At 39.0% G+C, this 72,089-nt stretch overlaps 1 long non-coding RNA gene across 1 annotated transcript; it reads left to right on the forward strand.

The window, feature by feature from the left end:
- Positions 1–28,266: 28,266 nt before the first annotated feature.
- On the forward strand, positions 28,267–50,050 carry LOC128805890 (uncharacterized). The gene is made up of 3 exons (XR_008436636.1): positions 28,267–28,375; positions 29,839–29,938; positions 49,794–50,050. It is a non-coding gene; the product is annotated as an uncharacterized LOC128805890 (long non-coding RNA).
- The last annotated feature ends 22,039 nt before the right edge of the window (positions 50,051–72,089 follow it).

Raw genomic sequence — 72,089 nt, forward strand, 5'->3', positions numbered from 1 at the left:
GCATCACTCCACTGCAGTAGGATTCTGGTCTCCTGTGAGACCTGTCATTGCTTTCTGGGAATCATAAATGAGCACTGAAGTGTCTCCAGTGCACCTCCAGGGCAGGTACTGGCAGGGCATGGGCATCAGGCTGCCGGTCTTGGCAGGCTGGGAGGATTGTGGTGCAGGGTCAGGCACTGCTGGGGTGAGTTGGCAGGCTCACATGGGTGTACTGAGTCCATGTCTGCTCTGGAGTGGGTCAGAAGAGCCCCTGTGCCCCTTTTGTGCCCAGATTTTCTCTCCCTGCCTCTGCAAGCCACTCCCAGTGTCACCCCAAACAAACCCATTCATCTGCCCATGTCTCAATTCCAAGTGCTATCAACTGAGTCTGTGTAAATGCCTAAAATACAAACAGTGGGTGAGCACCATCTATTCCAGGCATTTCATACAGAAGAAACAGAGCATAGGTTATGTCAGGTAGAACTACTCTTTTAATGTACAGCTTAATGAACGTTTACAAAAGGCTTTGAGTACCAGGGTTTGTAAAGGCGCTATAAAGGCAGAAAATATTGTCTTGTCACAATGCTTCTCAGCTGTGTTTCTTCTCTTTTCAACACTGAATGAGCTGGGAATGTCTCATTTTTCTCTTCCCCGAATGCTTACAATGTTTTGTTCCCTTATTCGTATTTTTCAAAGGTATGTTGCAAGTGGGAAAAATCACTGATATGAAGGAGAACATTTCTAGGAGTCACTTTTCCCTAGGTTTGCCATCCAGAGCCTACTGGTAAATCCTCATGGCTCTTCAATGCCATCTGGCTGCTGGTGTTGCTGGGGCAGTTTTGGGGAGCCCATCCAGGCCCAGCCATGGAGCCACCGCAGGCAGTCCAGCAGCACTCTACTAATCCATCTGCAGTTGGGTGGTGACTGGTGGGACCATCCTTCCCCCATTTCCCCAGCCTGGGCAAAACTGAGTTGCTTTTTGGGCTGCTTTTATGGCAGAGATGGTGTTAAATAACAGTTGATCTGGCAACCTGTCGTCCTACTGCTTAATTCTGAAGGAAAACAAGACTAAAATGAAAAGCCCTTTTCCTCTTTTATTTGTCATTTTACTAATTACAGTATTACAGCATTTTCCAGGGCCAATTACATACTGTTTGGGGAGATTACCAGAGTGCAAAACCTACTATGGTGTATTATACAGTAGTGGCTTATGGAAGAAAAGTAGTTAAATTCAAGCCCTTATAATTTCATGTGTTTGTCCTAATGCAGATTCCATATATACATATATATAATAGCAACTGCACAACATTCAGCAATGCTTAAAACGGAATTTCTTCCCCATGAGAGAATGAATAAGTCATTTGTCATATGTTTCCTTTAATTCATGGCTACAGAGCATTTTAGAATTGCTTGATGTAAATCTGTCTCATCTATTTGACAACTCTGATATTGAGTCATTCATTTTTATTCTATGACTTAAAATTTTCTGTATTGCAGCTAGGGATGGGTGGCTAAAGTGCTAGTTTTGGACTATGGCTTGAATGTAACAATAGCTTTTGACCCCAGCTCCAGTCCCAAGGAAAGTGAATTTGGCAATCTCATTTCAATTCATAGTGAATAGCTGTTCACATAAAAAAATCAGCACCTACCATTTGTCATACTTGGCAGCTTCTGTTTAAGAATGGTCCAGAACTGCATTACCATGGAAACTAAATTACCTACTCCTACTCCTGGCTCAGAAGGTGATTTCAGCCAGTGGCAGAGGTTTCATGCCGCTGACAGAAGGGGGTGGGGGTAACTGGGGGAGCTGCCATGTGTATGACCCATAAGGACACTCGCCACAGTCCTCTGGTTTGAATATTGCCATCTTCTGGTCCCATGCTGTTGGGTTCAGACCACATGGGTTTCTCACATATCATTATTTATTTACTGATATTTCTTATGGTAACAGCTACCAGCTCCAATTGGGAGCAGGACTGTGTTGTGTTTAGTGCTGTACATACATATGTTTAAAGACAATTTCTCCTCTGGAGACCAGGCAAGCGTGAGAAGCTCCATATATTCCTTTTAAACTTGAAAATTAAAACAAAATAAATGATTTGCTTGAGATTACACAGGAAAGTGGAGGCCGACCTAGCAAATGAATGCCAATTTCTTCATTCTCAGCACCCATCCAGGATGTTACTTATCCAAATCACTTAATTCTTCTTCAGAATTACTACTAATTTATGCCAGGTGAGTTGGAAATACCACATGGTTGGATATTTTTTGTTCCTGTCATCTACAAAAAGGCTGCTGATTCATAGGACAGTATTTTATTTCAAGCTGCTCAGTCCTGAAGCGAACAAATTTAATGGATTAGAGATCAATGTTTACTGGACACTGAAAGTTTTTAAGGTTATTTAGTTACTGTATGTTGGTTTTGTAATAGTAAGCAAAAACTGTGCTATAACCACTTCATCCTTCAGTAATGACCAAAACAAAAGATGATTTAAATCTGCTGAGCTGCATATACCACCCCTTTTCCTCACAGATATTGCTTCTTAGTGAGATGTATACTAGTGGAAAGGCTAGAAAATAAATAAACATGAAAAACCAACAATAATACGGAACTCTCTTATGCTCAGAGAGCTAGAAACTGAGCAGAGAGAAACAAAAGTTTTGCCATTCCTAGAGTGGTGGCTTAGATGCAAGGACAAAAGACCTGTCAAGGCCAGGCTGGATGAGGCTCTGAACAACGTAGTCTAGTGGAAGGTGTCCCTGCCCATGATTTTTAAGGTCCCTTCCAACCCAAAACCATTCTATGATTCTATGAGAATCCTCTGAAGCTTTGGCTCTTGGTGCATCAGATTTGCACCATGGAGCAAGAGTCCTTCACTTCCCAGCTGGAGGTGGGTGCTGCTGGGAGAAACAAGGGCACGAGCCCCCACCTCTGCAGGACACCCTGGCAATCTGTGGCTTTCCACCCCATAGATTCCTGCCACATCCTCCTTCATCCATGGGCATGGACTGCTCCCATTTCTTAGGGCACAACAACAGTCCTGGCTGCTGAGTGTGGATACCCTTCTTACTTTGCCCTTTCCATGGCCCTGGCAGAGTATTTGGGTCTCTTCTGCTCTGCATTTGCTTTTTATATGCATCTTTCCTATTTAAGTGTCACAGATCACTGCACCAGCTGATTAGCCTATACATGAATGGAATATAAAAGAGCAAGTCCTCAAGTTGTAGGTAAGACCTTTTGTGAGATTGACTGGCTAAAAATAAAATGAAAATTGGCTCTGAGCTTTTGAGAATCTGTCTCTTCCTCAGGCCACAGGAAAGAAGAGCAAGAGGTAGCACTTCATAATTAATTATGAATTTATAATTAATTTGAAGCCTGAATCAACAGCCTAATAAAGGAACGGCTATTACTTCTTCTGGATTCTCAGAGCCAATGAAAGAGTTTGATCCTTGCAAGCAGTTTTCAAAATTTTACAGCCTTTTTCTATTAAGTTTGTTTTTTTGTTTTTTTTTTTTTGTTTTTTTTTTGTTTTTTTTTCCAGCATCTTACTCTTGTGTACAACTCCTTTCTGTTTAAGGGAACAGATCAATAGCTGTAGTGGGTCACTAGACTCACTACAACTGAGTGCAAATTGTTACTCTCCCTGGGTAGGAATGATTTGTTTATTTATGTAGGTTTATGTATTGTTTTGAAGGTTGGTGCTTTTGACAGAAAAACAATGCAAAAATATTCTGTGCTTCTGCACCACATAATCTGATGTTCATTTTATACAAAGACTCCTTACTCTGTGCTATAAATACAGCATAACTTCTCTCCCCTCAGAGCTGCATGGGACTTAAGCATACTGGTGGGGTGGGATTTTGAAAAGTAGTCAAGGCTGACCTTTTCCTGCCTCCCCCCTAATGCTGATGGTAAAAATTCCTGCTGACTTCAAGGAGACTGGATCTGGATCAGTGTTGAACACTTCTGAATATCCCACCTGTAAAGCCTGCAGAGTTCATTATAGGGGCAAAATTTTGTATAAAGCCCAGCAGGGACATACAGAAATTGTTAGCAGCTTATTAATGGCCTTCACAGTGGATGTGTGTATTGAATTTAATTGGGCTGCATCCCAGTAAGGCCCTGATTATAATTAATTTTCTCTACAGTCTACCTTTAACTTTTCTTTGAAACTGGATGGACACTCCATATTTGCACTTTTATAAAAGACTGGCAGTGAAATAAAGCATGCAGGTAATTATGCCCCAAGGAAGAGCTGTGAGCGAGGTAGACCCTCAGTTAATGTAGCTGGTTGGTAGCAATTTGGTGTCAATCCCTCTTGATGTCCTGCTGAAATAAAGCTGGATTCAATGGGATACTATTTAATTTTTGTGGGTAAAAGCATGGTTAAGTTTCTTTGTATAAGGTCTGGTTAATAGCGTGAAGACATAAAATAAGCGTTGAGCACAGTGACACACTTGAAAGGGCAGGTTATATTTATTCTGTGTTGTGTCAAGGGCATGCTGCTTGCTAACTGTAATTAGACAGTGTATCTGGAGGTCTGTGGCCAAATAGCAAAGATGTCTTTGCAGAGTATAAAAGGACTATTGTGTTAGTCCCTGGTCTCAGAGGGTATGAAGATGTTTCCCTCTCCTGTCTGTTATTACTCATACTTGGTTACTTTTATGTAAATTCAGCCATGAGGAGAGCTGACAAGACTGTGACATGAAGAAATTTCACCTTTTTCACTGAAACAGGGCTTTTATTGTCTAGTAATACTGTCTTAGTTCTCCGCAAAGGAAAGAAAGAGATGTTATTGAAAATCCCATAATTAGCAGCTTAAGGTATAAACCATATAGAACCCTGTGTTCTATGATAAACCCCCTAATTAGCTTCGTAGAAACTGTTTAATAGCAAACATACATGCATCCATATCACTAAATAATTATTTGCAAATAAACTCTTTTTCAACATATCTTAGGAAAACACAAGATTATTAGTTGGCAGAGTTAAGCCAGCTGAGTAGCTGAAAAAGCACGAAACGAGGTACAGAAGTTCTTTTCAGAATCCTGCTGTCTTTGGCATTATTTCTCTAAAGCTTGATTTATCAAGAGGAGAATACAGTATTTGGTTTCCCCATAAGTAAGCTCTTTTCATGTTTTGTCTTTGAAATGAAAATCGTCTTTTGGAACAAATATCTGCTCTATCAGATAACTGCATGCTTGTCATCCCTAACAGTGTGCTGGCAGGAAGACTGGGCGAGGATTTTTCTGCAGTACATTGAGTACACAGTGCTGGCATTAGATCAAGAATCAATTCCTCTGATATCGAAATATTGACTTGGCATGGCCAGTCTGATTTAAATGCTTATCATTCTTGACTTCGTAGGCTACATACATACTGCAAACATTTTTCATTGTGGGTCTGAGAATAAACATCTTTACAGCTGCCTGGCCATTTCTAGCAGAATAACAAAGGGGCTGTGTGCATGTATGGGAGACTCTCTGTGTGAGCAAAATTGCCAGCAGACTAATGCAACCGTCACTTCTGTGTAGGGCCATTTAGAAGAAGTTGAGAAGGGTGTTTTTAATACTTGGTATTACACAGCATTGTTTCTCTGAGTGCAAACACAGGTTTCACTGCTCAGTCTGGATAGGTGCTGGCCACTGAGCTGATGGAAGGGAGAACAAAAACAAACCCCAACACAATTATTAAAACATTTTAAAATCTTTGCAATGTGAAATAATACTACTACTAATACTACTAATAAAAAAGTAAAGATAATTTCCCATAGGCAATCAGAACACCTATTAAGTTAGCAACGGCGTTTAATTGACATTATCGCACGCTTCAGTGAGGAAGACAATGGATCTTGTGGATGTGCAAGTGGAACGCATTTGCATTTCATAGATGATTAAAATAGATTTGATTGCATTTGTCTGAATCCTGGCAAGTGAGGGCACATCTGCTGCATTCGATGTGCCCTGCGTTTCCTAGGACTAATGGAGTGCACTGAGTCACCGCAAGATGGGCTTTTACCTCTGAAAGTCCCACGGCACCTTCTGCTGCATGGCCAACTCCTTTGTTAGCCCTGGAGACCTCTTCTTATAAAGAATTGATGTAAAGTACAGCAAGAAGGGAAGGATTTGAGGCAGTGAACTTGTCTTCATCTGGTTATGCAAGAGCCCTTGGGCTTTCTGCTGCTTCAAGGTAGAATTTATAAGGTGAGATGAAAGGTAATTTAAGTCATTAATTTGCATTAAGGGCTGGCAGAACAACAACGGCACATTTAATCTTGCTGTGGAAAAAATTGGTGATTTGCAGAGTAGGGGTCAGAATTAGGGGTCTGACTTCCTTTTCCACTCAGCTTAAAAGAGGCTGCTTCAAAATGGAGTTTTATTTACTAGAAACATAAAGCTGAGTTAATTGTCTTCGAAAAAACATCCAAGAACTTTAAATATAATATAGAAATCAATTAATTAATGGTATTAAAACGTTTTCCTCCTGATTTTCATTACTTTCCCATCTAAATTCAACATTAAAAACACATTCCTGGCAGCAGTTCAGCTCAGACTTGTCACCTACTACCCAAGCCCTGGGAAGGACAAGGGCTGCCCTGTGCTCAGCAGGGGGCAATGCCCTTTCCTGTGAGCCCACCTTTCCCTCCTCAGCCCAGTGCCCACTCAGCAGCTTTCTTTTTGGCAGTGCTGTGCTTTTTTGCCAGCCAGTGCAACCACACTGTGGCTGATGCTCTTGTCCTTCTCTACTACTTCCTCCACTGCTCCGAGTGTGTCTCCCGGACCCTTACTGGGCTCTATGGGTTCTGCTGTTTATTGTTTCTCTACTCCAAGGTGCCTTCTATTTTTGCTGCCTTTGTGTTCCTTCTATTCTTGCTACATGTTGTGCTCTGCTGTACCTTATTCTTACAGCATTGCACTCTTTAATTTGCCAAATGATTGCTCTTCCCTTTGAGAAACATCTCTTAAAAACACATTGCCCTTGCATCAAAGAGTGAAATTTAGAGGAGCTGGTTTGACTGGGAGAACCTGGAAAATATGGCTCCTCATCTGATGAAAACAGTTTGTTCAGGACACCAATGTCTCAGAATAGCTTTACATGTTCAACAGCAATTATGAGGGGTTACTAAAGGAGCAGGTTTCTTGGATGGCTCCTGCGCTGCCGTGCCCAGTGTTCTCTGTGTGGCCATGACTGTGGCCATGATTCTACCCTGCATCCTCGGCTCTGTGGGCTATTGGTATTCCTGTCTTTCAGTCCTGGTCCTGGCTCATAGCATCCCTGCCATCACTGTGATCTGTATAATTCTGGTATTGCTCATTTCCTGCCTCTCACTCCTTCCATTGCTCAGTTCCCTCAGGAACAGCCCTGGCACTGCCCATCTTGGGGGTAGTAGAGCAAATAGTCCTTCTGCCATTAGGAGAGCTCAGATACCACCCATGCCTTGTGCTTTTCATGGGGACATTCCTGCATCCCTTGCTCCCTGAACTCCTTTTCTCCTGGCCATGGCCATGCCTTGTTGGTCTGGGCTATCCCTGTATATGATGTAAGACAAGTTCCATAGGCTGGGTGGTAGCCACAGGGAGAACAAACACATAAGTGCTGGATTTTTTTTTTTTTTTAAACTACGTTACTTTTGGGAAGGAAATTACTGGGGATGTATGTCACATCGTTAAAACAATAATTATAGTTTGCCTGTTGTGAGTCTTATTTTAATAATGTACATGTTGCAATTTTTTCCACTTTTACTTAAAGTATTCCCATAGAGAAAGAGTGCTTATAAAAAAAAATTCTCACCATTTATTAGCAATGCTTTTCCCTTCAGCTTTGTTGCTATTTAATCTTAGCCCCTTGAGACAAGTTGCACATATTAACCTGTCAGAGAAATGTTAAAATTGCATGACACTTAGAAATATATTCAGAAAGTCCATAAAACCATCACAATGGTTCTGTTTTTTCTCCTCATCTGGTCATGTACTTTAACAACATTTCTCTATATACTGGATCTCTCACCCTATTGTTTTTTAATGTGATCTCCCAGTTGGAAATGGCTTTTTGAAAGTTTTTGGATCACCGGCCAGAGAAATGTGACCCTTGCTTGTGACCATCACCAGGTCTAGGGTCCTTAAGACATCAAGACAGACAGAAGCCATAATCCAAGGCCTCATTTGAGTACTTCTGCTAGGTTGTAGGTAAAGCATCAAGACAAAAACTAGACCTGAGCCCTTCTGAATGCTAACTCATGGAGTAGTGTGGGCTGTTATCTCCATTAAAAAACTGACAAGCTGCCTGACCTATGACTGCTTATGCACAGCTCTTTTTATAAATTACTGGTGATATTTGTTTGCTGTGAATCCCCTAATGGACCAAGGCATCTCATTAAGCTATGGGGAAGGTCTGTTTCATTGGGTGCAGCTGGCCCTCCTTTCTGAGGATGGAGTGGAAGGAAGGTAAGGAAAGGCCAAGGGAAAAAGAGCTTGGATAGTGAAGAATGATGATCAATGGTGTCTGCTTTTGAACAATGTTTTCACTCACAGGTTTCAGAATGGAAAATACGAATTGGGGCATCCAGCTGTAGACGCACAGTCTGGGAAACAAACATTTCAGAGGGGCACTCTGGATTCTGCAGTCAAGAGAAGTCCCCGCTTAATACAAATTGCTGTTTCCACATGACAACACAGACACCAAACTCAAGGGGAAATATGGCTTTTAGCTTCAACAGTGTTTATCTGTGGTAAATGCCTGGGATATTCTTAATTAAGGCATATGAATAAATGTTAGTGTTTAGCCCTGTCCTTGAAGCAATGCAGTATGGAATATAAAAATCATAATTAATACACAAGTCATGAGTTTTTAGATTTCATTTTTATTCAAATAAGGAAAAAATGGTTTTTTATGTCAGCATGTACATGCTAGAAAATTGTTTACCATGTTTCAGAAGCACAAACATAAGGCTAAATTAAGCTTGATCAGTCAAGTCTGACTGTATCCTCTTTAATATAACACGGCTGACACTTCTAATCATGAAGCTTGCAAGCTGTAGAAAAAGCATAATTTTTATACACCTTTGGGAGAGAGCTGGTAGCTAAGAAGTTTCTCTCCCTATTTCAGAAAGAAAAATGTTCATATGCAACAGAAAGATCTTTATTTGAAGGCAAAAATAGAACCTCTCTGTCATGTGCTCTAATTAACTTGCTGTGATGTCGCTCTGGTGATGGACACAGAAATAGACATTTGCTTTCCTAAATCCTGAAGTAGAAAATGAGGCATGAGTCAGGAGGATACAAGAGGGCAGAACTCATTTTCTTTTAATTACTTTTATTCAGGTTATATCATCCAGCAGCTGTTCAAGTTTCATTTTGAGATGTTGGATCCTCCTGAAATCCTAGCATGTCATTTTTGATGGGACTTACTCTCTTCTCCTTTATACATATAAAAGATTTTATATCTAAGTGCTGATAAGGGAACATAGACATGTGAACAGTGTTCCCATTCACTGTTGAAGGATATAATTGGCCATCAAGTCTCTGACACTAAAGTAGAGGAGGCAAAAACTCTGCAAAAAATGTGGCCAAACAATATGAGAGTAATCACTCAGCAGATAGCCAGGGAAGTGTCTAACTGTTCCTCCAGCTGGCATACACAGGTACCAAGGCCTGCTCTGGGGGAAAGCAGTGCGATTCATAGCTGCATGGCAAGTTTTGGATGCCTGTGAAGGCTTCACCACAACCTCTGCTTGCTGCCAGAGCTTCAGGGAGCTTTGCTCACAGTGACTCTAGGTGGAGCTGGCAAAATTAAAGCTGTAACCAGGTGAATGTTACTCCCCAGTGGCTCTCTCTGCTTTTTAGTCTGCACGGCAGGTTTGACTAAGGGCAGAGGAGGGCCCTCCCGAGGTACAGTCCAGCTGAATACTTGCCAGTCTCCTGGCTGCTGTCACCAGTGTCTGAATCCAGTCCTCAATCCCAGTGCCTCTGCTCCTCTCGTCTGAAATGAGAGTAACATGACTGTTTTCCAGCAATGCATGAAAATAAAGACAAAATAAAGCCTTCTGAACCACCACATGCATTCTGCAGCTGAGGCACACCGTGTGTCTAGAAGTGCTGCTGAAGGCAGGCAGTGCCCTTGAGAAGCAGCAAACTGTAGAGAAGGCAACAGATGGACTTGCTGGGGACTGCATGAACTTACCCCTTCATATGTGTCCAGTCATTTTCCTGCCTTTAGAGAAACAGTAGGAAAATGTGAATAACTTAGAAAATTCTGGTTTTCAGTTCCTCTTATGTTGTGGCTGGCTTGTTCTAGTGATGGACAAAAGACTGAACCTTCTATATGTGTCAGTGGATTTATTTTTCACTACAAGGTCTGTAAGCAGAGTCTCTTGCAAGAGAGCACTTATGTGGTGTTTTTTGTACATAGTTCTTTTGTATGCCCTCTTGGGATATTGGGTGACAAGTAACTCCCTGGTTTTCTAATTTTGGATGTGACCCTGAAGGAGTATAGGGTGCCTGAGACAGCATGAAAAAGGGTACATAGAAAATCTTAGTACAGATTAAAAAAAAATGAAAAAATCTGAAAATAAGACTGTCTATATAGAAACCACATTATCTGTATTATTTGAGGGTATTTGAAAGTCTGTAAGGTCTCTGAAGCCTATTTTCTATGTACATTTAGGATGCCTTGACAATATAAGTCAATATTTCAGTATTTAAAATCAAGGAAATGAAATCTGTATAAAATGGAACTGCCCGAATGAATTTTGACAGCCTCTTCTACATGCATTATTTATTTTTTATTGTTTTATTTTTACAGATGTAGATGGTGACTGAACGACTGCTGTAAACTTGTACCCAGGTAGCTTTAAAACACATATTATTGGCTGAGTTCATAGTAATGATGTAGTTTAGTTATAAAACAGCTTTTGTTACAAACAACTTTACAAGCTTTAAATATATATCAAACTACTGAATATATGAGAACAATTTTCATCTATACCTGAAATGCTCTTATATGGAATGGATGATTCATAGCAGATCCAGAACACATATAAAACTTCTGAAAATATATTTAGCAAAGGAAGTGAAGGCTATTTTAAATTTATGCTGAGCTGGAATTAGAAAGTGCCTACAACAGTGCCTTAACAGACAAACTCCACTGAAGAGAGAGTACTGTATCCTTAGGATTTACAGACTGACCAGGGATTTGATTTAATTCTCTACTTCCAAAGGGCCACCTTAGCCCACCATCACAAGCAGCATGTTGTGCCTCTGGTTTCCCAGTCCAACAATGGCACCACTGTAAATCAGCACCTCCAGGTTTTACAGCACAGCCCTGTGTCCTGAAGGTCCCACATGACCTTGAGCCCATCCTTGTTCAGCTTCACTGTTGCTGGCATCAGCTCCTCTGAGTCAAACATGGAGGCTCAATACTACATTTAAACCCTGAAATCCACTCTGTTTTAGCGCTTTCTTCTTTTTTTTAATTATTACTCTCTGTTTAAGCTTTTTTTCCTCCCCCCCTGCAAGCTCCATACATTTAAGATTCTTCTAAATGGATGCAAAAGGCTCTTATTAGAAAAACAGAAACCAGAAAATCACTCCAGGACAAAAACTAACCCCAGCATATTTTAATTTTCAAATTAGAATACCCTCCCCAGTGCTAAAATGGGGTCCATAATAGAAATGCTGACATCCTTACCAGACCCTACTGGCCTGTTGCTCTTTTGTCCTGCAAGTTATTAAAATCTAGCCTCGTTGCCTAAGAGACAGGGTAGCTACTTAGAAGATATTTAGCCATCAGTAAAAATTAATGTCCAATGTATTTATTGGAAAAATACACTTAATTAAGCACTCAAGTTATACAAGCCACCCACCAACTACAAGTGTGTTCTGGCAACAGAAGTGTTGTTATTACCCTGGGTCTGCTTCATGATGTTATTTTCTTAAGTAAATGTATTTTTCAGCCTAACAGTTCTGGCTACAGCATATTGATAAGATAACTCTGCACTAAAAGGGAGATATAGTATTTTTAGTCTCCTTTTCCAGTTACCAGTAGTTCATTAGTGACAGTGTTGTGAGAGTGTTGATTCATTAAGAGTCTTTTCATTAACAGTCTGACATTCATACGTAGAAGAAAAAGCCAGGAAAAATAACAAGACACTCAGCATTTTCTTCTTTGGTACTTGTATCTTTTGTAATTTCAACAGATGAGCTGGAAGCTTTCAAGACTGTAGGTTTTAAGCCAAACTTCAGTGTGTGAAGTCTATTTTTTCTTAATTTGCACACTTAATGTGATTTCAGGGGCAAATTTTTATTTTTCTAGTGTAAGAGGTAGATGGCAACTGCATGTGAAAATCAGATGTGAAACTTCTGTTGCTTTTAATTGGAGCCTTAAAGGCTAACATGGAAACACTGGGGAAAATATGACTTTTGCTATGTTATTTAAATAGGCTGTTAGCCACATCCCTAAACTTTATATGGCTTTGGATAGATTAGGAGCTCTCTGCTAAGCTATCAAATATATAATATTCATGTAAATTCTTAGCAAATATATAAATATGTATTTTTTGTTGTTTATAATTGCCATTTAATTGTAGACCAAATTCCATAGCTTAACATTTATGCAGCGCCTGATACTTTAAGCATTGCACAAATATTAACTAATTAATAAAAACATCTGAGCAGCTCTTTGGAGACTGTCAGATTCCAAAGAAGTAAATTACTCTTCCTGAAAAAGGGGACTGTTCAAGCAAACACACTGTAAGCTTTTAAATGGCAAATCCAAAATGACACAGTGGGACACCATTTCATGCCTGAAATCTGAGCACAAAGCCTTTATTTTTCCAAGATATTTTTTTCTCCAGTCTTGTAAATAAATACTAGGTAATGCTTAGGAAGCAGAGGGGAGGCAGGCTAGAGATGAACTTGACATTGGCACTTACTTTGTTTTCATCTCCATATAGTATTTCATTGGAATATAATATTACATTGACTTATGTATTCATTCAATCATTAAATTCAACAGGACTCTTCAGTTCTGTCATCAAAAAAGCAAAAAAACAGCAAAACAAACTGTATGGATTTAACCTTTGTTCTCCTTCATGAGAATTCATCAAACAAAAGTGTGGCCTTTAAGTACTTTATGAGTTATTTTGGCTTTGAAAGGTCTGATTTAGTGATGCAAAACGATCTGGTTATCTCTGGGTTGCAAACAAGTCTGAAAAGCTCAAACCCAACCCACAGCATTATGTTTGATAACTTTAAGCTACACTGGCCCTTCTGTTTTCCTACTCAGGGCTTTGCTTTCCATGATAATCTTACAATTCTGGTCCCTCTGTCTCAGTCAAAGAGATGACATTTCAGAATACAATTGCTGTGTATTTTTATATTCAGCATTGTATCTGTAGAACACTCAGGACAAAGTGAATCTCCACAGATGGCAGGTTGTGATTTAAGGTGGACACAGAGCAGTAAAAGATGAGAGTGACCAAGAAGAAAACTGGCTTGAGGAGAACAGGGTATAACTGGATTTTTGTTTTGAAACTTTTTTAACTTGGAAGTTATCATTTTGAAAAATATTTTTTTTAATACTTTGTTGTTTAAAATAGAAATGTTAGTGGCTAGTGATTTTTAATTTTTGGTTTCCTACTCTCCTTTTCACCCCTATCTTCTGGGGAAATGTGGAGACTATATTTTTAATCATCATTTGCAAATTTGAGAACTTAGGTGGCTCTTTATGCATATATCTGATAAAAAAATAATTTGGAAGATGTTTTTACAGAACTTTTTCTGTTTTCTAAAAAACTTCTAAACATATCTTACATTTTGGGATCAGCCAGAATTGCAAGGCTGCAAGCAGGGCATAGAGGCTGCAATAATATTTTAGGTTTATTTCACACGGGGAGTAGTGTTAAGGATGAATGCTTTGGTAGCAGGAAGCCTCAGAAAGTTAATCCAAAAATTAAATTGCAAAAAGGGGCTTGAGGAAATTAAAATGACATTGACATAAAGAGCTGGAATCTCAGAAATCATCCAACAGTTTGATCTCTTGCCATGTTGTCTGCATGTCTAATTAAAGAGCTATAATATATATAAGACAGTTTAAAAATAGTGAAAAAATGTTAATGTAGATGTGATTTCACAAGAGATGTGCCATTTATTTTGTCTGACAGCCAGGGATAACTGAATGGGAGTAAGAGCAGGAGGGTCTGATGGCAGCATATTCATTACCTAAGTAGGACTTCAGCTCTAAAGCAGATTTCTGCAACTTCTGATCCCAATTTCCCTTGATATTGCTCAACATGCTACAACAATATTTACACATTTTGGATAATCAGCCAATATCTTACATCTCAATGTACTTTTTGTGGTGTGTACTCTCTATCCAGGGAACTTTGTTTAAGCTTTTTAGTTCCATAAATACCACTTCAAGCATAAACTCTGGGATCCATTATAGGAAGATCCTTATAGCAAGATTTGCCTGCATGGTGAAGACAACAGTTTAATAGTATCAGGTGAACAGATATTAAAAAAAAAATCAAATGAGACACCTTACACAGAACTGTCTAGAGCAGAAGGGAAATTAATAATCACTAAGTGTGAATTTACAAGGTCTCCTCACATCAATAAATTAAAATGCTCTCAAAAGTGTATCAACAGAGCAGACTGGACAACAATTATGGATCTGAAACACAAAATAATTAAAAAGTATTTAAAAGTAGAGGGATTGAGTATTGGCTATGTATGATCAAAGTTGTTACTCTACTTGGAATAGAATTCCTGCAAATAGAGCTTAAGGCCATCCCAACCACAGCAAATTTTTTTTTACCTAATCAATCACTGCATGACTGTGCCCTAAATTGGCAGTTCTTAAATATTTGATAGAACTAATTAATATATTAACAAAAATTCATTTAATCAAGATGAGAATATCCATAAAAACTATCCCCAAACATCCCTTATGGTTTTTGACTTACTCACATCAGTGTGTTGTGAGAGCCCAAGGCTTATTTTCAGTGGCTTTGCTTATGGATTTTGTCCTGCCTTGAGCCAGACACTGGCAGAGTGTTTGCTGTACAGGGGGTAGCAAAACGTGGGGCTTTGCTTTATGGGCTGTGAGGCACCTCAGAACCCTTGTGTTGGAAAAGGAGGAAAACACAGGTTCCCACCTACTATTTTGCACCTTTTCACATGTTTAGACATAGTTTCCTATGAGCCATGGGAAAGATTTCTTGTGCTATTGAGGAGGACTGGATAATCTGTCGTTTTCTACTCTGATTATTATTTCATCAGAAAGCTGAGATATTCTGCTCCAGATCCTCAGCTGGCAGGAGTCAGTAGCTACCCCACAGCTGGAGTGGATCTAGTCTATCTTAACTTTTAGAGCTCAATGGCACAATTTTTGGAAGGTATTTAAAGTTCTATTTCTAAGTGCACTTTTTCCAATTACTTAGTTTTATTTGTTAGATTTTATTTGTCAGATTTTATTTGTCTTTTTCAAATGTTTTTTTCTGTTCTAAAATCCAATGTACTTTACCAGTAAATGAAAATCTCTATTCTCTCCACACCACTATTTTAAAATGACACTTTGCTTTCCGTTAGAAACTATGCTAATGGTTTTGATTTCTTTCCTTTTTCTTATTACTATTGATATCGCAGTTGCTGAAATTTTTAACATGCTTGTATTTTAAAAAATAATTTGAATGAAAAATAGTTGTAAGTCTCCCAGACTGCTGATAGGAAATCTCACAATTCAGAGTTTTCAATTCAATTTCCATTAGAGAGCACTGTGACATTCAGCACAGGGCACTATGCAATATTCAAGCAGTGTAGGAATTCCCTAGGGACAGTGCAATACGGTGAAGGGAGGCACCAACAGGACAGTGTTGTGGGACTGTGCATCTGGAAGAGGTGAACTTTCAGATGTATTGCAAAAGCAAAAGCAAGCAACTTTCTGCCCATTAATCTGGCTGTTGGAGCAGTGCTACTCGTGGAGTAGCTGGTGAAACAGCAGGAGGTGGATGTGCAGGTGAAGGCAGCAGTTGAGTTTGAGATGGTTTACAATACAGGGAGATGGCTGAACTGAAATGAGCAATGCAAATATAGGTACTGCAGAAAATAAGAGGAAACTGAAGTGAATAAGAGCATTTAACAGATATGAAATTACTGGGACTAGACTAGAAAGTGTTGTGCTATGTGCCACGGCTACCAGCACTTACTACTTTCTGCAGGGGTTGCTGATGAAGGGCATCTCCATATACAAGACAAGGTGCTGAGGTAGACAGAGCTGTTCAAAAACATCTTTCAGGCCAGTGGCAAAATCTGGGGTACATCTCACTCTCCAAAAACTCTCCATTGCTGTAGACATAGAGCCTGAGCCTGAGCACTGGCATCAGCATTGGGACAGAGCACTGGGGAGCCATGTGTGGGGGTTTTGAGTCAGCTTGGACTATGATTTTAATCACAGTTCTGGAGACCAAGATGAAGAGCACTCAGCCCTTTTGGCTAATAGTGACCATACATTGTCTGAATAGCATTATGTCCTCACTCACCTGACACTGTCCCAGACAGCTGAATTCAGACATTGCTACATATTTTTAATTTAAGGAACAAAGTGGCAGGAAATGGAGGAGCAGAAAGGGAAAGAGCAGTGGCAAAGCTGACAAGGTGTTGTGTGTGGCTGAAGGGCAAAGATGATACAGTAGGGAGAAACCCTGGAAAGGGGAGGGGAAGGGTGATTAGATAGCCTAATACGTTTTTTTCTTCAGCATTTAATTTCCTTAGGAGTACATGCCACATTTTATGTCAGTGACAGATAATGAAGGAGCCAAAAGATAATAAGCTCGGTATTCAGAGAAGATCCCAAGAAGTGGTATGTTACAGGGATGTTTGGAAAGCTGAAATTCTCTGGTGATAGGAGATGGATGAGTTGGCTGAATGCCCCATGAGATTTTCTTCAGTCAATCTAAAATTAATTCTCCTTCATAATTAAAATACATTTTATATTTTTAGGAACAGCTCTCTAAGTGTTTTTTTTTTTTCTTCTTCTTTTTTTTCCCTACTCCTTTTTACTGTGTATCAGAGCCAGCCACTTTAATTGCTAGTTTGCCTGACTTAGGATGAAAAAACTCCCAGAATGTTCATGGTTGTCTGTCTTAGCTACTCATTTGATCTTGTACCCATTGTATAAGCTATCATGTATTTCTTTCTGCAATAGATCTTTAAGCAGTGACCTGCAAGTATTAACTCACAGATAAGGAACTGTGACACAGTCAGAAAATGCAGGTTTCCCAAGGTCCTGGAGTGGTGGGTGATGGACTAGGATTTTGAACTTCAGCCTCTCATTTTTTGGAATGTTGTTCCTGCCCAGTAGTCCAGGGCTGATATCTGTACCAGGAGTTATGTAGGTGACACGTGGATCCATGAAAATAGCATTCAGTCCAGTGGAGCTCCACACAATGGGCCAAATGGAGTTTTCAAAAAGATGCTGCTCTGGTTTGTGCCTGATCCTCCCACAGCTGTGGATAAAACTCCCACTGGTTTCAGTTCAGATGGTTCCACTTCTGACGTCCTCTGCAAGTACCCTAAAGCGAATCAATTTTTCATTTCATTTTATTATTTTTATCATGCTTTTGTGGAAACTTCCTCTGGGGTAAACCCAAACCAGCTCACTCCCACCTCCCTCCCATTTTTCACTTGGGCTGTTTAACTGAGAATATCCCAGTGCTGACCCCAGCCCACAAGCAGCTTCTGGTTCTGCTAAAGGCACTGCAAGTCTGGCATCAGGAACAACAAAAGCAGCAGCGTCTGACCCTAATTTAAATTAGTTACAAACTGGAAGATGGAAACAGTAGTATATGTTGGCAGATTTCCTGGTGTTCCCAGACACTGGATCACTGCAATTCATCTGAATTCCAGTTTACCCCATAGGAATACAATGAGTCAATTAACCCTTTAAATAAATCAACTAATTCCAGAGCAATCACACAGCATCTGTTTCTGCATTTTATCAGTTACATAATAAAAATCTTCCTCTTGTATTCTGTTTCCTATTGCATTCTGTGCTTTGGATAAATACCACCAGTGCCTGCCAAGTCACAGTTGCAGAGACCTACTGCAGAAAATGGAACCAGAGACACACACTGGGAGAAATCCTCTCTAATGCAGTGCTTCAAATTGAATGCCTGCAGTGCTACACAGAATCACAGAATGGTTTGGGTTGGAAGCAACCTTAAAAATAATCTGGTTTCATGGCAAATTTAAAACTAAAATCCACACCTCATTAAAAATGAATCTGATGAGTAAGTTAAGTAGAAGAAACATCAGTAATTTATGGTGATGAACTCAGCATTTTCCCTCTCCCTTTTTGTGTTGTGTCTGTCTTTGGAAGCCTGTAGCATGTTACAAATGAAGTGCCACAGATGAGCTAGAAATAAAAAGCTAGGAGGTTTTCTAGGGAGACAGAAAATAAATACAGAACCTCCACAAATGCAAACACACATGCTCTGGACTGTTAAGAATTTTGAATCTCACAGTGTTTTATCTTCTCAGAATTTCCCAAGTGGCAAAATATATCCCCAGGAAAAGACATGACAGCAGACAAAAAGCAAAGACAACCAGAAAATAAAATTCAAATCAGAAAGCCTACCGTAATACAGTACAGAATGACTTGTTCCCTGAATGATAAAGGAAAAGTAGTAGTCATGACAATGATCAATTTTGCTCGAGAAGGTTACCAATTTAACAGTGGGTAGACATCTTACAGATATCCTGCCTTAAATAGAACAGAGGGAATGAACCAAATGATTAGATTTCAAAGTGTGAATTAGCTTATGTAGTTTTTAACAGAGTGCTTTGGAATAGGGTCCAGAATGCATCCTATTTTGTTGGTGTTTTTCACTCTGTGTTGTTTCTTCTGTTGCCTAACATGGACTGACCTTAGAATTTTTATCCTAAAGTAGTTCCCAGATCAGATATCCTGTGTGTAACACTAGAAAGGACTTTTTTTAAGAAGGCCTACTAATGTTGATGATCCCTTATATTCAGCTTTATTCCTGTTACCTTCCTTTTTTGCATAAACACTTGGCAATATATCTTCTGCCGATAAAGGACATTATGGAGTCAGGTGTTCCTTTGGAAAAAACTTCTCTTCAAGGACTATACTAGTTCTGTTACTTTGAATACAATAAAAAATCCCTAGAATATTAACATTGTGAAGCTTGAATGAAGTAATTTCTTTGTTTGAAGTTCTCAATTTTTTTCATTAGAAGATGCCCATTCTTTTATTCAGAGCTATAGTAGAGGAAGCTTTCCTAATGTGAAAATCTCCTTTGCCTCTGTTATAGGTAGTCATGTGCATAAAGCATGCTGAAATCAAACCTCTGTCTGCTTGTAGTCAGTAATTTCCAGGTGAGGCTGACATTGTTTCAGCAATCACTAAAAAGAAATGTTGAGAGCTGGAATAGAGAGTCATTATTGTCCATAGTAAAAAGCAATATGAAGTGTGTGGTAGGCAGTGGGGAAAGTTATACTGTAGTATAAACCTTCTAGCTCTAGTGAATCCATGATTCTCAGATAGCCAGTAGAACTAGTGATTTTGATTTCCAGGCTCATGCTGAAGGTTGATGTCTCTCTCGAGTAACAGGATTAAGAGACCAATGGTGTAATATTGAGGGACTGAAAAGTGTTCTACTGGTAGCTGAATGTTACTGTCCTGTACTGTTTTACTTTTGAGTTTGCTCTGGGAAACAGTGATGACTTGGTTTCACAAGGCTGGTTTCATTGAGGAAAGAAGGTTCCATGGTCATACAACTCCTAGGCTGTGTGTCTGTGGCATCCATGCTGGTGATAGTGAAGATGTGCTGTCAGGTCCTGCATTTATTCCTCAGGCATGGTCAAGTTCCTGGTTTGTAGAGGTTTACATCTGAGATTGCTTTAACAAAGTTGGTATGCTGGAAGGAAGGAAAGTTTGAGAAATTTTCATTAGAATAACATTGTCTTACATCTAGTTATTGGTATAGGCCACAGGTTAGGATGATAAGTAAGCTTTTCAGAGTAATGTTTTGGCAAGGTTCAAAGTGGATCTTCGAGATTGGAGAGCATTGAGAATATGGCTGTACACATTTTTTTTTCCTTATGTGTCTGCTAATTTCATTCACATAGGTTTAATGCTCTATTAACATGTTTTTCTAACAGAAAGTTGTTTGTAGGCTATCAATCGTGATTATTAAATGAAGATTTAAAGGTTTAGAGACAGGCCTATGAGAATGCTATTTAATTAAACTTTGTTGTGACCTAAATCAGGTGAGAAAGCTGAAATACTGGTTACTCTCTGGGCATAGTAGAAGAGGTTATGATGCCACCTTGGGGAGGGGTACAGAGGTACAGACTGGTGGCAAACACAGTGGCAAGGATGACAGTAATGTGAAGGTGAGTTAGCAGAGATGTCACATAGTTTTGTCTACACAATTAATAGGTGAGGCAAAATGGTGCTTTTTAAAATTGGGTAAGTCAATTTGAGCTGGCTAGCAGGGTTTGAAAAACCTCTTTGGTCATGTTATAAAAAGAAGCCTCAATCAACTGAAATTGTTTTGGTTAGTTTTCTATTGATCAGACTCTATAGTCCAAAGGACACAATTTTTTTTTTATAATAATTATTTTGACTTTAAAGAAAATCCTGTTCCTTTACAATGAAATTAATTTTTTTAGCTCCTTGCATAACAGTAATTGGCACTTACTAATCACAAAAAAAAAAAATAAATAAAATTGTGAAAGCCCAGAGGATCAAAGAAAGTTGTAATGTAAAGAGAAAGAGAACAGGAAGATAAGAAGTTACTTTAACACTTCAAGTGATATGATATGGAAGCATGTAGGCTGACAGGTTCTTAGTAAAGAAATTAAAGTCCTTTTACAGACCAATCCATGATTGCTGTATCATAACTAACACACAGAAAGAATGAAGCTGTTACCAGACACACTAAAAGTTTAGTTTTTTATCAACAGGTAAGGAACAGTGTTGGCTGTATTTTCTGTGCTTGACTAGAATGATAATAATTATTTCTCAAGGATTGTTTTACAGAGAATTTAAAGATGTATGGTATGTGTATCATATAATTGGCATCTGTATTGCCTCAGGACTGAATCAATGTAATCCAAGACTGCAGCCACATAAACTTCCCCTCTCCTAAAAGGGAAAGTTTTCTTTGGGTGATGGTAGGCTGCAGAGCCATGATGGATTGCATAAATATCTATTTAACTATTTTGAGGCTGAATTGAATAAGAAAGACTCCAGTAATTTCAAGGGTATCTTTAAAATGTTATTTATTTTGTATTGGAAATAAAGATGAAAAGAATTATGAAGAAAAATAGATATTCCACTGATTTCTGTATCACTCTGATACAGAGAATTGTTTTTATAGCAGTACTTTTGCTGTTTATCTCAGATGCAGATTTACCAGATACCAGGAGAGAAAAAGTGGGAAGAAAAATGTGCTTGGCACAGCCTTGTGCATCCTGTGTGCCCCATGTCACTGGAGGCAGTAGCTGTCACAGGCCTGCCCCTACTGCTGTCTCCTCAATATCGAAATAGGTGGAGAAAACACAGACTTCTGGATACACACCAGAAGGTATTTTCAAACTCTTTCTGTCTATTAGGGAAAACAATGGAAGAAGGCAATGAGGAAGGAATATTTTAATAGGGTATGAATATCCATTGTATAGTACAAATGGTTTAAAGAACATCTCTGAAAGCTGGTGCCATGAAAGCCCTTCTGCCACTGCCAGACATGCACTGTGACATGCAGACATGCATACAGACATGCAAAGTTAGGATTTTCCTCCTTTTACATGATATCCATCAGCCCATTCTTATTTGGTGTGATATTTTGTACTCCATCCTGCTGGATTTCCTCACCCATGTTGGTGCTCTTGTTCTGGCCCTGTCTGCAGCTCCTTGGCTCCCACAGAGCCCAACACAGTATGCTTTGCTGTCTCTCCAGTTATCCTGACAACAAGCTCCACCAAAGCTGGCTGTGTTTAATACCGAATCCTGCAAATACCTTTTATTGGGAGTTTACAGCACCTCTTGAGCCAAGCTTGCTTATGATATCTGTATCTAGGACCTGTGTCTCTCCCAGGCATGAATACCCTGATCTCTTGCTACTTCTAAATGCAGAAATCTTTTTCCCTCACAACCCAGCATCTCACATTTAGGTCTAAAAGTGACCTTGCCTGAGCTGTTGGGCCTGGGCAACTCCACAAAGAGAAAGAGCAAACTTTTCTGCAGTTCTGGCATGATTGCACAAATTCAGCTGGTTGCAATGCTTCAGCTCTCCATTTCCCAGGAATAAGGAAGAGGATTAATCAAATCAATCCAAACAGATAATCACCACCATGCAAGCAGATATTGCCTTTAACCCTTTCCCATCTACTCTATCTAATCCTCGTATTCCTACTGACATAAAATAGACACCACTCTCCTCCCAGGACTGTCAGAATGGATAAAGGGGATAAAGGTGGGAGCAGCATTTACAAGGTTTCTCTCCTTCCTTAAGAGGTATTACCTTGCATCGTTAGGGACTGCGAGTTGCTACTTTAAGATGAGCTGCAACAAATTCTGTCTTGATTATTGCCTCATTTTGGTTCCAAACTATCAATATCAGCATATGGCTTGAACACCAGTAAAGTAGAACACAAATCCATGGATAACTTCATCTGTTGTACAAATGTTAGTGAAATAGAAACAAAAAAGATTTAGTGATTGACATCTCTGGAGAATATGTGTATTTTAAAGTCACTGTTATTCCAGTAGTATCTAAACTGCAAGAATAACAGTAAATTTGACTTAACAGGGGAGACAAAAGAGGCAGGTGACTACTCTGAATGTGGATTGATATATTTTCTCCCTTCTGGCTGCTGAAGGTTACCATGCTGAATGATAGGAATTTTGAGGTCTTGGTAGTTATTTTGCTCATTTCAGTCCATGGCATCCCTGACTTATGTCTCAAATCTTAAGATTTGTGGAAAATCTTCATCAGGCTTAAAGATGTTTCAGTTCAGTAGACTCCTTGGCATAAGCACTGTGTCAGATGCCAAAGAAAAATTAAAGGAATGGTTTTGAATGTTCCATGAAACCTCTGGAAAGCCAAAAAAGACAATACTCAAAGGAAGGAGGAAAAGGGAAAATGCACAGCCTCTTTGTGATGGCTACATGATCAATAACAGCCTCCTATGCATTCTTTGGTCCTTGACACAATTGTTGCCCCGTGCTGTAAAATAATCCTGAAACTAACTCAGCTGTAATCTTAAATCAAAGAAGAACATTTGGGGGATGGGTAGGGGGACTAATAGTTCAACAAAAAAAGAGTTTTATTTAAAAAAATCCTTAACTTACATGAAGAATCAGCATGCAAATCTCCTTTGAGTCCAGAAGCACCTTCTTTGGATCTGCATTTTTTTTTTTACTTTTTCCTTTTTCTTTTTTTTTTCTTTTTATTTTAATGTGAAAAGTACCAGTAACTTTTTATACAAAAAAAACTTCTTTATGTGGACAACCTTAAAAGATGGATCTGATTATTTGGACTCAGTAACAATCTTCCTAGGTCACAGAGTATTTTTAATTAACCTCATGTTCCAGTTATATTAATTACCCTTGTAGTTCCAGGTAAAGGCAATATTCACTGCTTCCCCACCTCAATTTAAAAGCAGTGATGCTTTGCACATTACACCACAGTGCTTCTGTTATTCCCATGGCTCAGGAACATATTGAAAAAAATTCTGCAAACATATGTTTAAACTGGGAAGTATTTTCAGATGAAAGACACTATGGAAGGGGAAAGTTCTCTCAGAAAAAGGAGAAAAACCCAAAGCCTAAAACGAAGTATCAGTGAGCATTACCAAAAGTTCAGCTTTACCACTAAATGCAGCCTTTATAATTGCTTGCTGAATGAGAGCAGGGCATCAGCACTCCATCCTATATAAAGGGTGATGTCTATGCACACCATTTGCCTATTATTTCTAAATGGAGAGTCTGAATGCAATTTGAGACCATCTGAGGCAAAAAGGAGAGTCAATGGCTCAGATGACAGTCTGGCTTCAGCATAGCTGGCCTGGGTGGGGTTCCACGCTAGCAGGGAGCTGCCAAGCAAGATCACTGGGAGAGTAAACCACGTCGTGAAGTGAGTCTTACAGGCTTTCATAGGCCATATACTCTCTTTCATTAAATAACACACTGAATTGTCCCTAAGCCAGTCCTAGAGAGTTAGTGGTTTGGTAGCCAGCCAGCATCTTGTTATAAAGTTTCTGGCACAAACTAGTAATATTTGTAACAAATTCTATGGATGTGTTAACATATGGAATTTGGAAGCACTTGCTTAGAGGTCTCAAAAGACGATGAACTTCAGTACTCTCACAACTTATGTCATGAAGATCTTTCCCAAAAAAAACATCAAGACTTGTACTCAAGAAATAAACCAGAAAATTGTATGTTTGATACATACAATAGAGTATGCCTAGTGTCTTTTTTTTTTTTCCCAATAGTGGGATATCCATAAGCAGATCATGAGTGTCTCTTATGTATATATGACAAATACTTTTCCTCTGGATTGACGATAAAAGTTTGCACTCACATGGCAAAATTCAAAGATTGTTGCTTAATAGCAATTTCTATTGTAAGTCACAGGATGGTGTTTTTCTACATATTTTCCATAATTGCATGGATAAAGAAGAAATTCTGAAATGGCTGTTTTGAGACAAAAACCAGGCTTCCTGTCAGTAGACAGATGCCTTACTGGACTCTGTGGTGTCCTTAGTGGAGCTCAAAGGCTCTATACAGTGGTAAAATCCATGCTAGGTCAGGCAGCTGCATTCTGTGCCTCTAGCTTGAAAACTTCATTTGGCAAATTATTGTAGATATGACTGAATTTGGGGACTGTGCCCTTAAAGCATTTGTGACTGTTTATTTCTCAAAAGAGAAGAGAATTTTCCTGAAATGAAGACATGTTGTAAAGCATTCCCTAAGATTCTTGGTACAGAAATTTCTTATGAGTAGGTAAAAAAATTACTCTCACAGTGTTTGGAGGCCACCATGAACATTGGAGCCCAGCTTGCTGTGAAAGAGTTGGGATTTGAGCTTTTGACTTTGATTTGACTGGAGAACTGCTTGGTGCCTAGCCCCATTGCAGCTTGTAAGAAAAGGCTCTACTACCCCAAACCCATGCTTTAGAAATAGAGTAGAAAAGGTATCCAGAGCATCTCATGGTACCTTCTGAGGCAGTTGGAGAGTTTCAGATGGGCTCTTATGGATTTATACAAATCACTCAAGGCTCAAATAAAGCACATGGAAATGTGGTGGCATTTGGTAACATATATTAAGTATGCTGATTTATCCCACAGAAAAGGCAGGCAATTCTTTTTGTCATCCTATTAGTCAATTATGGTTAATTATGGATATGATAGAACTTTATATGGCTTTTTATATCTTATGTAGTTGTGGTTTTTTTGGGGTTTTTTGGGGGGGTTTGGGTTTTTTTCTGTTTTGGTTCTTTTGCTTGGTTTTTCTTTTCTTTTTTTTTTTTTTTTTTTCCCTGCGTGTAGAGGTCAGTAGATGCAATTATTTGTGTGGCTAATTCATGAGTCATTGTTTAAGAGATGAGGATGATGATTCACTTTGACAAAAGCTATTAATAGTTGCCCAGCACTATATTTTAAGGTCTTGGAAGAGTCAGTCCCCTTTCCTTTCCACAAGGAAATATAATGCCGTAAGTCCTTTACTAGCTTAGCTGCTATGACAGAAGCACATCATTCACAGGATTACCCTCTATGAACAAGTTAACATAAGAACTAAGAGAGAGTTTTAAATAAGAGCTGACTTACGCAACACATGCTGGAGGATACATGGTCTTGTCATGGTGTCTGGGAACCATCGCCTCTCTCTTTCATTTCCTTTTCTTGTTTAGCCTTTTCCCCCTCGCCCTGCATTGCACATGGACTGTTCATAGTCTCAGGCTGTGGTCATGTCTACTCAGAGTATGGACAAATGCAAGTGCCTCTTCTTGCACCTGAGGGTGGGCAAGGCAGCTTTTGGCTGCTTGTGTCAGGAGCTTCATCAATGCAACACTACTGCTGAGATGATTCATTCTTTCTTCCTGTGGGATTTATTCACTTGGGATATGCTATAAACTATGCTGAGATGAAGAAGAGATCAGTCTGGAATTCTCAGACGTTGAGCAAAGTCTTTGCTGATCCATGTAGATCTACTTTTTGGGCTCTTGTGTGCAGGGACTGGTTCCTGTGCTGGAGTGTCTGTGACCGCAGCCCACTGAGGAGCTACACAGACCTGCATAAAAACTTACTCAGGATGGACATCTGGCATTGGCCTATTACACCTCTGCTTTGTGGAGGCCAGGCCAACCTCAGTGTTAGCTCAGGTTCTTCAGAACCTTCCAAACCCAGAGCATCTGTGTGGAGCTGCCTGGGCAGAAGTGCAGTCAGCAGCCAGCAGCCAGTGGGACGGATCATTCCCCATGACATGGCACTGGGCAGAGGTCAGTGGGAGCACTGGATCCAGTTCTGTCTTTCTCAGCACAAGAAAGGTATCAACCACACAGAATGAGCCCAAGGGAGGGGTCACCAGGGTTGTGGGGGGCTGGAGTGAGTGATGTAGAAGGAGAAGCTGAGGCAGCTGGTTTATTTTAGCCTGGAGAAGGAACAGCTGAAGGGAGGTCTCCTGGCTGTCTGCATCTACCTATTGGGAAGCTGTAGGGAAGATGAATCCAGATTCTTATGAGAGATTCACAGTGAAAGGGCAAAAGGCAAAGACACAGCTTGGAATACAGGAAATTCCAGTTAGCTATTAAGATTTTTTTTTCTGCTGGAAGAGAAGGAAAATGTGAGGCAGACTGGCTGGAGAAGTGCTGGAGTCTCCATCCTTGGAGATGGTCAGAACTCAAGAGGATAATTTCAGAGTAAGCAGATTTAGTGCAGCAGATCTTGCAGGTATTGGATTAGATTAACTACTCCAGTTCTTTCTACATAATTTTTTTTGTATTTCTGTCATACGTAGTAGATCAGCACTGTCTCAAAACCAGCCCTGCACTGCATAGGCAAATGTGTGTGACTACCACTCCTTTCCTTGTTAGAGAGCATTGAATGAGTGGGAGAGGCAGAGCATTATAGTAGATGTACCCCAAATTTTTTAATGGAAAATCCTAAACTAGCAGACAAATGTAACTCTAAAAGAAAAACACCCCAGAATAAAGTATTTTAAATTGATCAACACTTTGTACAATTCTGTATAGAACTTGTTAGTCTCAGCTTGTGTTTCCTTTTTCTGCCCTTTTTAATTACTGAACAAAAACCCAAATTCTTGCATAAAAAAGGCTATGTGATGCAGGTGTAGAAATGTAGAAATGTGAAAATATTAAAATGAGTATTCTTCTTTCATTTCTGCCCCTGGTTTAGCACCATTGTGATGTAATCTGATTTAGGACTTTGAGACACTGTCTAAGCCATCCTCTGAGGCTGATTTAGAATCTTTCAGCAAATGTTCTTCTCTCTGGTAAGTTTTTGTCAGAGATCTGCATGCACTTCGCTAATTCTTTTCATGCCACAGTAAACTTTAGTGAAGTCAATAGCTACTCTGGCAGCAAAGTAGAAATGAAAGAGACTCTATTTTCAGAGCCCTAAAATAGCCACTGATCCATCTTTGGAAAATACTGCTCTCAGGGGGGGGTCTGGTGAAGTGATGTTGGGTTTCCAAATGGACAGAAAAACAGACAACTGTATTCTTGAGCATTTCATGCTGACTTTCTGTGAGGTGACAAGGATGGCTTCCCTGGAGGGCTGGCTAGCTATAGGGGTGAGATTAAATAGATGACTTTACCCCTCCTAAATTACATGCTAGAGATTGCTGCCTCTCCTGTGTCAGTGCCCGTTCACTGGAACTTCTGCTGGCATTGAGGTCGGCTTAATGTGGTGGCAAGCCCTGTCACCAGAGTCCCCTGCCACTCAAAAGTACGGATTTAAAGGCAATCTTGAATCCGGAAGGGAAGAAGGAAGAGAGTGTAATGCTGTGCTGTTTCAGCTGCTAATTGTGCCCAGATTAGTTAATTAGATAATTAACATAAGAATGCTCTCTTTTCATATTAGAGCATCATACATTTACAATAGAGCTGTTCATAAGTAGAGTCCTATGCTGTGGGAAACACTAATTAATTTTGCAAATTTGGACCTTTAATTGCTAAAGTGCTGTGCTTTCTCAATGTTTGTTTTAGAGTAATGTTAACTGATTACTGCCTGTTTGGAGAAGTATTTATTCTCTCTGACAGTTGGACACATTCCTCTTGCTGTGAGACCAGAATCCCAGTTTATTTGCAATATTAACTGCACTGCACTTCAGAGGAGCCTGCAAGAGGTGAGATTGTCTATAAGCCCAGCTGATATTGGACCCAATAGCTGCAAAAGCAATGCAGCCCATCATTTCCAGTTAGGACACATCCCAGTCATATATCTCTGCAGCCTGCATACTTGATTGTTGGAACAACATTCATCCTGGCTTCAAAGCAGAATCTGGAAAAACTGCAGCTGGCAGATGCAACCACCTGCTTCCTTTGCAGCAGTTCTCAGAAAACATCAATCCATGTACCAGGCACTTTGCTGGCTCCCTAATGATCTCTGAATCAATTTTCAGGGCCTTGTGCTGAGTTCTCAGAAGCACTTATGTGAGCTGGGGAAACATCAGCAATATCTGCAGGGTCTTGATGGTCTTCTCCTCAGACTCCAGCTCCTACCACCCCAAGAGGATTAGATCTATGGGCAACTCTGCAGCACCAGCACCATTCCCTTGGCTCAAGGAGTAATTCAACCGTTATTGAACCAGAAGGAAAGCAAGCCTCAATGGGATTCTCTTGCCCAATAAGACTTGCATTTGCTTGGGTAAAGGGAGACATGGGTTTGCTTCCTTCTCCAAGGCTTCTTTATGCAACACATAAAAAATGCTGAGTTAGGAAATTGGAGCAGAGTTCTTCACTATCCCTTCCCCACCTAGCTAGGGTCATCAGTTGTGGCCAGTTTTCTTCTGGTGTGTATGTGGGCACAGCGTTCCCACTCTTGACTATCACAAGGAAACACAAAAATCTCTACATTAGTAAAAGGTCTGTGTGTTCTCAGAAACACCTTGAGGTGAGATTTAAGACATTTAAATGTTAAGACATATTTTTCCTTCTGGCTGACATCTGCAGTAGAACTGTAGATGCTGGTCCAAAATGCTTACCGTGTTGCACAGAGGGCTTAGCTGCCTAGCTCAGGGATATTGAGACTAATCTGAACAGAAGATGTCAATGTTGAGAACTTTCTGAATCTTTTGGTGAGTGAGAGCTGACTCAACTGTGTAAAAGTCTTACCTGTGACTAATCACTGGCTGAAAAGTTTCAAGTTAGCCACTCATTCAGCAAAACTGACTCAGCAAAGCTCAGATACCGATGTTCAATACAAGGATGAGCTCTAAAAAAATGTTTTCAACCTTTTCCACTTGTCCAACTAATTTTTCCAGTAGCTTAACCAGATTTAACAGGGGAAATAGAAAACAATAAAAACATATGCTGAATAGATGCATGTAAAGATATTTTTAATATGAGCTCGACCATTTTGAGAAATGAGTGCAAATATTTCCACTGTGATATTGTTGTACTTTGAACCTTAGCAGCACTCCTGGAAGAAGGGCGAACAAGAAGAAAATATGTCATTAATTGTGGGACAAAGGGTGTGAAAAAGGACCTTTAGTAGGGGAGGGTCTGTATGACAGTGGAAATTACATGATACATTTACTTGTTACTCATATTTTGCTTTGTGCCTAAATTGCTGCTGCTTTCATTGCAGGCTTCAAGTTGCTGCAATCATTCATTGAGGCAACAGTACAAAGCTACCAATTTGAAAACAAGACTTTGCTCACTAGCAGAAGAAAATGAAAAATTCAAGGGTAAGTCTGAAGATTACAAGGACTTTGAAAATCCTACCAAAAGTGAGACTTTTAATTTAAGTAAGAAAAGAAATTAAGGTACAGATTTTGCTGTCTGCCTGCTGAGTTAGTCCTATTGATTCCAGGTAGGCCACACATTATTAGGTACCATAACAGGTTTTAGATAATTACAGTATTCATCCCTTGGGTAGTATACTTTTTAGGGTTTATGTCTAGAGTTTTATCCCCTCGATTACTTCTAGTGCTAGGAATTTTTGCAAGCACAAAAAGACTGGATGAAATATTTCAAAAAAGCATCTTCAATGCTTTTTTTGAGTGCAATTATTTGGTCTTATATACCTTGTTCATCTAGTAAGTTCTAATTTTTTTCTAAGCCTTTATATTTTTGAACTAACAAGGTTCACATTTGCTCTACTGAAGGACAGGATATGGAATCCAAGTACTTTTTTCATTATATTCTGAAGATATGTCTACACCTAATAATACAGTTTCTGAATGGCTGCTTTCTTCTGACTTTTCTTTTACTCACTTTTCTTCTCACTTTTCTTTTCCTGAAGTAAAGCCTTTCACTTATTCCAGCCCAGTGTTTACTGTGATGCCCAGTAATGTTTTCCAGTGTTTGTAAGGATTTTGGTTTTCTGAAAACATCCTCCATAATCGTTGGAAGCTTGTGCTGGTTGTGGTAAAGTCATCTTTACCCACGGAGGTCAGAAAGCAGCGATGTGCAGAAGGCAGCCCTTCTGTTTGTATAGCAGTTCCACCAGGCAGCAGATGGGGGAGGTTTCTGTGGCTGGGGGGAGTTTAGCTGGATTCCAGTGCTGCAACATCTGCAGTATTCACTGCCTGACTGCAGTAAGGCTTGAGCAGATGATATCTTCTCCCCGCTGCTTTATCCCTCTGGTTCTTGCATGTACACACATACGTGCACTCCCTGTTGAGACACAGCTCAGCTGCTATATGTGCAAAAGCACCAGTCTTGTCTCTCCTGAGATTATTCATTTCCTCATGTGCATAGGCCATTTCATGTAGCAAACGATGCTACAAGGTGCCCTGTGTGTAGTAATGCTCACAGGAGACACTTTTTGTGTTTCTCATCAAGGCTGCCTGTGCAAGAGAAGCAGAGTCAAAGCTGCTGCTTAACCAAGGCCATGTCTCACAGGGGAAACCTCTGTTCCTATTGATCTGCTGGGTTTGAATGTAAATCTTTTCCCTTCCACCATTTTAATACTGTTGATAGCACTAGTGTGGACTCATTTTAAACTAACATAAAAAAAAAAAAAAAGGGGCTTTGCTGGTGTAGCTTAACTTTTGGGGAGGAATAGGCAGAAGCACAGCTCTATCAACAGGAGCTGCATCACTACAAAGAGAGTTTCCCATCTGGGAAGAATGTTTTCCACTTCTCGGTGTCAGTGAAACTTGAGTGGGAGTCCTGCAATTACTGTGGGAAAAGATGTAGCCATGGAATTAATAAGGTGTTAAGATGGAAAGCATGTTCTAGCAAAGGATTGTCAAAAGTATTGATGACTGAAGGTGAAAATATAAGGCAACTCTGAGTTAATATTTTGGCAGAACATTTCTGTATAAGATGCAGGCTATTTATAGCAGCTTCTCAAAGAATTAGTGACCTTTGAAGTGGTGCTGAAGTGGCAGAAGCAGCAGAGTGACATTTGTTGTTTTCTGTAGTATTGAGTCAGACACGCAATGTTGACTTTATCAAGACATTCTCTTTCAATATAGTTTACTCAATCACAAGACTGCCTGGGCAACTATATATGTGTGTGTGTATGTATATATATATATATATATATATATATATATATATATGTGTGTGTGTGTGTGTGTGTGTATCCATATATATGTGTGTGTGTGTGTGTGTGTGTGTATAAAACATGATAAGGGAATACTTTGAGAAGTATTGTTTCCTAACCAAATATTGAATATGCGTTGTTAAATCTATTTTTTTAATTCCAGAAATTTTGTTGACTTGAGTAGGCTTTGGCTCAGATGTTGGACCAATGCAGAGATGCCCACTTTGGTACAAACATGTTGATGGAAGAAGTTGCCATTCTCGGGTACTCATCACTGTCTGCACTGGTGATTACTGTCACCAGCAATTTCCCCTTTAAAGTCACTTAAGTTATCTTAATTGATTTTTCCTGAGGTAAATTAGAGTGCTCTGACAGCCTGCTCTGCCAGCCCTCTGATGAAGGCTGCAGCCTCCAGAAGGGAGGTGATTGAACTGGCACTTATGGATCTATAAGAGGAAAGGAAAGATGTTTTTTGTCTATGCCATATCAGATAACAATTCCTGAGAACTTTTCTTGGAATTTTGGATTTTTAAAAAATTTTGTTGTTATCCCTAGGATTAGAAACAACATAATGCACCATGCTCATTGTGTCTTTTTAATGCTAGGTCCACTTTTAGCTATGGGAAAAAAATTTTTTAATACTTGTCCTTTAGAAAATGCTGTGATGTTGAAATCAAAATGTCCTTCAAGACAGTATTGATTTGAATGAGATCCGGCTGTGAAAAATGGCTTAAACAGAGTTGTTATAATGTGTTTTGAATTTTCTGGAATAGAATAATATAATTTATCATTTTAATGTTACTTTTTGAAGTTTACTTTCATATTTGTGCTGAAAGAAAACATTTTGATTAAGCAGACAAGGGTTGACCCAAAATGCCTTCTTTTGATTAAGAAGCTTTAAGTAACAAAACGTCTTTGTGCTGATTTGTTTTTGGACCAACATTACAAATTACAAAATTGCTATGAATCTGTAAAAATATATCAGAGTAGGCATATGGTGTAGGTGACCTCTTTAGGAAATCCTGGGTTTCAAGTTTTAAGTCCCCAAAATGAGTGTGTTAAATTATCAGGATGGCTAGTTTGATAAAAATTCTTGTGTGGATACTACTGTGCAAGCAGTTTTATACTGTGATGTCACTGAAAGGGTTTATTTCTGTCCTAGCTTTATTGGCTCCATCAGTATCTTGAATAAGGGGGTCTACAAAAAAGTCAGAGAGGGACTTTTACAAGGGCATGCAGTGATAAGATAAGGGGTGATGGCTTTAAATTAGCAGAGATCAGATTTAGATTAGATAGAAGGAAGACATTTCTAACAATGAGGGTGATGAGGCACTGGAACAGGTTCCCCAGAGATGCCTCATTCCTGGAAGTGTTCAAGGCCAGGGTGGATAGAGCTTAGAGCAACCTGGTCTAGTGGAAGATGTCCATGCCTGTAGTGAGGTGTGGGAACTAGGGCCAACTAGGTCTTTAAAGTCCCTTCCAGCCCAAACCATTCTATGAATTAGCTCCATCAGTAAAATCCACTGATAAACCTCCCTAATTTGTGTAAAGCCTGTGCCTGAAGAAGAATGGAAAGTCTGATTCTGGTTCCATTTATTTGGGAAAAAATATAAATTAATGCAGTTTTTGCTCACCTTTTAGCTGCATTCCTTTGTAACATATACAGTGAAAGGCAATAAAGCTCAGATGCAGTAAAATTTCTTTACAAAGAGACTGAAAGTAAATCCCATATTATTCCAAGTCCTCCAAAGGCAAAAAATGCTGCTCTGAACATGTTGAACCCTTGTTTATTGTGAACTTCTCATGAAAGAGAAAGGAGTGTGGCACTGGGCATCCTGCTGTGCAGAAGGACAACACAAATGACTACAACACTGAGAAGACAAATGAGCATACAGAAGGGTGCATTAGTAATTGTGACCTCTCATTATTAGGCACTGTCCTATTCAGTACCATAATTTTGGTGGTAATTACTACTAATTGTTTTAATTTCTCCCTCCTGAGCTTTCTTAGAGTTCATACCATGAGGTCAGTTTTACTTGGCTGCCTTCAAATATGATAAATGTAATTTTTATTTTTATACTTGAGTCAGGACTTTGTAGAAATGCCTTCTTCCTCTTTGTGCAAGTAGAGAAAAGAGGCAGGAGAAAATGCTAGAGGCTTCACTGCTTTGCTTTGATCCTTCTCTCAGAATTATTAAAAGTGAAGCCTCTAAGTAAACAACTGTAAAAATTAAATCACTACATGGAGCTTATAGGAACTGCATGGTCTGCTGTAGCAGCTGTCTGACATTGTGGTGTTACCTTCATCCCCAGGTTAAGGCAGAAGGAGAAGCAATTTCATCTGCACTGTGCTGAGCCAGGCCAAATTATTTCCATCCTGTGCCTGAGTGATGCAGAGCAGGTGCTGTGCAGTGCTCCTGCTCCCATATCACTTCTCCAGTCCTGACTGGCATGGTGCTCCTGCTCTGCCCACCTGGGTCTGGGAGCTGGGAGAAGGACATCCATTTCTACCAGGCCATGATCAGCAGCAACCTGCTGGGAATGAAGATGGATCCTTCATTCCTAGGTGTCCTTCTGTCAAGGTGAAAGGCTTTCAGAAATGCATTTCCATCCAGGAAAAACAAACAAACAAACAAATGAACAAACAAACAAACAAAAAATCCCCAGATGGCAACTACATAAATTAACTAAGATGAGCAAAGCTGGCAAAGAGAGGCTTTCTGGCCTTTAATTTAATAATTCAGGGGCAGGGGGTGGGTGTCAAAAGGGAGCTAGATGAAACTGCAGTAAACTTCTAAATCCTATTGGTAAGTTTTTCTTTAAAGGAAGTTTAGAAAAATACTTTGTCTTTGTCTTTGTCTTTGTCTTTCTCTATCTTCTCAGTTAAATTGGATGTTTCCATGACATTCTTTTTCACTACAAAGTAACTTTAATTAGCTCTCCTATGGTGTAAGCCTTTCCAGCTTAAAAAATTGCAGTTACATTATATGTCCATGTTCTCAGGCTTGCAGCTGCCCGCACTTGTGAGGCAGTCATAGAAAAGGAAAAACACAACATTGAGGTGGGAGGAAGGTTTTGATTTGGACTCTTCCTGGTGGGAACAAGTCATTAAACAAATGTTCAGTTTCCAGATTTGGAAAAATTACTGAGTATATTTTGCAGAGCTGCTTTAGAAGCAACTGAGTAAGAGCATGATGGTATCTCACCAATAGGTATTGCCTTTGAATTTTAGGAAGGAAGCAGTAGACTATGACTTTGAAAAAGCCAAATAAAGGCCAAAGGCAGGTTTTGGCTTGCCAAATAGAAACAACTTCAATCTAAATGGAATGGAGTCCTTTGAGTTTTTATGTTCTCTTTTCATTTTCACTCTTTGAAAGAGAAATAAAGAAAATCCCTAAATCTGCAGACTGGCAGAAAAATAGCTTTTGCAGGCAAAGGACTGATATTAGCACATGTGGGTACTGCTGATTTCAGTAGGAGTGCTTGGTTCAAACAAGGACAAATTAATATCATCAGTTTTTATCCTTGGTGCAACTGGGAATTCCTGGCCATCTGATTATGGGCTGGCAACACTTTTATGGAAATTTATCAACTTGCTTTGAAGTTTTCTAAGCTTCCACTTGCATAGTGAACATATTGATAAGAGGTCTCATGGTACTGTGTTCACACATTAAAATGATGTGCATTGTCAGAGCAGTGAGACTGCAGTTTAAAAATTGTGATAATGTGGCTTCAACCTGAGCTCCCTCCCCTCACTGCATTAGTCCTTCCAGGAGACACTTTGCCTTTCCCAGGAATTTGACTGTTGCTATCAAGGTCAGAGCTCTACTGAATATTCTTTCATGGAAGGTGTCCACAGGCAAGCCCAGTTCAAAAACACAGTCAAGGGGTAGACTTTGCCATTTATCCATTTATATATAATTTTCAAAAACCCTGTGTTCCACAACAGGTTTCTCTTGCCTCAGAGACAATATGCTTCCAAATTTCCTGAAAGCTTACTTTTATAATCATGTAGTCTAAATAGAAATTTCCCACAGCAGAGAGTTTACTTCTTCATTTGATGGTTGGTGCCTCCCAGATCAACATTTTTTATAGAGGAGGACACAAATGCCTGGAGTATGGAAGGATTCACAGCTGTTCAATAGGATGGGAACATTAGTAGTAACATACATATATAGAAAATAGATGCTATTTTATGGAACACCCAACATGAACTTTACGGCTATTGGCAAAGGATCTTTTTGGAGGCAAAACATAGAGCCTTCCTAAACCAACACAGATATTGGCATCTGATTCCATTAATGTCCCAGAAGTATCCCACTAATTTACGGTGATATAGCTATTCCTATTATCCTGATTCTAAACTACATCTTTCATTGCCTAATTAACAAAAACTGTGTGAGAATGAACAAACACATCATTTTGCCCAGCTGAAGTCTGCCCAGCTGTCATCTATAGCTTCTAACCCAAGTAAACCTGAGTTAGGGCAAATTCAGAGTTGCTTTTTAGGATAAAGCTCACAGAATGGAAATAAATATCTCACTCAAAGTTAAGGTCAGTCTGGTGTATTCTGTACTGGGTTTAAAAATTTTTGGGCGGAAGGATTTCTCTTTTTTTGCCTTTGGATATGCTCCCAAGGCACCACATGGGATCACCTGGGGCTCAAGGAAGCCCCTGTAGAGGCAGACACAGGCTACTGCAGCACTGGCTTGCCCTTGGGATCACAGCGGGGAGTGCCCACAGGGGTGGGCAATCTGTACTGAATACTGATGGGGCCATAAACCTGAAACAACACTCAACACACTGCTGGGAGGAGGAAAAATGGTTTTGTTGTTATTGCCCTATCCAAACGTACTGGCTTGGATCTTGGGTTATGCCTTGGCTGCAATGCTTTGTAGCAGATGAAGTCACTAGGCAAGAGTTGATGTTAAGCTATCTTTAGGCCCCATCAGTTCTGCCTGGCTGATCTCTCTTCCAACATTAGACCAGTGTCAAGAAATCCTGATTTCCTGCTCATCCTGGCCCTGGAGAGCAGTTCTGGGAACTGTAATCTGCTGTACTGTGGGCGGAGGGCCAGCCCAGACATTGGCGGGGTGTGCACAGCTGCGCCTCCAGCAGCAAGTAATGTGGCAGGGTTGGAGCAGGGAAAAGCAGTGCTGAGGGCATGGAACTGGTGGGGTGTTTGGGCTCTCCCCCTCAGGGCACAACATGGTGGTTGGTGGGGGAGCCCGTCATTCTACTTCACTGCACAGGGCACCATCCAGCTCCCCCATGGCCAAGCCTTCCCTTGCTGCCAAGAGACCTTTTCTGCCAGATGTTGTCCCAGTCTCAGCTGCAGCATAGGTGGAGGCTCTCTCCAGTCTTCCCAAGATGTGCTGGGACCAGGCTTGCCATGGTTCAGGGCTTGATTTCAGGGTTTGGTTTCTGTTCTGCTGTTGGAGTCATGGAAAGCTGCTGGGGAGAGCAACGAGAGGTTGCTTATAATTTTTCAGTTGACAGTCCTCAGATTTCTCTTTGTACATTTAAAGAGTAAATCCACTGTGATATAGACTATTGTTATTCATCCAAAAATGTGGAAATGGTGCATTTTTCTTTAATTGAAAAAAAACCACCAACATTTATATCTTGAAACATTCATCAGCTGCTCAATGAGAAAGCTATATACATGGCTTCACTTCCAAGAAGAAATTAAATACTTCATCTTAAAAATCCTGTAAGCCTGTTTGCTGCTATTTTATACCTAGATAAAGAAAATCTGATTGTCTTTAGATTATCCCAGTTGACAGTATATCAATGCTGCTATATTTATGAATCTTGCAGTCCTGTTTTTGCCAACCAGCACTGTCTGTATCTTGGCCAACATCTCTGCATTAGCTCTGTGCCTTCCTAACCAGCACAGCATGCAAAGTTTTGTAAGTGCCTTTGCTACAGCAGCCATTAGCAGCTCTATTGCCTATATGAAATGATACTCTGGGATGTATTTTACTCTGCTGTGGTGATATCTGCACATGATGACTACTTGGAGACAAAGAACCATGTCAAAAAGAAAGAAGCAGCTTCAGAAAGTTGTGGGAAAATGCTACTTTGCTCTCAGCAAAGAGTGAGTTTAAAATATCTAACTGCTCCATGCTGAATACATGATAGGATTGCTTCCGGAGAGGAAAAACAATTTAGTCCTTGCAGTGGATATACAAGTCCTTAAGGCAAGCAGACAGGTTATGGATCTGACTCTAAGGAACCAAAAACACCCTAGCAATCCCAAAAAAGATTTCTATAAGGTTTTCCATCTTTTTAGAATACACAGTCTCTGCTATCCATCTGGTATGCACAGAGATTGAACCCACAATTCAGAATACAACTGAAACACCAAAGCTTTGCAGATATGAAAGAAAATATATATAAGCAGATAGATAGCTATATATGTATATAAATAAAATTTATAAATATAGATTAAAAAATCCTTGCAACCCCAGCCAGCATTTCAAGTAGGTTGTCCATCTTGACATTTGAGCTTCTGAACTCTGTATTTTACAGAACATCAGATCCTCATTTCCCTGCATCAACCCCTGCTTTGGCCTTTGGTCTTTTGCCAGGATGGCAACATTTAGAAATTTCACAGCTGTTTTTCCCCATGTTATGTGAAACATTTTGCAATTGAAGAAAGAAATTATCTTTACATCACTGGGATATAAAGCAAATGTTGCATCCATGTTGCTGGTATAGGTGGAAAGGAAATATTATTTGGAGTCCAGAAGTGAGGGAGAGAAAGGAGGGGAAGGGGCTTGTATCAGGCACCGACTGCATTACAAAGGCATTAGTGACAGGTGGGGACAGCATGCACAGAAAGAGAAAGAATATAAAATAGCTAGTCACTGGTTTTACCACAAAGGCCAGGGCTTGGCAGTTTCTGCTACTGAAGAGAATTAGACAGAAACAGTCTCCCCAAGCATCCTATGATGCCATCTGGCTTATTACAGAGGAAATCCCCATTGGCAGTCTGGGTTTTTTTCCCTTCTTTTTCTTCACAACAACCTGAATGAGTGCCAAGATGATTTCTCTCTCTCTCATGCTCCTTCTCTTTGGCATCAAAACATCACTCTGTAGAAAAGGGAAATATGCACTGCATTGGCTCAGATGAAGGCAGCAATTTAAGGAGCAGGAGTCTTTGCAAGCTTTGAGATGGAAGCAGGGCTGATAAAGGAGATTAAACAAGCTGAGACCCTTTTGATGAACAAACTGAACCATCTTGGTGCTGAAAAAGTAGAGATATAGTGGATAGCTCTGATATACTGTCTGTGCTTGCCAGGAGAGCTATCTATTTCCATTATTAGCCTAAAGAATGATGTAGGCAATGAAAGTGAGTGACCAAATAGGAGTTCAGGTGAGATGAAGGTAGCGTGAGCAGGGAGCACCTCTTTATTATAATTCTTCAAATCACCCACTGCAGGTAATTACGTTGTCACCTCCTTGTCCTTCCTGCAAGGTTTCCTTTCCTGAGATTAGCAATGTGCATGCACAACAGTGGTCTGTATCTGACAGACAAAGACACACAAGTAGTGTGGTTAGTTTTAATTATTTTTCAGTGAAACATCCACATTAGATACAGAATGGAGCTGATTTAAATTACAGCTTGCCTGAAAACTGTGATTGACCTGCAAAAAGGTCCTACCATGTTTAAAAAGATGATTATACTGGAGGAAAATGTTGAATATTTTGCCAGACACTGAATATTAATTCTTATCCTAAATGCGTAGTTTTGTGTGTGTGTAGTAACACATGCATATACATGGAGCTAGATTTTGTATTTATTTTATTATTTTTAAATATCCTTTTTTCTCAGTAAATAGCTTGCTTTGTGAATTTCCCATAATCTCAGTAGTCTTTTCATTGCAGAAATCTTTGCAATGAAGAACAACTAACTGGGTTTTTTTGCATCAGCTTGAAATGTTAGTGAATATTTTGTAAATAATCTAGTGTACATATGGGATGTGTATATGTCCTGTGTGGAAGTTTGTCCCTTATTTTCAGACTGTGGTGGGGTAGGACACTTGCTCAGTTCTGGCCCTGATATGATACACCTTCCTTCAATTGTTGTTATTACCATATCATATTTAATCTGTGGGTAGAAACAGAGCAGCTACATCTCCCCCTCTCCTTCTGGTTTTTGCCCAGTCATAAAACTAGAGATCTCTCTCTCAGCCATGCTGCTTTTTAAGATTGTAGTTCAATTGCATTATTGTTGTGTTTTCTCCCTTCTTTCCTGCAGTAAAAAAGCCACTGAAGTATTTGCTTTAAAAATATAGAGCTTGTTCAAAGTGGTTATGTTGTGGGTAAAATGACCTATTGATATCAAGCCATCTGGGGAAAGGGGTGTTTAACAAACATAGGGAAAAAAGCAGTGCACTCAGCAGGTTTGGGAGAATGGTATCAGATGTCTGCAAAGCAACTGTTCTTATGTTAACACTAGTGCTTCCTGGCTTTGAAGTGTTCTGTAAGTGCATGAAGTGTATTGACTAAAGTCTAGGGGGGTTTTGCACTTTCTATTTCACAGTGAAAGTTTCTATTATTTCTTTTATCATGTAACAGCCATATCTGAATTCAGAAAATATTATCAACAGTTCCAGGAAGAAAAATCTTAATTCTGTCACAGAAAAGGAAATAAAGGTTAAAATAGGGGCTTTCAGGTATTACCAGAAGCATCCTACTGCTACATTAAAAAAATGTAATAGAAGGAGGAAGAAATTAAAAAGAGAATTTAGTATTGGGTGTGAATAAGGAAAGGTGAGTTATGTTGTTTCCTGACAGATTTTGGTTTTGACAAAAATTCCACATATTTTGTTTATTAAGAGTGTTTTCTACTGTTATAAAAATTTCTGGCAGTGGATTTTAGCTCTTCCCTGAGATACTTCACCTGCCTGCGAGAGGACCTGGCTGTGTGCACACAGCGTACCTGGGGCAGCTCCACTGAAGTGACTGAGTGGTACTGCTGTGCAAGCCATTCACCACTCCCTGCAGAACTGAGTGAAACCTAAAACTCTTCACAGCCAGAGAGACTGAGGTCAGGATCCAGAGGTGTCTTTGAGGACATGCCCTTTATGGCCTCTGTGCAGGATAACCTCACAGTGAAGGGACTGACATCTCCTTACAGAAAACTGTACTTTGCAAATCTCAGCAAACTGTGATTTGATGATCTCAGCAAATAATGGCTTTGTCTGCAGTGCTTGGTTCTCCCTCTCCATGTGGTGGATCCTGCTGTCAGGTGAAGTGGTTTGTGCTGCTCAGGGCCAGACACTCCAATCTGCATGTTCAAGGTTGCCGCTGGAGGGCATGGAAAGGAAGAAGTGTGGGCAGAAAGCACTGGGGAAAGACCAGAGAGTTGGGAATAAAACTTTCTGCAGCCTGGCCATCGATGTTTATGCGGGTGGCCTCTGGAAGGGACTGTTTCCCTAGAACTCATCCTATTTTTTCCAAAGGGAAATTTCCCAGGCAGAGTGTCTGAGCAACCCCCCAGATGACACGGGGGGGATCAGTCACCAAGACCTGGGAGCCAATGGGGAGCTGGGCTAGTAGATAGTAGAATTGTACCTAGTAGTAATAAAGGCTCAAGATCTTTATTAAAGGTTTGCTACTGTTTGATCACTGCTAGTCAATATACCAGCCTTTATCTGAGTAAACCTTTCCATGAAGTTTGAAAAATGAAAAAATAAAATAGCCAGCATCTAACCTGAGAAACTGTAGGTCCAAAGCTAACCCAGGAGTTAGCTTATTCAAATCTAATGAACTGCCTCATTGTTTGAACAGTGCTGATAAGTTTTTGATAAAAGACCTTGTATTATTGCTTTTACACAGTTATATCGTCCTTGCAAAAGACAAATTGCTCAAAACAGAGGACAAATATACTTCCTTAGAAGTCTTTTCACAGAAAATATATACAAAATTAATGAAATAAATGAAAAAGAAACACATAATAAACAAAAGAGTGACATTTATGTGCAGAAGACATATAAAAATTGCCTTTGCAATAGAAAAGACATCTTGATTGTGAAATTGGCTACTGTTGGAATAGCACAATTTTAGTAATCTCTCTAACCCAAGCACAATATTTTATTCTTACTTTCCTTCAAATCCATCACTCAGTTTACTCAACTATAGGAGTTTTCGCCAACAAACATTGTACTGACTGTATCAGTAATTTATATCTGATAAGAAATGAAAATATTCATGGATTTCTGCAAACTATGTGTTGGAAGTGTGGCACAGAATGATGAATAGCCCTGACTATCTGAAGGTATTTGTGTCTTCTGTTATCTTTAAAAAGACAGATTTTGAAAGCACGTGACATCTACATTTTTTACTTTGTTATAGTAGATTAAGTAGTGCAGTTCCTCTCTAGGAAATGAGTAATTATTCAAATACCAGTAACACCACAAACTCATGTTCCCCCGTTCTCCTCTCCTGTGGACTAGGAGGTGTTCTGGTTACTGTGTAAAGCCTTTGCTGGAATTAGTGAGTCTGACATGTATTTTTGCCTTTTCATTCAAATACTGGGCCTGGAAAACAGGTATTTGGAGAAATTAGGGGACTGCCTGGTCACTCGAGTTCTCCTTTCCCCTTGCAAGCTGTGCAAACTGCATCACTGTCTCTGCCCGCCTACAAATGCTGAATGCCATGGTTTAGCCTGCTGTATTGCAGAATTTGCACTGGAATAGGACAGAGAAGAATGCATTTGGTCACTTTGCAATTGTGGACAGTTTCTTTTTTTTATCTCAGGTAAAATGAAAAGGACATGCACTACGTAACCTAAAGGCTGGATGCTGACAGAGGATGGATGATACCAAGATTCGAGCTGTGGCTGGGTCCTTACCTGCACTGCTTACCCAGAGGCACAGGAAGCTCTAGAGGTAGACCAGCTCTTGCTGCCTCCTGCAAATCCATCTGACTGTGGTGCTTTGTTCAACTGCTGCTGAAAGGGGAGTTCCAGGATGGTTCTTATCTTTCTGAGTGCAACCACATTAAGAATAGTTCAGATCTTTCTCAGCACTCTCTGTCCAAATATTTTGTATGTACTGTAGCTTAGCAATGCCTCCCAGGAAATATTACTCTGTCAGTAGGCAAACAATTGCTTAGCTTGAAAGAAGTGTAATTATTTAAGGCATGCACAAATGTTTTTGGCTGCATGGTGCCGTAACATTATTAACCATGGGGGAACCGTAGCTAGCTCTTTTTTAGAAACTATATTACCATTGTCCTAAAATGCAACATTGCTGTAAGTCCTATTCTAACCAGAATTCCACATTTGCTCCTGATAGTAAATCAGATTTCAGAGCAGGATTAAGTAAATAAGTCATATTAAAATGACAAAATGGGTAAATAGAATATAATGTGAAATGAAATGTAAATTGGATTTAGGCAAACACTTTTATACAGACCTCCCGTCAAACCCTATCAGACTGCTTCAAATTCCTACTGTGATTTCTGCTTGCAGTTCTATTACATGTTGCCACTCAAGGGCATTTGATGTTTTCTCTCTCTGGAAATTCATTTGCATTTAAATGATTTGAAATAATCATAAAAGCCAAGTGCTATGAAGTTTGAAATTAGTTACTGTCTATAAATTGCGATGCCATTAAAAGATGATTTTGAAGAGCTTTGCTGTCTCAAATGTATGCAGATTAAAATCTAACAAAGTACACCTTGTTACAAAACTGTAAAGAATGGTGTGACATGGACTTAAATTGATTTATTCTCCTACTAGTGCCTATAAACTTTACATACTTGGGTTTCTTCTGAAAGTGGAAAAAAACCCTTTCATTTGCCTACTGAATCTGAGCCAAATTCTGTTCTCAGATGGGGTTTCATTGGGTGTATCTGACACCAGTGCTTAGCCCTCAGAGTTTAATCTATATGGTCTATTAAATTTCTGGAAATGCTGTATGAATAGTTGGGTCTCATAATTTTTTTATGGAGGGAATAAAGGAGTGGGATCAGGAACAATGGAGGCCATTTACAGTTGGCAGTATGCGTATGCGCATTTTTACCTGTATCTGTTCAGCTTTCCCTCTCTCCCTTGAATTTCAATGTTCTCCTGGTAGGTGTTTCTACAGGATCTTCTCTGTGAGGCAGCTGGGGCTCCTGGTATGTCACCCTGGAGCCAGCCTGGCCTTCTTGCCTATGGAAAGGTAAAACCTGGTTAGGAGCACAAATACATTTTGAAATACTGAAGCCCCTTTGGAAAGAGAGCTCTTTTCTCCATTCGCCTCCAGGCGAGCTTAGGCAAAATAGAGTTGTCACCTCATAAACTCGTCTTCTACTTCACCTCCCCTAGCACTATTCCATTTTTAACCTATTCCTGCTCTCTGCCTGTGAGACCTTGTTGCAGTATACTACCCAATATAAATTCCTACTCTCTCTTTGTTTATACCATTGGGATATTATAACTTTACATTTTTGGATACCAACAGTACATTCCAAATATATTTTCCTATCCCCAAATAATTTTAAATGGACTTAACCACAAATATATGTACAACTGTGTCTAGTTGTATAACTTGATCTTAAGATGTTTGTAACAAGGAAAGTGAAGTTGCCTTGGTTTATAGGTCTCAGAACCCAGGGATGGAATTACCTCTTTATAAACATATTTATGTGTGGTTTTTTTTATTATTCAAAAGAAAGAATGAAGTATGTAGAACATATCTTAAAGGGCAAGAAAAGATTTTGGTTTTGTACTTCCAGTCTAGTGCTTAAAAAATTCCTGATATCATTTCTTTGAAGATAAAATTAGCTGTACAATTCTTACAGTCTCTAGTACAAGAAAAAGTCCTATATTTGTTTGTGTATGAGTCATAAAGCAAAACAGTTGTCTTAACCACCTCTTTAATGAGCAATTTTTTTTTTCTCTGAAATTGTCTCAGTGGTTAGTGCAAACTACCATATAATCCTTCTTGATCAATCCTTAATGCAAATTCAGTCTATGCACACTTGCCTGCGGACAATACCTGGTCTCTCAAGTAGGGTTTATCATTGCTGCAGGGTCAGATTAGTGATGGGGAGTGGGGGAAGTGAGACAGGAGTGAACTGATAAGTTTAATACATTATTGTTACTTTAGCATGCAGAGGCCTCTTATGTTAGTGTTCTGGTAGAGTTCTGACTGCCTTATCAGGAGGAAAATCCTATAGATTCACTGTGCAGCTCAGGCTAAATAGCCCCCAAAAAAGGCTGAGTCTCTTCAGTTTTGATCATTCCCTGGAAAATCAGTTGGAGGATAATGGATTTTGCATAGAAAATAAGAGGTGGGATATTTGCTCTGGGCAGGTTTTCATGGCAAAAGTAATTTTGGCTTCTACATAGCTTTTGCTGACAACCCCCTTGCCTGAATTATTGATCCAAGAGCAAGCATTCTTTCAGTCCCAGATGGTTTTATCTGAGCAGAACTACAGTCTACCAGTATCTTTCTTTCATTGAAATGACCTGGCCACAACAATTTACTTTAGTCACTTTTCACAGTCTGCTTCAGGAGCTTGGAACAGTACAATTTTGTCCATATCCATGGAGGGAGAACCCTGGAGCAGCAGCACCGAAAAACTGGGGATAGTCCCTGGAAGTCTGATCAGTGCCTGAAATTGTGAGAAAATGCTGATACAGCAGTAATTTGGACAGGGATGAGGGATGCACCTATTCACTGTTGAACTGATCCAAGTGGTTAGTCCAGGTGCCTGCTTTTCCCTCATGAGAGAAAAAAATGCTCTTGAGAACAGTGGATAGTCTTTTTTTCAGTGGAAAATCCTTTTTAGCACGCTCTATAGAAAAGTTGGAAAAGCTTTCGTTTGAGCACAGTCCTCCATCACAGCAGGGTTCACTTAAATAAATTAAAAGCTTATGAAAAGACCGTTTTTTTGGATGTCTCTTTTACATATGTCCTTTTAAGAAAGACATCCAATAAATGAGCTATGGTCATTGATTCTGTCCTGCTTTAAATCAATATTCACAGACCACTGAAGAAAGTTTTGCAAATCATGTGGCTTTGAGAATTCTTACTACTCAAAACAAGACCCTGCAAAACAGATAAAAAAATTACTCATAACTGCAGATGAAATTGTGGCAGGAGATTTAACTGAAAAATATAACATTTTATGAACTGAGGGCAAAACAATATCTCCCAGAACATATTGCAATCCGATCTCTGCAGATGTTATTGAAATAATGCAGCATTTGATAAAAATACATAAATTATACTTTATTGTTGTGGATTATAAAATATGTTCTGAAAGGGATGGTAAGCACAGCAGGCATTTTGCTTTATTTAGTTTGACAGCACTTCTTTGCCATTAAATGAGGAGGCACAACTTAATATGTGCAAAAGGCAGAGAAGGAAAGGGCCTGGACCAAAAACTTTCCAAAGATAGGACTATCTACTTGTGTGCTTGCATAGTGCTTAGCACAGAGACCCTTGAATGTTCAGCACTCTCCCTGGTACAGACACTAATATAAATAGCTGGGGAAACTTTCTTCTTTGTTCAAAAATGATAATGTTTTCTTTATATTTTCAAAGCCTCATGTTTTTGGACAGAGATTAAGTGCCCTTTTGGTTTCATCTGCCCCTTTTTCCTAACCACTCCCTACAAGCATTTTTTTAGCTCTGCTTTGACCTATGCTAAGGAAGTTTTGGCTCCCCAAACCTGTGTTAGCTCAATATTGCAGCTCAGACCTGTCACTGCACAAGATAGGTTTGAGGGCCAGAACTGCAGCACTGAATTTAAAACAGTGGGAGGTAACCCCGAGCTCCTACTACTGCAATGACATTTTTAGTTTTAGGGTTTTTTCCCCTCAGGCAAGCATTTCTAAATGTTCTGGAGTAGAAACTAACAGATGGGATTTCTTTAAAAAGATACAAACCACAGCTTAGGGTTTCAATATGACTTTTTTTCTACCAGAAGGTAGGTAATTAATGATTCAATGTGCAGCCACCATACACTGGAATTTAAGCTGCTAGAAATCTCATTTGTAACCATAAGAATGCAAAGGGACACAAAAAACTTGATTTGTTTTTGTGGTTTTTCTGAGTTAAAATTAAACCTATTACCAAGAGCTGACAATACAATATTGTTGCATTAAAGCCATGCTTATACTTTTTCATGCAGAATGTTTCCTGTGAATAACGACCTATAGAATTTGTGGTATTTTTTGAAGGCAGAGGTTTAAGTTATTATTCTACTGTTTTAATATCTGTTTGTAGCCACAGATGCTGTGCCTACTGCCTGTATATTGTCTCTAGTGCCTGCAGTTTGCTACCCTGCTCACTGCTGTTAATAGGGATATTAGACATTCACTAGACAATACAGTTCCTTTTAGTTATCCAGCAGGAGACTGAATTTTGTGAACATGCTGATCGTGTCCCATATTTATCTTTCTATAACTCAGCTCTCTTTGGACCCGGTGGGTTGTTTGTTGCACCTCTGTTCTTCTCATTCATTTTTCAAGTTGCCCTATTACAAAGTTCCCAGCTCCCATTTAGTCAGCTGTAAACAGGAGGCAACTGCTCCAGAGGAAAGCAGCGATGTAATTAATGCATTGATTTAGATTTGTTTAATATAAACTGAAGAATAAATTTAAATAAAAGTGAAATACTTGGTTTCCTCTCTGGAACTTGCTTAATGCAGCAGAGAAATATACTGGGGCAAAGAGTTATCCCTTCCTTGCAGAAACAAGAGCCCTGTGCCCCTTTTTGCACTGCCTCCAAGGAACGAAACGGCCTCCAAGAGCATGGCACTAGTCAGAAAAGCAGTAATAGTTTGAGTCTAGAAGGTATTTAACAATATGCTTAACTTGAAGCATTTTTTTTCAGTTCCACCAGCCTCAAAAGGATTTAACAAGGCACTTAACATCCTCTCTGAACAAGGATACTTTTCTGGAGCTGGCCTTAACAAGGGAGCTCACTACTTCCTTTTGCTGTGCAGTCTACTGCTCTGAGTTCTACTTCTTCTACACCACCTCTGAGGAGCTGACTCTGCTTTAGGCAGGAGAAGGATAGAGGCAAAGGGTTAAGTAATCCATTGTCATCATACCTCTGCACACCATCCTGGTCATCCCATGGCTGGTGGTTTCTCTCATTCATCCACCCTTGGATCTTGCCCAGTAAAGGACGTGGAAGGTCACACTTGGAGTCCCAGCACGTGCCCCAGAGACCAACCACATACAATACACCTCTGGAAAAATGAAATAAGTGCAGAGTGGGGTCACTCAAAAGGCGGTGCAGAATTGCTAACTGCTTTCTTGCGTGATTTTGGCCAGTGGTTTGTCCACTTCTAATTATGCTTTTACTGTTGATTTAAATTATAACACTAGCAATATTTTCACATGATCTTTGCTTAGGGGGAAAGTAAGCAGAAGAGTGAACACTGATTAAGGGAAATGAAAGCAAATCTGTTTACTGATAATATATGTGGCAACACTGAGACAGGTAAATGGTACTTAGGGATTGCTCTCTGCTCATGTTTATGATCTTCAAAATATTTGTGCATTTCTCATTTACTGCTCAGGCAAAGTTAGCGTTTCCAAATTACAGATGTATCATGACAATTTTGGTCACAGCAAGGTTACAAATTCTGCCATTCAGCAGACCTACCATTCAGTACTTCTGAATGTGATTTTACTGATCTCTGTTCTTGTTGGAGAATATACTAAAATTCAGGTTAAAGGTAAATGCATTCTTTATGCACTGGATTTTTTCATAGCTTCTTCCTCAGAGAAGCTTTTCTTTTCCTCATTTCATCTTGAAAGGTCATTTTAGGAACTAAAAAGTCCTGTTGCCAACTTTTAAAATACTTATGATCTCCAATAAAATGCCATCTATTTTTAACATTGTACTTTTTAATGTGTCTTTAAAAAAGACACAAGTAGATTACTTTCTCCATGAATAATGTATCACTTCAGAAACTTTGAATGCTATGACATAAATTATCAACTACTTTCCTACTGTTTGCTGATAAAGTGGGGGTGTTTTCCACACACTTTGTAGTCAGATCATGTTTGGAGTCGGCTTCATTTTGTTGCTGTATTTGAATGATGACATTTCATCATAGTTTATGCCACTTAATAGCATAAAATGTCAGGAGGAAATGATCATAACACTTCTGCAGGTGATAAGTATTCCCTGCCTCTACCCTGTGAAGTAAACCATGGTGCACTCTGTAAAGTAACAGCAGACATGTAGCAAAAGTACTGGGATTAGTAACACAGGGTGTGCCTGGTTTAGCAGAGGAAACATGTAGAAGATACCTCTTAAAAAAGAGTTGTTGTCTTTTAAGGATTTGCAGGGATATGCAATATTGGTAAAAGTCAGAGAGAGCCCCCAAAGCTGTGTGCAGGGTCTGGTGGAGCATGATGGTTGGACTTCAGGAATGATGGCTGAGTGAGCAGAGCATCCATGGGCAGTGCAAAAGAGTTTCAATATCCTCAGCTGGCAGGATCAACAGCAGTGGTGATGTATTTAAACTGGTAACTCACACATGAAGCAGGAAAACACTGAAACATTTGAAAAAGTGAATGAGAAGAAAAATTATGTGCATAGCTGAGACTGTATTGTGGCAGTAGAATATTCAACTGGCTTAATGTGCTTCAGGAAATAGTGATGTTTAGGATGAAGAGAAGAAGAAAATTAGTGGAAGTGGAGAAAACCAGATAACATTTTTTTCAGGCAAGAAGCATATTAAAGCAAATAAAGAACTGGAGGGGGAGAGTCTGCTGGGACCTGGGGCTTAGCAGAGAAGTGGTAAAGCAAATAGCAGAAGTTGGAGAGAATAAGAGAGATGGAAACTGAAAGGAGAAAATAGCCTCACAGCACATGGAAGCAAAATACTGGAGGAGACCCTGGGGGACACTAGTATGGATTTATGTCCTGCAATTATAATTAGTGAAAATGAGGGGATAAAATGAGATTTTGACTATTTAGGAGCACAGAACTACTTTCAAGTTTTAAAGTAAGTTTTATGTTGTCCTTGTCTGCTAATTACTTTCTGAACTCCCTCATCCATTGCTTGTCTTTCCAGAAAGCACCTTATCTGTGACACACCCTGGGATGAACTGCACTTGTCAGGGGAAGATACAGCAGGAAGAAAACTCCAGAGAAATTGCAAGATCCATTTGTAACAAACATAATAAATATCAATAAATTGCATGGTCAGGAATAGCACCTACATAAACAGGATGTGGCAACTGGAATGAGCATATTAAACTATACTCATCAAATGATCAGATTTGCAATGGGACAAGACTATATTTTTTAAAAAGCTTTATGGCTGTCAGATCCCTGGAAGAAGGTTATGGTTTACACTGAAAATTCATGAAAGAGTTGGACATGCAGAAATGTGAACCATTGTCCATAGCTGGAAATCTAGAAATGTATGAATCCTTTGCAAGGCTCTGGATGCTGCAAAACAGGCCCTGCATTGGCCTTATAAAGCAACACTTGCAACATCTATATACCTTTTGGTAAGGAAGACAATGGAAATATGAGGAATTTGTGTCCTTGACTCCATGCATCTTGGAAATGTTTATAAGAGCAAATATTTATTAATTTAGGATGGCTGTGTTTTAAAGATGTCTTGCAACTTGTTCTTACCTTGGAAATCACCCAGTCAAAATCATCAGGAGTTTTTCAAATACCTAGTCATTGGATATTTTGCAAAAACAATCTAAATAACTTTGGAGAATGGACAGTCTTGGATAACTCAGAAAAGGTGCCTGAATATTTCCAATATTTTACTACATATAATTCATTGTAGACTAGCAGCATTAATGTCAAATCCAAGTAGTTGCACAATAATTGAGGATTCATAAAATGTTTCTGAGAATCACCATGTAATTACCATTGTCTCCAGTGGTGGTACAGGAAAATAATATGCAATATTTCAAGATATTTAATTAAGAAGTGTCAGTGAGTTACCTTGAAGATAACTTCTATCACCCCCATATGACAGGCCTGTGTATGACTAGATGATGGATGAGTCCCCTCAGTATGAAAGACAGATGAACTGAGGAACATTAACGTGATATGCAGAACTCATTATAATGAAGTATATATAATTGTTGTTTACTCTTCAAAGGTGACCTACAGATACAATGCTTTATGGTTACTTTTCTTGTCTTCTTTATAATACAATAAAAAAAATCTAACAAGTTCTCCAATAGAAGATGTACTTTTTTCTTTCCTTATAAATTCTTGCCTATTTTGTTTTTTCTCCAAAGACCTCTGATCCATGAAGGAAGTAACAGGTTTATGGTATCAGAATCAAGGAAAAAAAAGATGTTTGTATGAGGGTAATTTCTTATGTGGTCTTCTTTGGATGTGGGAGCTGTTATGAATTCATGTGTGGTTCACTAGTAATGTCAGCAGCAAAACCCATCATCCCTGTCTAGGGAATTATAGGAAAAAACTCGTAGCCTTCATGATGAAAATGTGAGATCAGGGGAAAACAGAAAAGTGAATTTAAAGAAAGATGGGTCTCCTAATGGTTATTTGTGTCAAGGGAATTAAGGAACTACCACTTAAATAAAATGCTATTTAACATAAACAATGGGCTTTGTGTTCCTTGCTCAAGTAGCTGCTCTCTTACCCTCTGCGGGCTGCATTACCTTACATTTTGACTAACTGCAGTACTTCTTGCTGTCACCACACATCTGACTTGATCACAGCCTTTAGTTTGGGAATCCTTGCTTTTGACTCTGACTCTTGCTTACCAGCCCATTTTTCTTCTACTCTATCAGTGCCCTTCTCTGTGGACCCTCAGGTGATAATTACATTAGCTGTACTTCATCACAAGCTTGTTAGGGCTTGACAGTTGATTTTGGCTGACTATAATCAGCCTTGTCCCCACTTGTCATTGTCCCTTTGTGCAGTGGTTGAACATGACTCTTTCTACATTAGTAAGCAGTGTTCTCCATTAGGAGTGGATCTGCTGAGCGAAATAACCTGCACTGACCTCTGTGATACGTGTGGTTTTGGGGACTTGGTGCTACTTACAGCCTGGTCCTGTAGGCTGAATGCTCATTAGTGCCTGAAGCACATCTTTGGGTTTGTTTTCATCTGGAAGAGGTCAGTTCGTGTGCTCTGAGACAGGCGTCTTGTGGAAATCACAGCACGTGAAGGGGAAATGATTGGGAGATTTAAAAATGCATTTCTGACCATCAGTGCTGATGGAGGTGCCTTTGCTGCTTGCTCATATACCTGGGGTAGTACTGCTTCAGCTGGTCTAAAGTGAGACCAGATCCCTGGGGCTTCCCTGTGTTCTGGGTTAAAAGGTAGGTGAAACTATTTTTGTTGTTTTTCTACAAGTAAATCTTCTCTTCCTCTGCTCATTTAGCAGAGGACAAATACTCTTTTTTCTCAGTGTGTGCGTCTTGACAAAGTGCAATCTGGATTTATTCCCATGGAAGTAGCTCAGTGTGATATCCAGCTCAAAACCAGATCATCTCAGAACTAGAACTGGTGAATCTTCTTGTCCCTTCTTCCTCTTCAAGATGGCTGGGGCCCTTTTTATTTCCTTAGTCATAAATTTGGACATGAAAAGGAGAACAATTGCATGCATCTACACTTTCTCTGCTTTTTTGCATGTCAAAGTACTTGATCTGTATTGAAGTCCATGAGTCTCTCATCTTGGACTATGTATATAATTAATTAAATAATAATAATAATAAAATTAATAATAAAAATTTATTTGATTGAATTCTGTCAGTGAGTATAAATTTAAAATAGACTAGTGGAGGTTGCTGAAAGATCCTACACATTAAGTAAGAATATGTGTGGCTGAGACATCTGATGAGTAAAATTGTGATTGAAGAAAATCTCCATTTATTTGATATTTATTCTCCATTTGAATATTTATTTGAAACAAGATTGAAAGCAAGGGCAGAGTCTACTTTTTGCAGTTGTTGCAACCACCAAAACTGGAAGTGCAGGAGGTATTGGAGTTGGGAAGAATGGTTGTGGTGGGTTTTGCATTCATTGGTCATGGGTCGTGGTGAGAGTAGCGTTGTGTCCATTCTGATTCTTTCGCTGAGAAACCGCTCATGAGACGTCTTTGTTAACACAGCATTTGGTTCAGTGGGGCCTTGGTTCACATCAGAGATCCCACAAAGGTGCTCAGAGCACAGTGCTGCTACGTGAGAAGGCTCTCACAAGTGTGGTATTTGCTAATTTGTCTGTGATTCTGAATGTGGCCTTGTGCAAAACACATGCAAGATGACTTTGAGTAAACTGTTGTTTTATGAAAATGTGGCATCACTATTCTAAACTCTTTATTTATCTCTTTCTTTCCTATGTTTTTTTTTTCCTTTTCTTATTTGCAGGTCTTTTGTGGAATATCCATAATTTAATTTATTTAATTCTGCATTTTTCCCCAAATAAAATAAAAATAAAGCTCTTTTCTTTTGTCTGCATTATAGGTCAAGACTAGAAGCTACAATGGTGCTTCTCTTTTTTCTAACAGAAACATATACTTGTGAAGACTCATAAAGAACTTTAATACCAATAAGCACAAGTAAAACTCGTTAACTGCACAGGAGATAAATTTGCAGACAGAGTGAAAACATAAACAATGTGTTATCATTGTTCTAAATCAAAAGAAGGTCAGCACTATGTGAAAAGTTTACAGGCAATGCACATCATAAAAGTACCTTGAGATGTTAGAAGTTAACAGTCAGATCTTCAGCTTTAAAAAAATGGTCTTAACACCACTGATATTGCTGGAGATATGACAATCCATACCAGAGTGTCCTGGCCTTCTGATTTTTATTCTGCATTTTACACATAATTTTTGTCATCCATCTCCATTTATGTCAATGACAATGCATATTTCACACAGTCAGAAGTAGACAAAGAGATGCATTCATTGTTATAACTGATAAATTAGTGTCTTTGTTCAAACAACTTGCATTTACATTCACTGTTAAAGAAGGAGAAGCTTCTTAAAAATTTATAAGCTGACTATGCAGGTTAGCTTAAATGTGCAGTCATACAGTGTTGACTCAGAGTTAAATTTAGGAGTGCTTTGCAAAACTAGTGGAAAGTAGAGCATTTGTTCAACATCACAGACTTGCAAATGGTTGAGCTAAATATATGGTGAGCATTCAGTCACAGGTCAAGCTCAAACAGTGTGCTCGGAGTGCTTTCTGTGCATTGATTGGTCTAATTTTGGAGATCATTTTGTGTTTTATTCAAAACTAGACAAGGCTGTGAGGAAAACATGGACCTATGGGATACAGAAAAAGACTGATACATAAAGCAAGCTTGATGCTCTGCTTCACTTTGTGTGCCTTATACAGCCACTTCAGGAAAGAGTACTCAGCTACCCAGGATCAAGCTCTCTCTGAGCTGCCTGTGAGATACCTCCAAAAGTTATACTGGGCATCCCCAGCCCTTCTGACAGCAAAAGGATTTTAGTTTATCAATTATTTGTTCAGAAGCCTCCCCCAGCTCTTAACAAACTGAGACCTGGGCTTTCAAACCCAGACATGTATTGTCTGAGTAAATGTGTAATTCATGTGTGTAAATGGACAGAGTGCTCACATAAATCAGTTGCTCTCATCCATGGGTGACCAGACAGCTGCCTAAATGGCCATGTTCCCATACAAATACCTTATTTAGAGACAAGAATTAGGCCTCCATGATATATGGATGTCATTGTATGCCCTTAAACTGATTAATGGGAAAATTATTTTTCACCCTTTATTTGTTTCATTCTCCCATCTCCCTCTAACCTGTCCTAGGACATAAAACACTCTGAAAAGACCAGCCAGTCTTTCAGATTATAAATTCTTCTGGGTAGGAGGATTTGCTTTATATGTTCTCTCCTGTGAGCCTGGTGTACTTTCCTGTGCTAGGGAAGTGCTTGAGTGCATGCCTATAATTCTCAGCAGGAGCAGCATCCAGGGGCCATGAAAGCACATGCCAGCCCACCACCTGTCTCCAGAGGTGCTGTGTAGCCAGCCTGCAGACAACCAACCACTGGTGCTGGAGGTGTCCTGAGGAGCTTGGTCCTCAGAGGGTGTGCAGAGGTTGTGGTGGTACATGCTGAGCTTGTGCTTACAACAAAGACAATATTTGAAGACTCTTCCTCACCCTTTGTAAAGGGTCCTTCTGTTACAGTGCACTGTTGGGGTAGAGGCCCATGCATTCTTGTTAATTGATTTCAGCTGGGAATAACATTTAGCTCTAACTAATCTTTTAAATATGACCAACTAATACCTGTCCATTTAGCACATCAAGTAACTTTAAAGTCATTGAAGACTGAGATGAGTCCAGCTTCAGATGTTACTTGAAAATGAATGCTCAGTCCTGCCTGGGCAGAGGATCTTTCTGGTGTGTCATGAGAATGGCTGCAGAATCCTTTTTGAATTTGTTATTTAGCCAATGACTTGCTGGCATCTGAATCTACACAATTTGTAATGAATAATTTGAACCATAGGAAGCAGAAAGTGTGACTGAATTAAAAGAAAAAAAAATGCTTGAAAATTCTTTCATGATCTTTTTTCTTGCTTAAAACTTGAAGATCAAACAAGAAAAAAATTGTAGTTTAGGATCACTTCACACTGTACAAGGAACCAGCAGAGTTGCAATGTTGAGCTCATTGTGTTTTTCCACTTTATATGGCATCTCTTTGTAGTCAGTCAGGACAAAGCTGTAGACATTAACAAGAAAATATTAAACATTTATTTTGCATGTTTTTACTTGTCTTCAGAGGATCATTCTGCTAGCAATTTTTCTTGCCAGATAGATTTTATTCCACCATTGTGTACAAATTACCTGTTGCTCACCTATTAATCCTGCTTTTCTGTTTCGTTTTCAGCCAGTCTGAGAGGTGCAGAGATTCAAAGTCCAGAGCAATGCTGGAATACAATGTTGGACTATTTTCTGAAGTTTATAATGTATGTCACTGCTCTGAGGCTAAGTTAGAAAAAGTCAAGATTTCCGCAGTAAATTTTGTTGTGAAGAGAAGGATTGCCAGATTTGGTGTTTAGGTTGCAAGTTCATGGGCAGCGTGGGGCAAAGGAAGAACAGTGTCTCTCTCCTCTCTGAAGCACCACATCCTGGTGGTAGCAGATGGCTGGATGCTGAGATCAAAGAAATCATGTTCTCTTTAGCTGTGATAAATTGCAACACTCCTTGCTGACTTCCATGTTTATGATCATGGGTGAATTTGATATATTTCAATAGAAAAAAGTCCAGGAAAGTGTATTTTCTGTACAGTGACGAAGACAATTATAATCCTGGCTAAAATAAGTGTGCTCAAGACTGTAAACACAGTGAGCAAGTGCACTGACTGCTGGGCTAGATGTGGCTGTCATTGCTCTTAGCAGTGAGATGTTCCTTTGCTGATGTTGTGGGTGAGTGAGTGAGGTTTGTGCAGCCCATCCTGTTATGAGGCAAGAGGTTACTCTCATCCAGGTGGAGAGAGCTTCCCTTGTGCCTTGTGGTAAAGGATAAGCAGCTGGGAACACTACCACAAACCAGTGTTTTTTTGTTAGCTGGCTATTTGCAGTTATCCAGCTTTTTAAAACTAACTTCTAGGTGTTTTGCAGGTCAATTTTTATGGCTTGTTTTGATGTGTGACGGGGGACACTGCATAGGCTGAATGTTTACTCCCATATTTTCTTGGGGCAGTAGGTATTTAGCAGCTTAACTGTACAAAAATATGTATTTAATCCCCCCCACAAAAACCATTCAGTTGTAAATACCTCTAGATTTTTGAGTACAGAATTTGAGACATGAAGTTACCAGAGTCCGTATTCCACATGCGGATGTAGGAAGTAGGCAGGAGGCATTTCTTGAGCATGCCATGTTCAGAGCGAGGTCATTTAGGCAAATGGCCATGACTCAGCTAGCACTGAATTAAACGGCTTCCAAAGAGCACTTACCCTCCAGAAACAGAGGGTAAGACACCTAAGCCATAGTTGAAAATGTGTGTAACCAGCACTTATTTCACTCCACCACTGCTAACCCAGGACCAGCAATGACAATGACTGAGGGTGCATGTACAGCAATAAAATTTCCTATTTCTTGACTTGGTGTTTTGCAACAGCTTTTCAATCTTTTTTTTTCTTTTGTTCCCTGGGAATTTATTGTTTGAAAAATTCTCTGTATAACTATGATTTCTTCTAGAGGATCATCAGGAAAACCTGTAAGCTGTTTCCTGACAGGAGATTGAGAGAGAAGAGAAAATGAGCTGTTAACAAGAATGCTGCCTGCTGTCTGAATTGTCCTAATTCATGAAGGGACATAAAGCTTAGACAAAAATTTATGGTGCCTTAACCCTGGGAATGACTCAGTTGTTTAACAGCATGTTTGTGTTCACACAAGCATAGCAACTGGGCTGAACCAGAGCATCCACTGGAGCGTTTCCATGGATGGATAAGGGCTTTTCAGGAAGGACCATCCAGAGGAATGGAGGAAATTCTGTCTGATGGCAGCAGGGATGCACAGAGCTCTGCCCTGGCATGGATGAGGAGACAGCTCAGAATTTGCAAATTCAGATCAGCAGGAGTAAATAATGTGGGTGCTCTGAGCAGGGTACAGTACTGCTGCTGTACTTCTACCAGGAAGAACAGATGAACCCTTCTGCAGACAGCTGGGAAAAGTCTCATGTTTGCAAGCCCTGGTCCTCACAGAGGCCTCCAACCACCCTGATACCTGCTGTTAAAAACAGAACAAAACACAAGTGATCTGGGAAGTTCCTGCAGCACAGGGATAGTGCTGCAGACTTCCTGACATGGGTGGTAGAAGAGCCAACAAAGTGAGACATTCTGACAGACCTTCTACTTACCAACAGCAAGGTTGTGGGCAGGCTTGGCTCCAGTGACCATGAGCTGTAGAATTCAGAGTCCTGAGAGGTGGGAGAAGTGCCAAGATTAGTATCACAATTTTGAACTTCAGAACAGATTTTATCTTTTTCAAAGACCTATTTGGAAAAATCCAAATGGGACATGGGCCGGAATAGAGGAGCAGTCCCTGAAAGCTGGCTGATTTTCAAAATCATCTCCTCCAAGCGCGAGAATGGTTCAGCCTGACAAGCAGGAAAGCAACCAAAAGTGGCAGAAGGGCTTCATGGATAGACAAGAGCAAGGAAGCCTTTTCCCCAATGAAGGGGTGGGGCAGAGAATAACTAAACAAATTGTGCATGCACAAATCCTTGGACCTGAAGGAATTTGAAGGAATCTCCCTACAGAAAGAGGATTCTGTGTTCTGAGCAGCTCTTTCACCTTTTTGTGACATATGAATTTAGTTTTTTCCTTCTGAAAAGAAAAATCTACTAAAAGCCGATTTACTTTTCTCAGCATAACCACTTCTCTAATGTTGCAAACACATTTCATAGCTGCAAGATGATAGTAAAACTGTTCAGAGCTCAGCTTAAAACAAATACACATCTGAGCAAGAAATAGAAATCATAATTGTAAACAATTGAATACGTCAAGTAATCTAAAGCCAAAGTAAATAGTTTATGAAATATACATAGTTAGCTACTATCTAATAAAACTATTATCAAGAATAAACCACAAACAGAAAAAAGTGCAATAAATTAGTATCTCCTCAATAATAATTTGACTGGCCCTACATTTCAGCATTTCTTAGGGACATATTGATATAATATAATTGATATAAATTGATAATATAACATAATTGATATGTTTATTGATAATAAACATTATATTTACAAATTATAATTATTAAAAAAAAAACCTGAAAGCTGTCCTGAAATTCCATTCTTTGTCATGTTTTGGGTTTTTTTTGTGCCAGAATGTGCTAATTAACTGTGGTGTTATATTTTTGTAAGAGATATCAATTTATCCAAGCTGCTGTTCCGTTTCAAAGATCTCAGAATAAGATTCTTCACCTATTCAGTTGAAAGCTCACTACCCCACAGAGCTATTCTTTAATCACTTCAATGCATGCCTCAGAGAGCAGAAAGTGTTCTTGACTTTATTAAGATACATTTCTTCTTCCAAAGTGAAAGATAATCCAGATTCAGAGTTCATCTTGCTCAGTTCTATTAAAAAGGTTTTTTAATTTTTTGTTTGTGATGTTAATAAGCCTTGAAAGTTTGAGTATTGTTACTGGTATATACTTTGATCTTTGGCTATGGCTCTTATTTTCATTACATTCAGGCAGCCCTGAGTACAATGGAGACCAAACTCATTTGGAGGCCTCTTAATGCCAAGAGTAATACATAACAATTATAGAAAGAATATTACTAAACACACAAGTTTTAGTGAGACATTTTTTTTTATTATTTCTGTCCCTTACTTGTTCTGTGATTTTTGACCTGAGGTCCTGAGCAGGATTTTCTAAGAATTAGTGTGTCTTCCTCCAAAACGTGTTTCTAAGTTGGGCTGGGTGACATAAATGTCCTCTTCCTAGCTGCAGATATATCTGTCCAGTGACTTTTGCATTTCATGTACCAATAAGATACTTTTTCCCATATGACAGAGCAGATCTGTGAGCAGCACAATAAAGGAGACAAGCAGATTAAGGTGCTGTAGGCTGGCCATAATCCTATCCTCCTTTCCTAACACCTATTAGATGGTTTTGAATTTATTCTTTACTCCTGGATCTGCTGCAACAGTCTAGTGAAAATTAAAAAAAAAAAAAAACTTGGCAAAAAAAAAAAACAAACAAACAAAAAAAAAAAAACAACAAAAAAAAAAAAAAAAAAAAAAAAAAAAAAAACCAAAACCAAACATAAAAAAACCTTTTAAATACAAGTCTTCATGCCACTCTTTTATTTCACCCAGCAGAGTGGTTCAAAATGTGGAGAAGCCTGGTTAGGAAGTGATCAGCCACTGGAAAGCAGCATTGGTGACTGCTTTCTTAAATTCAGGATAACAAAATGTAGAACAAGGCTGCTTTGAGTATGCATAGCCTGCCTGCTTCTAGGTTTGTAGGATACAGAGCTCCCTGATAGATGTAGGAGCTGTAGAAGCTGTAGGAGCTGTAGAAGCTGCAGGAGCTGTGGCAGCTTGGAAGTTCAGTAGCAGTTATTCAAGCTAAAGATGTTCTCACTGTTTTGGATCTAACTGACTTGGATCTTAATTTGTTTCCAAAACCTACAAATGTAGATTATATCTTGAGAAACTAGCAATCGGTTTGGGTTCTGGTTTTGTTTTCTTGCAGACTACAAAGAGCTTTATTTTAATAGAGTTCTGTTTTACATTACCATTTCATTAAAATACATTTTTTCTATTCTTCTGGCGCACTGTTTCTGATCAATGACATCCAAAAACTCACCTCACCCAAATGAAAGATTGATCTGATTCACATTTTCAGGAAAAGATATAATGAATGATTGGTTGTGGCTTGAAAAGTTGGATAGCAGGTTCCAAAATGGACAATATTTATGGTTGTTTTGTAAGCACTTAAAAAATAGAACGGAAATACCAATACAGCTTTGACTACCAAAGAGATTTTATGATATCTCCCTTTAAATTATAATGTCTTGAATTTAATGCATTTTAATGTTCCTAATTTTGAATTAGGAAGGAAAAAGAACTCATGACATTTGCACTGTGTGACTCTGCTATGTGGAAACTCACAGCATCTCATAATGGCTTAGATGGGAATAATAAATAAACAAAATGGGCCTTAAGCTATTTTTTTTTCTCATTTGTATGCACAAAGATGATACCAAAGTTGCTTGTTTTCTCTTTGCAATGATAAGAGAGTATTTGCTTAAACTATGGTTCTTATAAAAGTGAGTTACCATTATCTTTCTAATAGTTCTTATCATATGGTTGCACTTCTGAATCCACAGCATCTCTTGTGTTTGCTGCTGAGATGCAGTTGAAAATTTGGACACAAGTGGGTATTTGCCCGTTCGGTAAAGAAACACAAAAAAAAACACCCAACAGTTGAGGACATTCTGGAACATTCTGAGGACATTATGGAAACACTTTGTTTTTCCATATCATAAAAAGCTCCACTGCTGGAAGCACAGCAGTGCTAAACATGGATTTCTGGGTGAGACTTATTCATGGTGGAGGATGAAGAAGTTCTTCTATTTTGGGGGTAAGTTAGATGGCATTTTTTGTTGCTTAGTTGTTTATTAGGTTGCACATCATCATTTATAGGTTCATTGGTTTGATCGCTGTTCTTAATGAGATGTTCTAGTCATCATTTCTGGCTTTAGGGTAGTTTTGTATTTGAGTAAAGTGAAAGGTCAAAGGCCTTGTAGCTAAGGGAGTTAGGTTTCCTGTCTTTAATTGCTGCTAATGAATATTCAGCTGTTGAAATGGAGAGAAAAGTAATAGAAATGGAAGTGACTAGTGACTGAGAGAGCCTGAAGAGCAGCAAGCTGCAAGACTGGGTCCAGTGCTGATCCCTGGGGGACATCACTGGTGACTGGACATCAACTGGATGCAGCATCATGTTCTTGGATGAGAAGATTCACTACAGTTCTTGGATGAAAAAATTCAAGGCTATGTATAAAAATGTAATTCAAATGAATTTGAAAACAGCTAGGAGAAAAATGGAGAAGGAACTGCAAGCAGGTCAGAACTTCTAGGCACACAGTGTACTGGACAGCCAAACACCCATTCAAGGGGTGTTTCACATAGAAACAAACACTTAAGGCCAAGGCACAAGTAGAACTTGGATAACTGAGTAGTCTTCTATCTAAAGAACAGACACAATGTTTTCTGTACTGAAGAGATAAGATGAGCAACCAGGAAGAGAACATGGCAGGAAAGAAAACAAGAATAGAGGCTGGTTTCATAAGAGGAGGGGGAAAGAAAATGGAAATAACTAAGGATAAAGACTCCAGGAGAGAACAAGATGACAATGTATTAAAAGCAGAGAGCATGAACAGAGGGTGAAGAGAGCACAGAGGATCAGTAAGAGGGAAGATAAGCAGTGGAACACTTGCTCAGTGCCCAATAAAACAAAGTTTTCTTTGAGGATGACAGCTCCCTGAGATCCACAGCTACAGGCTGCAGGCCAGAAGAGGTGTACAAGGGAGTGGGGAAAATTTGTGACTCACATTCACATTGGGATATTACCAGGCAACCTTGGCATCAAGCAAGCGATGGCTCAGGTGGTTTTTGGCCTTTGAAGGGGGTAAAGTTGTGAGAAGATAATGCAACTAGACAGACATAAGATCTTGGAATATTTGGTCATTGCAATATTGGATTGGACATTAGACATTTACAAAGAAGGTGGTGCAAAGGTAACTCTGAATCCAAGAGTCACAATTTCAAGAGGGAACCCAGCATACTAAAGGAGTGAGTGAATGTAGTCAGCCCAGACTGAGTGAGGAACTTGGGAACTAAGCACAAAAGACTCTGGGAATTTCTTTCTGTCATAAGAATGCAAACTGTCAGAAAGTTCTATCTAAGCTAAAGTCAGCCCTTACAAATCAGGAAAAAAAAGAAAAAAAAAAAAAAAAGAATTGAAATAAATGGGGAACCTGTATTTAGGAGAAAAACTAATGAGCAAATAAACCTGGCTTTTGCAAGGTAGTCATTACTGGTGTGAAAGGAATAGTGCTGGAAGTTCAACTAAGTTAGAGCTGGGAAAGGATATTAAAATGAATAGAGGAAAAATGTTTGCTTCGCTGTAAGAAACTTAGGTCAAGGAACTTTTGTCTAAAATGATCCTCCTGGTTTGATCAAAAAATAGTATTCTTTTTCACAGGCAGAGCAATGATTATTTAATGTGACACAATGGAAGCTGAGAAGGGATATATGAACACTGTCTGCAAATACATCTGGGTGGAAAGGCACCACATAGGAATAAAAGGTCAGTCTGGATAATGAAGGAAAGTTTGTGACCATGAGAGCTTTGAGGTTGTGGAAAGGACTTCAAGTGGGAATAAAATGGAGCTGGAACACTTTATGGATGAGATTATCAGAGTTATCTATCACAGCAGGATTTTTTGCTTGGTGATCTGGGAGTTTCCTTCCACTGCAATGTTACTTCTAATTTGAGGGCTAGCATAGCAAGTCTTTCTTGCCAAGGAAGGGAAAGGAAATTGTGAAAAAAATGTTAATGACAGAGATGAGAAGCATGACAGTGGTTTTGATAGTCTGGGTGTATAATTATTATAGGCTTATTATTAGCCCAGATTTTTGGGGTCCATGTAGTTTTAAAACTCCCTTCTTTAGTTACAATTCAGCTGTGGCTTAGAGCATAATATTTCTTTGACTAGAAATAAAAATAGAAATGTCTCAAGACAACAATGAGAATTTTATTTCATGATGTGAAAACACTTAGGATAAAAATGGACAAAGCAAAATTATTTAAATATAACCTCTTCTAACAGACTACCAAACCTTCATCCCCAAATTAAATTAAGTCAATTACATTTCTCCTTTTCCTTGGCTGAAAGTTTTTCAGGAATCTCTTAGAAGAGCATTAGTCTCAGTTCCCTTTCTTGCTTCTTTTGTTCTTTCTGCATGTCACTTTTTGTAGTGAAAGTTGTACAATGATTGGAGAACATATCATATTGTTTCAGCTGTGGGACTGATCAGTAAAGTTTACTTACTGAGGTTTATAGCATAGAATAGACATATGTTCTGAAAATACATTTTTGGGGCCATCAAGCTATATGGTATATGAATGTAGGGGACTTTAACTGGACCTGTGATGTGAAGCAGCAGATCTATTAATGTTTGAAAAGAATATTTTTAAAGTCACTTGTCAATAAATAGATGGATAAACTTGCAACCTGCTTTGCAAGAGAGAAGATGAAATGGACCTTGCCAAGATTCCTCAGCAGCCTTAGATAGCAGTCAGTTGTTCTCAGAAGGCTACATCAACATTTTTCTGCTATTTAGAGGCACCACTGCATACCCAAAGGGTAGGAAAATGTGGTTTGTAGTAGAACAGCTGCTAATAATAATGCAAGTGATGAGCTGAAATGAGCAATGGATGTTAAGTTTTTAAAGTTTCTCTAGTCCCCTCTGGCTATGCTACCTATTACAAGCCTGCTTTGATTTCACACCAGAGTATATCATGATTCAATGGGAACCATACCACTCAAACCAATATGAAATTCAAATCAGGAAATATATGTTTGTGGGAACAAATGGGATAGGATTGAAGTCTTTTGTTCATGTGTTATAGTTTTCTTTACAACAAAGTTTTTGGATGGTTTTTATCTGTGTTTAAAAATAATAATAATTAAAGAAAAGAATGGACAATCAGAGAAAACTGTCTTGCCAATTAGAAGAATCCTTTCTTTTATGTTTTATGACATTATTAGGCTTAAATTGAAGGATGCCAATTCTAAAAAGAGTGATTAAGAAATAGGTGAGAGTGCATAGAAATGCAACCTTCGTTTTGTGCAATAATAATTCATTCAGTTAGGAAAAAAAATCTTAAAACACTTCAATTGTAGTTGTGACAAATGTCTTGTTACTGGAGGCAGAGTTTGTTAGGTGCCAGAAATAAAGCATAACAGTCAAATCCAGCAACACTGAGTAATGACGAGGTGCACTTTATTAACTTCTTTGACCTATTGATTTTAAACAAGGCAAATCTAAATTTAGCTCAGTTGTCAGATCTGGACTGTATGAAGCAGGACTGAGGGATCACTGAAGGATATTTTTTCATAATGCATCTCCTAAATTTCATCTTTTGACTCTTATTCATTTTGTTCCTCCTGAAATATTTGCAGGTTTTTTGGCAGCTAGGTAACTTGCCTGGATATATGTGGAGAATGGTCTGAATCTTTCAAAAGAAAATAGTGCTTCTTCCCCACAGCTCACAATAGCTTGAGAAACATCTTGTTTGGAGAACAGAGACCAATTCAGACTGCAGACAGATACACAACTGCTTCCAGCTTAATTTTTGGAAATGCTTTTTTACCCTTCAGGTGATTTACTTTCTCAACCTAGATTGGAATCTTTACTCTAGATATATCTAGGCCATTTATATATACATATATATATATGTATATGCAACCATCAGCGGCTGCAGCAGAGAACAGCTGGCCAATATGTACTTTTGTGTTTAATTCCTGTTTTTCAGTTCTATTCACGCTTTAAAATGCAATAAAAAGTTTTATTCTTACAGTGGTTTATATTATTGCCGTTTGATTATTTTTAATCTTCCATCTCTAGAAAGGCATCATTTGCCTCATCTTTTATTTGATACCCACCTGTAGACTTACTGTGCTGTGTCTAGCCTTCCTGCTAAAATTGTACCAGAAAGAGGGAATGAGTTCCCTTCCTGGCCAATTATCCCTTGAATCTTATGCATCTCTATTTTGGTATCTGCTTCAGTGTGCAAAATCATTTGATAAAATTTTTTTGAATGTAATTTATGAGAAGATCAAAAACCATTTTTTCTCTGCGAAAAACCATTTTTTTCCTCTTCTTTTTCAACTTTCATGTGAATGTTTTTGTGTGTGGTATGTCCCCACTGGGATGAAATGTGTGTGTTGTCCCACAACAAAGTACCCTGCAAAGTGATCACACAGTTTTGACTTAGCTCTGTAGATCCACCAGCAAAAGTGTTTATAAGACATATAAAATATGACTTTTAGGAATGCAGTAGAACCATAAACCTCTTAAAAATATAGTTAGCTATTTGGATTTAAAAGGAAGCCATATTTAATTTCTTTTTCATTCCATATCTTTTCTGCAACAAAGTAAAAGTTTAATTATTGCAGGATATTTTGTATTTTATATTCTGGTTTTTGTCTTGGCATGGGTATGTCTTTAATAGCTTATTTTTTGAGAATTCAAATCCAAAAATGTTTTTCTCTTGGGTGACAATCATTGAACAGGTGGCATCTACAAAGAGGAGTTATAAAGGGATTAGTCAAAGGTAGGGTACCACAAGTTCTTTTGAACACATGTAGGAGTGACATGCAAGAGGTGGGGACTGTTTGGCTTGATTAAATGCAGGTGTTATGAACATGGAGCAGAAGACTTTATTAAGCTTAGGGGTTACTTTAAATTTTATGAGACTATGAAAAATACCAGCTCTTTCCCAATTAAAAGAAAATCAACAACAACAAAAAAGGGATCCTATGGACTGTGAAAGAGCAAGAGGTAGCAGCACTATGAAAAATTTGTTTTGCTTTGTTTGCTTCAAGGGACCTGGGAGCTGACTCAGCCTTACCACAGCCTCAGTCACACCCTGGCTGAAATCCAGGGTCTCTCTTGCTTGTGGCTTTGCTGCTGCTGTTGTGGAGTGTCTGTGTCATCTCCAGACAACCTTCTTGGCCGAGGGCATGTTATCATCATGCTCTGGAGCTGATAGGTGACTTCATAGTACCCATCACAGCAGTTGCCTGGAATGAAAATTCATTAGACAGAGGTTGTATGGCTTCAATTCTGGGTGGCCTCTGACAGTTTTTGCCACTTTTTCTAACCTTTCTGATACTCTTAGGAAAAAAATACACTGAGTTAGCAGAATGGTCTGCCGATGGGAGCAGGTCTATGGGATGTTTCTGCTTTGCTGCTGGATTTCCTCCTGTGCCAAGTGCTTAGTTTCCTCTGTCGTGTGTGTCTGCAGCACACTAATCTCGATGTAGCCTTGGTGGCTGCTGTTGTCACATGCTGGCCCTTTCCATAGTGCTGTGTTCCTCAGGTGTGATCTAGAAAGCATTTCTAAACTCCCAGAGGTTGTGACCCTGTGACCCTGCTTGCTCCTTGGGCAACACGGCATAGTTTATGAATCCAAACTGTGGAAACCTGTTCTTCGCAGAGTCTGGTCTCTGAGTCTATCAACACACAAACTGATGCTGATTTCCAGCATCAGGGAAGGGACACCATCTAAAAATATCAAAGCCATGATATAATTTAATAATTGTTTGGCCCAAGAGAGACTTCTAAGTGTGATAAAAGTGCTGGTTACAGGTGGCAACAATGCTGCCTCTAAAAGCAATATTTTATTACCCCTGTCTCAGAATGAGAACGTGGCCATATCAGAGCTCAGCTGGTCTCTCACAGCTTTTCTTTTCCACTCAGCAGAGCTGATTTTGAGAACTCTGCAAGTGCTTCCCAGGCACAAATGTAATGTGCAGTGAAGTCTTGTATGAAGAAATTTGAAGAAAGGCTGTCCTGAGATGACAATTTAGGGCCAGAAATCTGAGATAATTGAAGGATCCAGGACCCACTGGGATCAGCTCTTATTTCAGTAGAATGGTATGTACTAAGAGTTTTATGATTCTCTAGTCTTTCTTAAAGATATTTATGGACAGATATCATAGATTATTTTTGGTGTCTGCATGAAGGGGACAATGCTAGGTTATATATTTGCCTTAACAATGCTAGGTTATATATTTGCCCTGTAATTGTTGAGATGCATGGAAATGAATTGCCTTTAAATTGTACATGGAGTAAAAACTGGCCAAAAAGAAGCGTTGTATAACAACAAAACACTCCCATATAAAAAAATATAAAAAAATCTTTTCATCACTCTTGCACATATAATGAGGAACTAGCTGCTCATTTTCAGCACTTGCTCAGTCTCTGTGTCTCACCTGGCAGAGTATGATTTCAGGATATACATTTTCTAGGGAATTAGCAGTGATAAATATTTATATTACTGTGTTAAACACATCATAGCAGCAGTAACAGTCAAGAAAAATCTTGGCGATTTTCAACAAAGATTGAAGAGCTTCCACAGAATTTGTTCAAATCATGCTGCAAATACATGGCTCCCAGAGTAAATGGCACTTCATAGTACTTGGAAATTACATCTGGAAGTACTATTTTCTATACAGCCTAGAAAATCTAGTCTCTCAGCTCCTCTGGCTCTCCAGCCTCCAGAATTGCTGCTTGAATGGATATATTGTGCAAAATCAGATTGATTTGGCATACAACAGGGTGCTCTCATCTCGTCGCACAGAAAGCCAAATGCTTCATTAAATATTTTGCCAGTTCTACTTTTTAGAAACAGCACTTAACTGCACAGTTACTACAGCCATTACAATCCATCCAAGTGCTGCAATAAATTGCCTGTCGCCCAAATGGGAAAGTTTACATAATAAAACAAAATACAAGCTTTTATGCTACTAGCCATTGAAAAAAATATATACATTTACAGAGTTTGGACATTAGATAAAAACTGTTACAGCCAGGACTGCAGATAGAAAGTAGTATTAATAGCCCCTGTCTTTCTCAAAAAGGGAGCTTTTAATTTCTGATTTTAAAATTAATACTGTTATTTTTAATGCTGAGTAATTCAGTGAAAATTAGAGGACCCAATTTCTTTTTCTACAGCTAACTGTCCTAGGAAGAAGACATTACTGTATAGTATGGACTTAGGTAGATGCCCAAAGTCTCACTTCTGCTGATGCTGTGTTTTACCCATTCTTCTCACCCCAGTGCTCCTTACATGGACCTGATTCTGCAGATGCAGAATGTGGAAAAGGGCCCAGAAGTTAGTCACAGACACCAATGTTTTCTTTTTGCAGACAGATATGTCTGCTGTCCATACCTGAAAACCATCCCATTCTAACTTACATAATGGAAGCAATGAGGCTGAACCAGGTTTTTTTGTTGTAGAGAACTTCCACAGCAGGCAGGTAACTAATTAGAGTTTTACAGGTGAAGGTAATGCATTCAGAAAAGCCATGTCTGCTCACAGAGTACAAGTACAGCATCCTCGTGGTGAGGCTCTTACCGGTGGTGGTGATGCTATAAAAGAGCTCTTTTTCAGATGGGTTATAGCTGGGCACTGCAGCTTTCAGGTGGCAAAGCCTGCACCTCTGGAGGCAGAGTCTTCAGTCAAGAAAAACACTCACCTGCCTTCTGGCCAAGCAGGCAATCTCTAAAGCCACCCAGGCTACTGCTGCTGTTTACTGGTAATAAAGAAAAAGCTGGGATGCAGACAGCAGGAAAAGTGGTGTTAGTGGGTGGGATAACTCTGACCTCTGAAATTCCAAGACTGATGATAAATAAAATTTAACAACTTTCTTCAAATATAAATAGATTTTTAAAATGTGCATACATCTACACAAAGACAAATAAATACATTCAGAACTACTGTCATGGAAAAAAAATTCTTTTGACTCAAATACTTTAGTCATCTTTAGTAGATTTTTTGTTGCTTGAAGTGTCTGACAGGTCTTACTGGTGTTTGCCCGGCGTAGTCTGGGTAGGTCATTGTAAGTCTTGCAAAGAAAGGCTAGGCACAGTACACTTTAATTTTCATGGACAAGTTTGGTTGAATCACTGGGGAAGTGATCTATTAATAACCAGGGACTTTTAACATATTATGCTCTTCATATATATTATGAATGTGTGTGGCCCTCTAATTACCATCCAATCATCAGAGCATCAAAGTGTCTTACTTTGTTTACAGTCCTGAAAAACCAGAGTCAGGTTTTATGAGCCTGACAATATATTCTTTTTTTTTTGTTTATATTATGTGATTTCTTTTTAATCATATGAGAAGAAACTTTCTACATAATCATTGCAATAAACCTTTTGTGAGACTTTTAGAAAATTATTTTGTACTTGCACTGCTGAAAATGGATGCTGAGTCATATTTATATGTTCAAAAATAAGTCCTTAAATCTTTTAAAGTACAGAGGGCTTGGAGGACCTCCCAGTAGGTGCCCCTGTTTATATTGCCAAAGTTTAGCTGGTGGTTGCAAAAACCCAGCAGCCAACTTACTAATGAGCTTGTTTTGACAGGACTGCATAGCTCATTGCTTATTAATGCAGTGTTGCTGGCTGGATCATGCCACACTTTCTGGAACTGTAAAAGTGATTCAAGAGACTGTATCAAAACCAAGCTGCAAACATAATTTGGAACCAGACTCACTGGATTCACAATCCAGTTCAAATAATCAGGACTGCAATGACATTTTCCCATGCACTGCTACTCTTTTCAGCTCAAAACTTTGAGAGTCTTCAGTATTCTGAGACAAATTTATCTTGGGGATAACTCAAATGAAGTGAGTGAAGTCACACCAGGGCTTCATTTGGCTCATTACTAACATCTTGTCTCTCCTACCAGCATGCTCTGCATTGCTCAGCTGACAGAAAGGGTCAGATCAGCTTTAAGGCTCCTCTATCTTTTCCATGGCAAATTGTATTTTTTTTATTTTATTTTTAAAATAACAGGAGTATAATTGTTATGGGCTGAAAGTAGTTTAGAAACCAAGCAATATCAAAGTCATAACAGAGGGAATTGCAGTGATTGGTGGGGAGATACCGTCCTCAAATTTATTCCTCCTGTTGTGCTAGGTAGTTGAAATTTTGCAATGTACTTTGTTAATGTGTTTAGGGATTCATGAGGCCTTCATGATCCTGTTGACTTGCCATAAAACATCCTATGGGCTTTTCCATATGCAGTTTTTCTGGAAGAATCCTTTTCCTTGCTCAATTTCTAACTGAAATGTGTAAAGATTGATTGGCATCAATCATCATCTATGACATCAACAATCTTTGACAAGCTTGAAGAATTGATCCATTTGGCCTGAGAATTAATCTGGCATTGAAATCTCAACACTGTCTACTCGAGGATGACCTCAGGGCATGTTTTGCAAAGAATCTTTATTAATTCAGATTTAGAAATCTCCAGAATAAATACAGTAGCTCTGTTTTATTATTCCATTTACACAATACATAAAGGGAAACAATGGAAATTGGAAAGTCTGAAACATTTCCTTTTTTTTTTAATAAAAGTATTTATGACACTGTGATTACATTACATACATGCACGTGTATGTGTAGATCCACACAGACATGTGGACATATGCACACAGAGAAGTATGCACATCTTTCTCCCTGAGGAGGCATTTGTATCTCATTGATTATACAACACTGCCCTTAAAAATCATAGAGAATAGGTTAAACAAAACTCTCACTGAAAATCCATTAAAAATATCTTAATAGTGTAAGAATGAAGTTACATTTCCAGTTTATGGAGGAGATAAGAAAATGTCAACATTACACAAAACTTTGCCAGTATGTCTTTGCCAAGACAACATAGATCTAGAGCCACACTGTACTATGTCAGATCAAATCTCTGGGGATCAAGGCTTGAAAAACAAAAAACCCCAACTATATACTCATGCAGTTCTTGCTGACTAATCGTATCACCTCCAGGACTGACAGAGGATCATTACAGTGGATAAGCAGCACGCTCACCTTCTGGTTTTGGACCTCTTCAGCCCAAGAGCTCCAGAACACCTTGTTTGTGTTGCTCTGATACACAATTCTGAAGGGTTCTAAGAAATTTATTTATTGACAAGTCTACGTGTCTCTCTTACTGTACATATAAGGACAATATGGACTTGCCTAATCTCCTCTGTGAGACTAAAATATTGTCTTTTATTTTTAGTGCTTCCATAGATGTCACTGCAATTACTTGGATATACTTGAAAGCCAAACTTGGTCTTAAGTTCATAAAAGTTAATACTATTAGTAGAATACTGTAATTAGAAAAACTCCTACACTTAGCAGGAACAGTAGGATTTAATAACTTCTGATTTCAACTCTGATATACGTTCATGGGGTTAGAATAAAGTTTTTTCTTTTCCATACTAAAAGAACCTGCACTGACTAGTTTTGTTGCAAATATTTCATATTATTTATAATAAAAGCTCTTTTCTCTTCTGTGAAAATGAATCCAAGGGACAACTTCTCTTTTAATTTAAAAGTATTTAAACTGGCTTCAAATTAACTATCTGTATGCAGTGATTAAATAGAATAATCTTCAATAAGAATAGGAATACATCTAAATCGTACCTTTTTATTTGTGCTGCTAGGTATTCAGCTATGTGATGTCCCTGTGACCTTTTAGCTCTCATTGCTGGAATCAGAAACATGAGACTGGTACGTTTTCTTTGGCTTCATGATAAGACATAATTGTTTTTGTTTCAGTCCATGTTGCTTTCACTGTCATGGAATTTGGCTTCAAAAATTAGCTTTGAAAAAATGTAACATCTCAAATTGAAGAAAGCTGACTTAAAGAAAAATGCACATTATTCCACCTGCATTTTTTGGTATATTATACACTCATATGGTATCCTAAATACTGAAAACTCTTCAGTTTTGGTTGAGTTAAACAGAAAACATCTTTTGACTCTTAATGAAATGTCTGATAAATATTAATTTCTCTGTTTTTGTTGAAAAGCTGAAAATTGTCCATATTTCCTACAATTTCTTCTCCTGCAAATGTTTGATTCTGAGCCAATGAGATAATTATATGATCTTTCACTCTCCTCTGAAATAAAAAGTGTTCACATAAAACAAGGCTATTATTAAGTGCACTGTGACTTACAAGATTCTTCAATGTACACTAAACATTCCATGTTAAATCTTACTAAAAGGGGGAAGCAAGCTGCCGTGCTGATGATGTTGTGATCCTTTCTAATCACCTGTGCTGGGAT

The sequence above is a fragment of the Vidua macroura genome, chromosome 4, assembly GCF_024509145.1.
Source record: "Vidua macroura isolate BioBank_ID:100142 chromosome 4, ASM2450914v1, whole genome shotgun sequence".
Taxonomy (NCBI): Eukaryota; Metazoa; Chordata; class Aves; order Passeriformes; family Viduidae; genus Vidua; species Vidua macroura.